At 45.3% G+C, this 70,169-nt stretch overlaps 4 protein-coding genes, 1 non-coding gene and 1 pseudogene across 10 annotated transcripts; 1 reads left to right on the forward strand and 5 right to left on the reverse strand.

The window, feature by feature from the left end:
* Nucleotides 1-1,494: 1,494 nt before the first annotated feature.
* Nucleotides 1,495-4,254, reverse strand: LOC100283803 (uncharacterized). The gene is made up of 9 exons (NM_001156702.2): nt 3,774-4,254; nt 3,554-3,628; nt 3,356-3,441; nt 3,060-3,166; nt 2,788-2,943; nt 2,611-2,697; nt 2,265-2,362; nt 2,046-2,133; nt 1,495-1,910 (listed from the first exon to the last, which is right to left on the reverse strand). Exons 1-9 carry the CDS (start codon nt 3,974-3,976, stop codon nt 1,809-1,811), a joined length of 1,002 nt encoding a protein of 333 aa, NP_001150174.1. The 5' UTR covers nt 3,977-4,254; the 3' UTR covers nt 1,495-1,808.
* An 18,018-nt stretch (nt 4,255-22,272) lies between these two features.
* LOC100280449 (Pyrophosphate--fructose 6-phosphate 1-phosphotransferase subunit alpha 2) lies at nt 22,273-28,486 on the reverse strand. The gene is made up of 18 exons (NM_001153369.1): nt 28,306-28,486; nt 27,368-27,540; nt 27,166-27,278; nt 26,045-26,233; nt 25,892-25,959; nt 25,700-25,783; nt 25,110-25,163; nt 24,475-24,555; nt 24,299-24,392; nt 24,126-24,199; nt 23,947-24,057; nt 23,814-23,858; nt 23,664-23,720; nt 23,429-23,533; nt 23,236-23,352; nt 23,056-23,159; nt 22,748-22,913; nt 22,273-22,637 (listed from the first exon to the last, which is right to left on the reverse strand). The coding sequence occupies exons 1-18, from the start codon at nt 28,393-28,395 to the stop codon at nt 22,512-22,514; spliced, it is 1,851 nt and encodes a 616-aa protein (NP_001146841.1). The 5' UTR covers nt 28,396-28,486; the 3' UTR covers nt 22,273-22,511.
* On the forward strand, nt 22,626-30,840 carry LOC103653992 (MOB kinase activator-like 1A). 3 transcript variants are annotated; one of them, XM_008680808.3, is made up of 4 exons: nt 22,626-23,005; nt 29,948-30,152; nt 30,239-30,402; nt 30,483-30,840. In XM_008680808.3, exons 2-4 carry the CDS (start codon nt 30,086-30,088, stop codon nt 30,546-30,548), a joined length of 297 nt encoding a protein of 98 aa, XP_008679030.1. In that variant the 5' UTR covers nt 22,626-23,005; nt 29,948-30,085; the 3' UTR covers nt 30,549-30,840. The 3 variants fall into 3 exon arrangements, with proteins under 3 accessions (XP_008679030.1, XP_020408270.1, XP_023158134.1); XM_020552681.1 differs by having other exon boundaries at nt 22,921-23,005; nt 29,621-30,152; XM_023302366.2 differs by lacking the exon at nt 22,626-23,005 and having other exon boundaries at nt 28,614-30,152.
* Nucleotides 30,841-61,296: 30,456 nt separating this feature from the next.
* Nucleotides 61,297-62,510, reverse strand: LOC109945855 (rRNA 2'-O-methyltransferase fibrillarin 1-like; annotated as a pseudogene).
* On the reverse strand, nt 61,783-61,857 carry LOC111591434 (small nucleolar RNA snoR60). Its single transcript, XR_004858067.1, has one exon. It is a non-coding gene; the product is annotated as a small nucleolar RNA snoR60 (small nucleolar RNA).
* A 3,088-nt stretch (nt 62,511-65,598) lies between the features above and the next one.
* LOC100281586 (DNA-binding protein) lies at nt 65,599-70,134 on the reverse strand. Of its 4 annotated transcripts, none has more exons than XR_002268613.3 (13): nt 69,339-70,134; nt 69,195-69,234; nt 68,948-69,000; nt 68,609-68,654; nt 67,917-68,009; nt 67,398-67,517; nt 67,273-67,321; nt 67,096-67,171; nt 66,816-66,882; nt 66,608-66,658; nt 66,347-66,442; nt 66,086-66,265; nt 65,599-66,001 (listed from the first exon to the last, which is right to left on the reverse strand). XR_002268613.3 is itself a non-coding variant. In XM_008678982.4 (13 exons), exons 1-13 carry the CDS (start codon nt 69,980-69,982, stop codon nt 65,973-65,975), a joined length of 1,425 nt encoding a protein of 474 aa, XP_008677204.1. In that variant the 5' UTR covers nt 69,983-70,134; the 3' UTR covers nt 65,599-65,972. The 4 variants fall into 4 exon arrangements, 2 of the variants coding, with proteins under 2 accessions (XP_008677204.1, NP_001353105.1); XM_008678982.4 differs by having other exon boundaries at nt 66,205-66,265; NR_158759.1 differs by having other exon boundaries at nt 65,674-66,001; nt 66,347-66,439; nt 69,339-70,075.
* Between the last annotated feature and the right edge of the window lie 35 nt (nt 70,135-70,169).

The raw sequence follows: 70,169 nt of genomic DNA on the forward strand, positions 1-70,169 counted from the left end.
GGTATCTAGAGGGTTAAGTGAAAAAATAAGGGACGGACTCTTCGCAAAGATCTCGTCTCTACACGACTCTGTATACATATTGTCTTTTACCTACATCTATGTTGTAGGGACTCTGAGTTATATCATGCAAGTCTGTTGGATGTCTTTTATATTTAGAAAATCACCCTGAGGCTCTAGGTTATACATGCCCTAAGAGCTTGGTTTTAACAATCCTTACCTGCAACAATCGACTATATTATTAGGCTATCTCCAACAACTTATCCATCCCTATCTCTATATTTAAACTTTACTCTGTGAACAATACAATCTACAGTGTAAATAGCGTTAGATGGCTATGGATGAACCACTGAAGACCGTCTTAGTCTTGCTCTATCAGAAAACATAAACCCTGGCAAGAGCTCTCCTGTAGCCTGACCTGATGGCCTATGAGTCAGCACTGTGGCCCGACGACCAACACTGTCCACAAACAATGGCGGACCCCGCTGCTATGTTTAGGGTGTGCCAGGAAAAATATAAAAATAAAAATAAAAATTAGGGTTCACAACAAGGCTCAAACCTTGACTACCCAGTTCAAGATTTAGCACTTACACCACTATGCTAACTACTCTTATGTAATATTAGGATATGCCGTGGTCCATATGGACCACCCGCTGGGTCCGCCCCTGTCCACAAATATAGCAATCAATACTGGCATCAATACAAAAGTTAACTGATTTGCCATCAGCGCATCAAATACACACGACTTTCTTGGGTACTCTGGTTGTCATGTTGGGCCAGTCCACACATAAGGCCTTTTACGCCTTCGACCTGCTGCGCTGATGGGTTGCATACAGCGAACGTTTTGGTCAAGCTGTTGGGTCGGCCATGGCCCACAAGTTTCAATTCTAGCCGCGCCTGAAATGTTTTTTGGCAGGCTAAATTTCATGGCCTGAGCCCACCTAACGAGATGGCCCGGCCTGCTCGGGTCAAGCATTTTCCAAACGTGTCAGTTCGGGTTGATAGGTCGGGTGGCCTATCCTTTGTAGGAAGAAGAATATGTGTCATTCACTCACTCATCCTATTTCCTATCTCATCTCTCAATTCAATTCAAACTTATAAACAGTACAGTTAGCATAATAACGATCTGCTGGGCACAGCCTCAAGAAAAATATATATCAATGCAATGAGGAAAAAACAGTGCAACTGAGGGGGGGGGGGGGGGGGGGGGGGGGGGGGGGGGGGGAATCAATGCAGCAGGTTACGTTACTCGTTTTGCCAAAGGAAGGACGCTCAGAGCTTCTTCAAGTGTTTGTGCCAACACCAATAAAAAGCAACTGGCATAGGTTTCTCAAGCTGGGTGCCTGGGTCCAAGATCTGATGAACCTACTGCTGCTTAGTTTTTGCTAGTATAAACAAATGCAGACGGCAGACCAATGCATATGTTTGCATCCAACCCTCGAGGATGAGCACAAAAAAGATGAAAAATGATAGGGGCACATCACACAAGCACCATCGTTTTGAAAGCTGATGTACGATAGAAGGGTTGTTTTAAAAAATTATCATGACTGCTTGCTTTACAGATGATATATTCCCTTTCTAGACATATATTTTTTTATATTTTTAGACATAGTATGTATGCAACTGCATAGAAAAGCTACATATTAAAAAAACGTCTTCTAATTTGGAATGGGGTACAGAATTTCAATAATGGACCTGTGCTCAAAAACATTATAGCCCAAATGCTACGATCAATTGAGTCGATGGGTCTGAACAGCCATTTTATCCCTTAAACCTAGCTGATAAGAGCTTTTCATTGGAACAGCACGCCATCAAAGAACTCTTAACTGAAGATCAGGGTATCCAGTTCTGCTCTTGTATTTCTCGAACAGATCTTGCATCGCAACAACGAACTGTCCGTGGACTTGGTTTATCTGTTAAGACACCAGAACAAAGTGAACACCTCTGTCCCCCCCCCCCCCCCCCCCCCAGTAATATCTGCGTCTATGTTATAAATAGCATTCCCTGAAAAGTTTTCCACGGTGGATTGTTCAAGAGGGTTTCTTTACCTCATCAATGGTAGGTTGAGGATTCTTTACAACCTCAATTGGCCTTCCAACAATCACATGCATTGGTGTTGCAAAAGGGATGGGAGTCCTGCATTAGATAGTGCAATATACTCTTAAACTCTTGAATACCATCATGACTATCAAATAGGAAATTTTATCAAATTTATATAGATCAAATATACAGGATCAAAAGAAGAGAAATGTAATGTAGAGAGTCACCCCAGTTTTCCCCAGAAGATTATTGGAGAAAATTTGATTGCTCTAGCAATCTTGACAATTAACTTGCCACCTGGCCTCCACCATTTGTAAACATAGCTCTAGCCCAAAGACAGGAAACTTAATCAGTATCAGAAATCGATTTCTCAAAAAATAAGTATCAGAAATTGAATATCTGAATTTATTGATATGGATGAACAATGAAGAATATCAAATGCACATTTAACATTGCTAGCCTCCTGAAGTTTGGTAACAGTTAGCTTCTTATTAGTTGTGTGCTTCAGCACCCACAGTTAAGTGTAAAGGTGTCGTTACACAGCATAACACAAGCTAAAAGAAATGGTGTTACCTGTCCGAAAGCAAAAACGGGGACTACAGGGCAACCCATCTCAATAGCTATCTTAACAAAACCTTTTCTTGGTTTAAGAAAAGCAACCTGCCAATCGGAAGGATTGTTTGTTATCCATTCAATATGATACGCCTTCATTCAGCACTAAGCAGTCTAGCACAAGATCACAAAGCAAACCTCTGAATCATGATCCATATGAAGTATTTCCTGCACACCTCCTGGCACTATAATACAGCTATAACCAGCTCCAAGGTAGGAGTAGAAACTCTTTCTCGACGCAGGAGCCAACCCCAACCATGTCCATATTTGCCTTAGGAACGGGGTGTAGAACACCTAAAACCAAACAAACTACCAGGTGAGAACAGAGCTACTATTCGGTCGCTAAGTGATTCGAAACAAGAATACCAATGTGTACTTCTTGGAAGCTAAGTACATTGGTGGAGTCTCACCGCACTGCTTGCAAGAATCTTCATCTTTGGTAGCGGCATGAATCCAACAAGGTCCCCGAGGATCCCAACAGCTATGGGCAAAACAGAATGAGGCTCATAACCGAACACTGAAAACACAACAATAAAAATCATCAGTCCAATGGATATGTTTAGGACACTGGACACCCCATCCCCACCCCAAGTTTTGTGTTTTTCTAGTTTTCTTTCTTACAGTATATATATATACACGGATATAGGAAACTACTGAAAAGGTTGGGTACGAGGATTGGAACATCCAGAAAGTAAGATGAGCTCACCATAAGCCCTGTTGGGATCAAAGGCGCCATAGTCTTCCACGTGCAAAGTGACGGGAAAATACCCAATGACGTACTTGCTTATGAACCTGCAGACGCGGCGCGCGCCCCGGAATGTAAGATCCTGGAATCCAGCGGGGGCGACATGACAGGGACACAACACAACAAAGGAAGCGAATTATTCAACAGGAGGAGGAGAACCTGGCGATCTTGCGGCCCAGTCTGCTCTTATCACTGAGCGGCAGGAACATGAAGAAGAGCTGCGTCGCCAGCACCCTGCAAGCACGAAACCAACAAGCGCAAGGATGAAGAGGTCGCGCCGATCGAGACGACGGGGCACGAGGCACCATCCAGGGGGGGGGGGGGGGGGGGGGGGACGCGGAGAGGAGGAGGAGGAGGAGGGAGACGAGGGGCGGCGTACAGTGCGGCGACGCGGCGCGGGAAGAGGAAGAGCGAGGCGAGGACGAGGAAGGCGTTGAAGTGGATGGCCCCGAGCCACAGCGCGAGCGCCACCGTGGTCCGTAGCGGCGAGTACGCCGTGCCCCGGAACACCGTGGTCCCGTCGTCCGCGCGCTGCCCTGCGGCGGCGCCGTTGCTCAGGCCATTATTGGTTCCCGCCCCCATTCGGGTCGGCCGGCGGCGGGCAGAGAGGTGGAGGAAGGTGGGTCCGGTCCGGTCCGGGCGGGATGGGGCGTAGCGTAGTAGAGCCGTAGAGAGGGTTCTAGTTCTAGTGTGGTCCGCCTCCCCCGCTCGGCTCGCGTCTGAATCTGGTCGCTGATAACGACGTGATCCCCCGGGATTTCTTTCTTTTCTTCCCTCCGTGCGGTGCCGGTGGTGTCGGGGCTCGGCGGCAGTGGGTCTCTTGCCAGCGCAGCGAGAACGGGAGACACCGGACCGCTGCGTCGGCCGCCTGCCCACCGCCACTGCCAGCCCCATCTGCTCGCGAGGCGTGCGTGCGTGCGCGCGCGCACGGCGGGCGGGCGGATCCGAGCCGATGGGACTAAATTTCTGACCGAGCGCACCCTGCTGCCGAACCGAACAGAAACCGACCGGTGCACGGGCGTCAGCCCAGCGCTGGCCCACGACGATCAGGAGGAGGTCAATTGGTTCATATGGGTGTTTCTAGCATGGGCAAATCTTGCTTTTATCGTGTGTAGAGTGCAGCGTGCTCCCTCTTGCCGCGGACGACGACGTGAAAACGAACAAAAAGAACGCACGAGACGCCCAGCCGGTTTTAATTTGTCGGGAAAGTATTTTTTTGACAAAAACCATGGGACTCGGTTTCCCTCTTTTAGAGCTAGTTTGAGAACCATATATTTTTAAGGGAAAATAGAAATCCCATGGGAAAATAGAGTTCTTAAACTAACCGTTATCGGTTTATCGACCGATTAATCGGTCATACCAACCGATAAATTGGCTGAAAACCGGGCCAATTCAAATTTGGTTTGGATTTAAAGTTGACTGGTTTTTTCAGCGCAACCGATACGGCACCAAACATTCGAATTCCAAAAAAACTTGACCTTCAAGGGGTAAGACAGTCCCTGGGTATTATATTAAGAAGAAGACCTTCTCACATAGGTCAAGAAAACCCCCGAACCCCTGCCACAGCTAGAGATGGCAATGGGTATCCGAAACCCGATGGATTTTTACCCCATTAGGGTACGGGTTTGGGTCAATTTTCATACCCATGGGTTTGTTAATGGACATAAATGTATACCCGACGGGTTCATGGGTACGAGTTTGTTCCTATAGTACCCAAACCCGTAAAACCGTGGGTTTTTTAAACCCGACCAAACCTAATGCATATTGTCATTTTATTTTATAAACGAACAACAAACTTGTTATCCACCTATTTACTTCCTAACTTTTATCAAATAGTGAATGTATAAGTAGTTGGTGATAGTGTTGCTTGATTGCTATTATAGTTATTACTAGCGTTATATATGTGGTAGATGTATAACTTAGTGCAAGGTAACTTGATTATACAATTTATTATTTGTATTTAATTCTCTCTACTAATATTATTTATACCAAATCATGAACTCGTTGTTCATTACATAAATTTTGGACCATGGATACTTATTGATTATAAAAAGAATAAGCATATTGGAGATAAAAACCCGCGGGTAACCCGTGGGTACCCGCAAACCCGATGGGTACGGGTTTGGGCAAAATTTCAAACCCGTCATGGGTACGGGTTTTTTAATGGGTGTAAATATTTTTCACGGGTACGAGTTTGGGATACCAAAACCCGATGGGTTTGTACCCGTTGCCATCTCTAGCCCCAGCCACACACAGCGGCATCGAAGCTCATGTGAGAACGACCACGACCGGAGCTGAGTCTTATACCTGTGCTTTGGTATGGGACAGACGAGGGGATTTTTTTAACCACAGACTGAAATTCGCTCTACGAGACGAGGGGATTTTTTTAACCACAGACTGAAATTCGCTCCACGAGAAGTCGAACCCAAGTGCTACTCAGACCACCTAACCAACTCAGCCAGAGGCCGTTTCGCATTCGAATCCCACAGAAAACGATGGCTCGCCAAATTCATTTTATATTTTACTCCGGTGGGGGTATGTACACAGTAACTGTGACGTACAAGTACAATAACCTTGCCATTTCGTGAAGGACTCCTCCTGGCTGCAAATCGCAAACGTAAGGTGGACAAAAACTTGTATGAGCAAAGGACACTTCGCCAATTTTTTTAAGGGATCTGTACTGTTAACTTAAGACGTCACCTGCTGGTGCTTGCTAAAAGTCTATGAAAGAACCGAGGGAGAAGCCGAAACCACCAGCGACAAGATTTCGAGGACGTCATCGACGACGACAATGTGCTAGTCGATAAACATGGTAGCGTACTAGCGAGCCCATAGAGGCGTAGGCGTAGCGTAGCGTTCTGCACGCTCCAGATTTTCTCCCGCTGGCCCCGTCGCGATTCCTATTCTCGCTTCGAGCGTCGCAGTCTCGCAGAAGACGCTGAACGGGAAAGTTCGGCAGACATGATTAGCTCCAAAATGCAAAAAAAAAAAAAAAAAACGTAGAGACGACGGAATAGGTCCAGCAACACGACATGGTGGAATAGGTCCAATAGAGATATAGTTGGCCAAATGGCACTAACACGGTGGGGCCGGCCCGGGCACGACACTAAAAAGCACGACACGTTCCTTTTAGTGCCAGTGTCGGGCACGACTCGTATATAGTGTCGTGTCTGGGCCACCAATTGAGCTCGTAGGGTCGGCCCAGGCACGGCACGGCCCACTGCGAGTCGCGTGTAAACCCGCCCCAGCCGCGGCCGCGGGCGTCACTCCTCACTCGCTCTCGCTCAAACCCTAACTCGCTCTTGCTCACTGCCTCACTCGCTCTCTCTCAGCCGCGGGCGATTCGGCGGCGACCGGCGAGCTCTCCTCTCCCTCGTTCCCTCCGCCTCCGCTAAGCGCTCCGGTCTCCATCTCCGCCTCCGGTCTGCGGTCTCCGGCTCTCCGCCTCGGCGCCTCCGCTCGGATCGATCGTCGCTCGTCGGAGATCCTCTCCGGCTCTCCCCCGCTCGGATCTGCGCATTTGTGAACCGGGTAACTCAGATCCATAACCCCCGCTCGGATCTCCTGTCTTCTTCTCCCCCTCCGGTGTGATCTGCGGAGATCCCGGTGCTTCGGCTTATTAGGGTTTACACGCGCATTTGTGAACCGATGCTATCTGCACTTCTGCGGAGATCCCGGTGCTCCGTTCTCCCTCATATCTCTCCTCTCTCCTGTCTTCTTCTCCCCCTCCGGCCTCCGATGTGATCTGCGCTTCTGCGGAGATCCCGGTGCTCCGGCTTACTCCGTTGAGGAACCGGGACTCCGGGGTCCGGTACGGCGACACTGGCACTGGCACTGGTACTCTCCTCTCTCCTAGCTCCGGTCTCCCTCTCCTCTCTCCTGGCTCTGGTCTCCCTCTCCTATCTTCTTCTCCCCCTCCGGTACTGTCCGGCAGACCGGCACTGGCACACAGATCTGGTCTCCCTCTCCCCCTCCGGCCTCCGGTGTGATCTGGCTTACTCCGTTGAGGAACCGGGACTCCTCTCTCCTATCTTCTAGCTACGGTGCTCTGGTCTCCCTCTCGGCCTCTCCTCTCTCCTAGCTCCTGTCTGGTTGTCTCCCTCTCCTCTCTCCTAGCTCTGGTCTCCCTCTCCTTACCGGCCCCTGACACCTAGCTCCGATCTCCCTCTCCTCTCTCCTAGCTCTGGTGCTCCGGATTCAAATCCGTGGAGGAACCGGTTGGCCAGACCGGTCGTCCCCTCCTCTCTCCTAGCTCTGGTGCTCCGGCTTACTTCGTTGAGGAACCGGGACTCCGAGTCCAAGGTGGGTCGATGGCCGTCTCCGACGATGAAACTGTTGAGATCGACTGCAACGAGGAGCGACGGTTGTGCGGGTTGGCCGGAGATGACGATGAGGATGACCTCCGGGAGGATGCTACAACGCTCTTTGGCCATAGCAGTGAGCATCCTGTCCATGTCGGTGATGAACAACAAGTCGGTGGTCAGGATAACGAAGGTGAATGGGACGAACACAGTGCCAAGCGATGTCGTCCTTCTACTTCTGCAGTGTGGTTAGATTTCGAGAAACTTTTCAAAATCGTGAACGGTAAGAAGGTTAGGTTTGCAGCTAAGTGCATACATTGCTCTAAGCAATATTCTGCTCTCTCTAGTGGTGGCACTGGCCACCTGACCCGACATAGAGATAGATGTCCCAGGAGGCGTGAGAAAACCCGCATGTCTCAGTCTCAGATATCTTTTAATCCTGATGATAGTATGCGTAACTGGGAGTACTGTCCTATGGTTGCACGTAATGAATTGGTTCGATTGCTTGCTAGGCTAGAAATTCCTATTAGTTTGGGTGAAAATGCTGCATTTGAACACTACATTAGAACTGCTCATAATCCTAAATTTGTGCCTGTCTCTAGGCAAACCACCACCAGAGACATGGTTAAATACTTCACTGACAAAAAGGCTAAGCTTGTTGAGACTCTTTCTTCTTCTGATGTGAGAGCACCTAGAGGGGGGTGAATAGGTGATCCTGTTAAACTTGAAAACTTAAGCCACAAAACTTGGTTAATCGTTAGCACAATAATTGCCAAGTGGCTAGAGAGGAATTCTCAACAAAACACAATAACCAACAAGGATCAATCACAGAGATGGCACGGTGGTTATCCCGTGGTTCGGCCAAGACCAACGCTTGCCTACTCCACGTTGTGGCGTCCCAACGGACGAGGGTTGCAATCAACCCCTCTCAAGCGGTCCAAAGACCCACTTGAATACCACGGTGTTTTGCTTACTTTTTCTCAATCCCGTTTGCGAGGAATCTCCACAACTTGGAGCCTCTCGCCCTTACACTTGAAATTCACAAAGAACACGGAGCAAGGGAGGGATTAGCAACGCACACAAGACACAAGAATCAGAGTGTCAACACGCACACAAGTCGCAACAAGAGCTCGCAACACAACTCAATGAGTTCACAACTCCACTAGAGCTCTATATGCTATCACAATGAAACGAATGCGCGAAATCGATGTCTTGGTGCTTAGGAATGTTGTAGGAATGCTTTTTTTGGTGCTCCTCCATGCGCCTAGGGGTCCCTTTTATAGCCCCAAGGCAGCTAGGGGCCGTTGAGAGCAATCAAGGAAGGCTGATCTTGCCTTCTGTCGACTGGTGCACCGGACAGTCCGGTGCCCGATTTCCTTCCATAAATGGCGCAGTTGACCGTTGGCAGCCTGAGAGCCGTTGGCGCACCGGACATGTCCGGTGCACACCGGACAGTCCGGTGCCCCCTTCTAGCCGTTGGCTCGGCCACGTGTCCCGCGCAGATTGCGCGGCCGACCGTTGGCCCGGCCGACCGTTGGCTCACCGGACAGTCCGGTGCACACCGGACAGTCCGGTGAATTATAGCCGTACGTCGACGATGAATTCCCGAGAGCGACGAGTTCGCCTGTGAACGGCCCACCGGACAGTCCGGTGAATTATAGCCGTACACCGCCGTCGAAGTCCCGAGAGCAGCCACTTTGCTCGAGTCAGCCTGGCGCACCGGACACTGTCCGGTGCACCACCGGACAGTCCGGTGCTCCAAACTGAGCAAAGTCTTGGCTGTTCGAGCCAAGGCATTTTCAATTGGATTTTTCCTGTTCCCAGCACTTAGACACAATACATTAGTCCATAAAACAATGTACTAAGTCTGAGAAACATACCTTTATCTTTGATTTGTACTTTGTCCACCTTTTTACACTTAGGCACTTGTGTTGGACACTAAATCACCAAAATACTTAGAAATGGCCCAAGGGCACATTTCCCTTTCATGATGTTAATTGTGTGTGTTTGACCTCTGACATATCTGATGCTTAAGCATTTGTTTCCTCATAGGATACCTTTCACTACTTTCATTCATGCAAACTATCCTAGGGCTGAAGGTGAAAGGGAAATGTGCCCTTGGGCCATTTCTAAGTATTTTGGTGATTTAGTGTCCAACACAAGTGCCTAAGTGTGAAAAGGTGGACAAAGTACAAATCAAGGATAAAGGTATGTTTCTCAGACTTAGTACATTGTTTTATGGACTAATGTATTGTGTCTAAGTGCTGGAAACAGGAAAAATCCATTTGGAAATGTCTTGGCTCGAGCAGCCAAGACTTTGCTGAGTCTGGGAGCACCGGACTGTCCGGTGGTGCACCGGACAGTGTCCGGTGCGTCAGGCTGGCTCGAGCGAAGTGGTCGCTCTCGGGAATTCACCGGCGACGTACGACTATAATTCACCGGACTGTCCGGTGTGCACCGGACTGTCCGGTGAGCCAACGGTCGGCCGGGCCAACGGTCGACCGCGCGATCTGCGCGGGACACGTGGCCGAGCCAACGGCTAGAAGGGGGCACCGGACTGTCCGGTGTGCACCGGACATGTCCGGTGCGCCAACGGCTCTCAGGCTGCCAACGGTCGACTGCGCCATTTTTGGAAGGAAATCGGGCACCGGACAGTGTCCGGTGTGCACCGGACTGTCCGGTGCGCCAGTCGACAGAAGGCAAGATCAGCCTTCCTAGAATGCTCTCAACGGCTCCTAGCTGCCTTGGGGCTATAAAAGGGACCCCTAGGCGCATGGAGGAGGACACCAAGCATTCCTACAACATTCCTAAGCACCAAGACATCAATTCCGCGCCTTTGATTCTTTGCGATAGCAATTAGAGCTCTAGTTGAGTAGTGAACTCATTGAGTTGTGTTGTGAGCTCTCATTGCGACTTGTGTGCGTGGTGTTGCTGTGATTTCTTGTCTTGAGTGTGTTGCTAATCCCTCCCTTGCTCCGTGTTTCTTTGTGAATTTTAAGTGTAAGGGCGAGAGGCTCCAAATTGTGGAGATTCCTCGCAAACGGGATTGAGAAAAGCAAGCAAAACACCGTGGTATTCAAGTGGGTCTTTGGACCGCTTGAGAGGGGTTGATTGCAACCCTCGTCCATTGGGACGCCACAACGTGGAGTAGGCAAGCGTTGGTCTTGGCCGAACCACGGGATAACCACCGTGCCATATCTGTGATTGATCCTTGTTGGTTATTGTGTTTTGTTGAAGATTCCTCTCTAGCCACTTGGCAATTATTGTGCTAACGATTAACTAAGTTTTATGGCTTAAGTTTCAAGTTTCACAGGATCACCTATTCACCCCCTCTAGGTGCTCTCAATTGGTATCAGAGTCGTTCTCTTCACAAAGGGACTAACCGCCCGAAGAGATGGATCCTAAGGGGAAGGGAATCGTGATCAACGACAAAGAGAAGGAATCCTTCGTCAATGAGCCAAAGGATGACAAGCCTACCGACTCCGGCTCGGGCCATAGACGGAAAGATGGGAAGAAGAAGAAGACAAGGCGCATCAAGGAAATTGTCTACTACGACGACAGCGACGAGTCTACTTCTTCCCAAAAGGACGACGACCACAACGACTACGAGAGAAGGAAACCGGTTAATTCGAACTTTTCTTTTGACTACTCTCGTATTCCGCAAAGTTCAAATTCACATTTGCTCTCCATTCCTCTCGGCAAGCCTCCACACTTTGATGGGGAGGACTACGGATTTTGGAGCCACAAAAAGCGTAGTCACCTATTCTCTCTCCATCCTAGTATATGGGAGATTGTAGAGAGTGGAATGCACTTTGATAGTACGGATAGTCCCATGTTCATTAATGAGCAAATTCATAAGAATGCACAAGCTACTACGGTTCTTCTAGCTTCATTGTGCAGGGATGAATATCACAAAGTGAGCGGCTTGGATAACGCCAAGCAAATATGGGACACCCTCAAGATTTCTCATGTGGGGAACGACGTCACCTTGCTCACCAAAATGGAGTTGGTGGAGGGCGAGCTTGGACGATTCGCAATGATAAGGGGGAGGAGCCAACTCAAACATACAACCGGCTCAAGACCCTTATCAACAAAATAAGGAGCTACGGAAGCACGCGATGGACGGACCACGACGTCGTCCGACTGATGCTAAGGTCCTTTACCGTTCTTGATCCTCATTTAGTGAATAATATTCGTGAGAATCCCAGGTACACCAAAATGTCACCCGAAGAAGTCCTTGGAAAATTTGTAAGCGGGCGAATGATGATCAAGGAAGCGAGGTACATGGACGACGCATTGAATGGTCAAATCAACGAGCCTCAACCCCTTGCTCTCAAGGCAACAAGAAGCAAGGAGGCGCTACCTAGCAAGGTGGCACAAATTGAGGCGGCCGGACTTAATGATGAAGAAATGGCCCTCATCATCAAAAGATTCAAGACGGCGCTAAAGGGTCGCAAGGGGCAGCCGAGTAAGACCAAGACAAAGGGGAAGCGCTCATGCTTCAAATGTGGTAAGCTTGGTCATTTTATTGCTAACTGTCCCGACAATGATAGTGATCAGGATCAAGGGAACAAGAGGGAAAAGAAGAAGAACTATAAGAAGGCAAAGGGCGAGGCACATCTTGGCAAGGAGTGGGATTCGGATTGCTCCTCGTCCGACTCCGACAATGAAGGACTCGCCGCCACCGCCTTCAACAAGTCATCCCTCTTCCCCAACGAGCGTCACACAAGCCTTATGGCAAGGGAGAAGAAGGTATGTACTCGAAACTCTACTTATGCTTCTTCAAGTGAGGACGAATCTAGTGATGAGGATGAAATAGATTATTCATGTTTATTTAAGGGCCTAGATAGAACCAAGGTAGATAAAATTAATGAATTGATTGATGCCTTGAATGATAAGAATAGGCTTCTAGAAAAACAAGAGGACTTGTTGTATAAAGAACATGACAAATTTGTAGAAGCACAAAAATCTCATGCCTTAGAAGTTAAGAGAAATGAAATGCTTTCCTGTGAATTATCTTCTTGCCATGAGACGATTTCTAGCTTAAGGAGCATTAATGATGATTTGAATGCTAAGTTAGAAATAGCTAGTAAATCAACAACTTGTGTAGAAAATGTTGTTATTTGCAATAGATGTAAAGATTTTGATATTGATGCTTGTAGTGAACACATAGCTTCTACTGCAAAGTTAAATGATGAAATGGCTAGTCTTAATACCCAACTTAAGGCTAGCAAAAGTGATTTTGATAAACTAAAATTTGCTAGGGATGCCTACACGATTGGTAGACACCCCTCAATTAAGGATGGGCTTGGCTTCAAGAGGGAAGCCAAGAACTTAACAAGCCATAAGGCTCCCATCTCCGCCAAGGAGAAAGGGAAGGCCCCTATGGCAAGTAGTACTAAAAAGAACCATGCTTTTATGTACAATGATAGAAGACAGTCTCATAGGAGTTGTAATGCTTTTGATTCACATGCCTATGATTCTTATTCTATGTTTGCTTCCAGTTCTTCCTATATGCATGGTAGAGATATGCCTAGGAAAAATATTCATCATGTGCCTAGAAAGAATATTGTTCATGTTCCTAGGAAAGTTATGAATGGACCCTCTACAATTTATCATGCTTTAAATGCTTCCTTTGCTATTTGTAGAAAGGATAGGAAGATAGTTGCTAGGAAATTAGGGGCAAAATGCAAGGGTGATAAAACTTGCATTTGGGTCCCTAAGACAATTGTAACTAACCTTGTAGGACCCAACAAGAGTTGGGTACCTAAGACCCAAGCCTAAATTTGCCTTGCAGGTTTATGCATCCGGGGGTTCAAGCTGGATTATCGACAGCGGATGCACGAACCATATGACAGGGGAAAAGATGTTCACCTCCTACGTCAAGAATAAGGATTCCCAAGATTCAATCATATTCGGTGATGGGAACCAAGGCAAGGTGAAAGGTTTAGGCAAGATTGCAATATCTAATGAGCACTCTATCTCTAATGTGTTTTTAGTTGAGTATCTTGGATATAATTTACTATCTGTCAGTCAATTATGTAATATGGGATATAATTGTCTATTTACAAATGTAGATGTGTCTGTCTTTAGAAGATGTGATGGTTCACTAGCTTTTAAGGGTGTACTAGACGGCAAACTTTATTTAGTTGATTTTGCAAAAGAAGAGGTCGGTCTAGATGCATGCTTAATGGCTAAGACTTGCATGGGCTGGTTGTGGCATCGCCGCTTAGCACATGTGGGGATGAAGAACCTCCACAAGCTTCTAAAGGGAGAACATGTGATAGGTCTAACCAATGTACATTTCGAAAAAGATAGACCTTGTGCAGCTTGTCAAGCAGGTAAACAAGTGGGAGGAGCACATCACAGCAAGAATGTGATGACCACTTCAAGACCTCTGGAGCTGCTGCATATGGACCTCTTCGGACCCGTCGCCTATCTGAGCATAGGAGGAAGTAAGTATGGTCTAGTTATTGTTGATGACTTTTCCCGCTTCACTTGGGTGTTCTTTTTGCAGGATAAGTCTGAAACCCAAGGGACCCTCAAGCGCTTCCTAAGGAGAGCTCAAAATGAGTTTGAGCTCAAGGTGAAGAAGATAAGGAGCGGCAATGGGTCCGAATTCAAGAATCTTCAAGTGGAGGAGTTCCTTGAGGAGGAGGGGATCAAGCACGAGTTCTCCGCTCCTTACACACCTCAGCAAAATGGTGTGGTAGAGAGGAAGAACAGGACGCTCATAGATATGGCGAGGACTATGCTTGGAGAGTTCAAGACCCCCGAGCGCTTTTGGTCGGAAGCCGTGAACACGGCTTGCCACGCCATCAACAGGGTCTACCTTCACCGCCTCCTCAAGAAGACTTCATATGAGCTGTTGACTGGTAACAAACCCAATGTATCTTATTTTCGTGTATTTGGAAGCAAGTGTTATATTCTTGTAAAAAAAAGGTAGAACCTCTAAATTTGCTCCCAAAGTTGTAGAAGGGTTTTTATTAGGTTATGATTCAAATACAAAGGCGTATAGGGTCTTCAACAAATCATCGGGTTTGGTTGAAGTCTCTAGCGACGTTGTATGTGATGAGACTAATGGCTCTCCAAGAGAGCAAGTTGTTGATCTTGATGATGTAGATGAAGAAGATGTTCCAACGACCGCGATACGCACCATGGCGATTGGAGATGTGCGGCCTCAGGAACAATTGGAGCAAGATCAACCGTCTTCCTCAACTATGGTGCATCCCCCAACCCAAGATGACGAACAGGTACCTCAGGTGGAGGCGCATGATCAAGGGGGAGCACAGGTTGATCAAGTTGAAAAGGAAGAAGCACCTCAGGCACCTCCAACCCAAGTTCGAGCGACGATCCAAAGGGATCATCCCGTCGACCAAATATTGGGTGATATTAGCAAGGGAGTAACTACTCGATTTCGATTAGTTAATTTTTGTGAGCATTACTCTTTTGTCTCTTCTATTGAACCTTTCAGGGTAGAAGAGGCCTTGCTAGATCCGGACTGGGTGTTGGCCATGCAGGAGGAACTCAACAACTTCAAGCGCAATGAAGTTTGGACACTGGTGCCTCGTCCAAAGCAAAATGTTGTGGGAACCAAGTGGGTGTTCCGCAACAAATAGGACGAGCACGGGGTGGTGACGAGGAACAAGGCTCGACTTGTGGCAAAAGGTTATGCTCAAGTCGCAGGTTTGGACTTTGAGGAGACTTTTGCTCCTGTGGCTAGGCTAGAATCAATTCGTATCTTGCTAGCATATGCCGCTCACCACTCTTTCAGGTTGTACCAAATGGATGTGAAGAGCGCTTTCCTCAACGGGCCGATCAAAGAGGAGGTGTACGTGGAGCAACCCCCTGGCTTCGAGGATGAACGGTACCCCGACCACGTGTGTAAGCTCTCTAAGGCGCTCTATGGACTTAAGCAAGCCCCAAGAGCATGGTATGAATGCCTTAGAGACTTTTTAATTACTAATGCTTTCAAGGTTGGGAAAGCCGATCCAACTCTTTTTACTAAGACTTGCGATGGTGGTCTTTTTGTGTGCCAAATTTATGTCGATGATATAATATTTGGTTCTACTAATCAAAAGTCTTGTGAAGAGTTTAGCAGGGTGATGACGCAGAAATTCGAGATGTCGATGATGGGCGAGTTGAACTACTTCCTTGGGTTCCAAGTGAAGCAACTCAAGGACGGCACCTTCATCTCCCAAACGAAGTACACGCAAGATTTGCTAAAAAGGTTTGGGATGAAGGACGCCAAGCCCGCAAAGACGCCGATGGGAACCGACGGACACACTGACCTCAACAAAGGAGGTAAGTCCGTTGATCAAAAAGCATACCGGTCCATGATAGGTTCTTTGCTTTATTTATGTGCTAGTAGACCGGATATTATGCTTAGCCTATGCATGTGTGCTAGATTTCAATCCGATCCTAAGGAGTGTCACTTAGTGGCTGTGAAGCGAATTCTTCGATATTTAGTCGCTACGCCGTGCTTCGGGATCTGGTATCCAAAGGGGTCTAACTTTGACTTGATTGAGTACTCAGATTCCGACTATGCTGGATGTAAGGTCAATAGGAAGAGTACATCAGGGACGTGCCAATTCTTAGGAAGGTCCCTGGTGTCGTGGAACTCTAAGAAACAAACTTCCGTTGCCCTATCCACCGCTGAGGCCGAGTATGTTGCCACAGGACAGTGTTGCGCGCAACTACTTTGGATGAGGCAAACCCTCAGGGACTTTGGCTACAATCTGAGCAAAGTCCCACTCCTATGTGATAATGAGAGTGCTATCCGAATAGCGGAAAATCCTGTTGAGCACAGCCGCACAAAGCACATTGACATCCGGCATCACTTTTTGAGAGACCACCAGCAAAAGGGAGATATCGAAGTGTTTCATGTTAGCACCGAGAACCAGCTAGCTGATATCTTCACTAAGCCTTTAGATGAAAAGACCTTTTGCAGGCTGCGTAGTGAGCTAAATGTCCTAGATTCGCGGAACTTGGATTGATTTATAACATACATGTATTTATGCCTTTGATCATGTTCCTTATGCATTTTGTTGCTTACTTGTGGTGCTCAAGTTGTACAAACACTCCCTGGACCTCACAAGTCCTTTTTGCAAGTGATGCACATATTTAGGGGGAGCTGTGCTACAACTTGACCCTTTGAGACTAATCGTTTGCTTGAGTTTGCGTGATTTAGTCTCAAAGGAGGTTTGAAAGGGAAAGGTGGACTTGGACCATGAAAGACTTCCACTGCACTCCGATGAGAGGGTAACTTATTCCAAGTTCATCTCATGTACTCTTATTGCCTTTGTATTCTCATTTGAAGATTTTGGTGAGGCAATGGGGTTAAAGGGCCAAGATTGATCCCGTTTTGGTGCTTGATGCCAAAGGGGGAGAAAATAAAGGCCAAAGCGATAAATGGATCAGCTACCACTTGAGAGATTTTGAAAATAGTAAAATAGAGCTTTTGGTTTGTCAAAACTCTTTTATTGTCTCTCTTGTCAAAAGTTGGCTTCTTGTGGGGAGAAATGTTGATTATGGGAAAAAGGGGGAGTTTTTTTTGAAATTCTTGATCAAATTTCTTTGGAATACCTCTCTTTACGTCTCTACAAGTGGATTTGACTTAGAGATAGGAATTTGAGTTTGATTTGAAAAAACAAACCAAGTGGTGGCATAGAGTGATCCATATATGTCAAAATTGAATCAAAACAATTTTGAGTTCTTATTTGAATTGATTTTGTACTTGTTCTACTTGCTTTATGTTGTGTTGGCATAAATCACCAAAAAGGGGGAGATTGAAAGGGAAATGTGCCCTTAGGCCATTTCTAAGTATTTTGGTGATTTAGTGTCCAACACAAGTGCCTAAGTGTAAAAAGGTGGACAAAGTACAAATCAAGGATAAAGGTATGTTTCTCAGACTTAGTACATTGTTTTATGGACTAATGTATTGTGTCTAAGTGCTGGAAACAGGAAAAATCCAATTGGAAATGTCTTGGCTCGAGCAGCCAAGACTTTGCTGAGTCTGGGAGCACCGGACTGTCCGGTGGTGCACCGGACAGTGTCCGGTGCGTCAGGCTGGCTCGAGCGAAGTGGCCGCTCTCGGGAATTCACCGGCGACGTACGACTATAATTCACCGGACTGTCCGGTGTGCACCGGACTGTCCGGTGAGCCAACGGTCGGCCGGGCCAACGGCCGACCGCGCGATCTGCGCGGGACACGTGGCCGAGCCAACGGCTAGAAGGGGGCACCGGACTGTCCGGTGTGCACCGGACATGTCCGGTGCGCCAACGGCTCTCAGGCTGCCAACGGTCGACTGCGCCATTTTTGGAAGGAAATCGGGCACCGGACAGTGTCCGATGTGCACCGGACTGTCCAGTGCGCCAGTCGACAGAAGGCAAGATCAGCCTTCCTAGAATGCTCTCAACGGCTCCTAGCTGCCTTGGGGCTATAAAAGGGACCCCTAGGCGCATGGAGGAGGACACCAAGCATTCCTACAACATTCCTAAGCACCAAGACATCAATTTCGCGCCTTTGATTCTTTACGATAGCAATTAGAGCTCTAGTTGGGTAGTGAACTCATTGAGTTGTGTTGTGAGCTCTCATTGCGACTTGTGTGCGTGGTGTTGCTGTGATTTCTTGTCTTGAGTGTGTTGCTAATCCCTCCCTTGCTCCGTGTTTCTTTGTGAATTTCAAGTGTAAGGGCGAGAGGCTCCAAATTGTGGAGATTCCTCGCAAACGGGATTGAGAAAAGCAAGCAAAACACTGTGGTATTCAAGTGGGTCTTTGGACCGCTTGAGAGGGGTTGATTGCAACCCTCGTCCATTGGGACGCCACAACGTGGAGTAGGCAAGCGTTGGTCTTGGCCGAACCACGGGATAACCACCGTGCCATATCTGTGATTGATCCTTGTTGGTTATTGTGTTTTGTTGAAGATTCCTCTCTAGCCACTTGGCAATTATTGTGCTAACGATTAACTAAGTTTTGTGGCTTAAGTTTCAAGTTTCACAGGATCACCTATTCACCCCTCCTCTAGGTGCTCTCAGAAGGTGACCAATTTATTTTAACTGATGAACATTGGGTTATTGCAGATAAAGTACTTAAATTTCTTGAGCTATTTTATGATTCTACAGTTGCATTGTCTGGTGTTTATTATCCTACATCTCCACTTATGCTTCATTTTCTTGTTAAGATTGCTATACATCTAAAGAACTATGTTAATGGCACTCACATCAGAGGTGTCATTCAACCTATGGTAGATAAATATAATAAATATTGGAGGAACATCCCTTTACTTTACTCTTTTGCATTCATCTTGGACCCTAGAGCTAAAATGAAAGGTTTTAGTAGAGTGCTTAGAAGATTAATGAACCTGACAAGTACAGATTATGCTGTTTATCAGGTTACCACTAGAGCTAAGCTTACTGATGTTTATAATAAATATGAAGAGAAATATGGATCTGTTAGATTGAATAGGGTTGTCCCTCCTAACTTGTCTGGTAAGAAACGGTCTGCTTGGGATGAAATTTATGATGATGTTGATGATGTGGGTACTTCTGTTGGTATGCATTCTTTTGCTTCTACTCTAAACATTGCTAGAGATACCTCTGCAACTGCTCTACTGCATGCTGCAAGCTCTTCAGCTTCTACTGCTTCTGAACTCATTTCTTACTTAGATTGTGACACTGTCAACCTGTTAACTGATGATTTCAACATCTTGCACTGGTGGCATCAGCACAAACTCACTTATCCAGTACTGTCAATTATGGCTAAAGATATTTTAACTGTTCTTGTGTCTACTATCTCTTTAGAATCCACTTTTAGTTTAACTGGCAGGATCATCGACGAGCGGAGGAGATTGAAGTCCGATGTGGTTGAGATGTTGACATGCATTAAAGATTGGGAGGATGTTGAAGCAAGGATGCAACACATGCTGGATGACAAAGAGCTTGAAGAAACATTTGAAAATCTTTATCTTGATTAGTGAAAGTCTCCTAGAGGGGGGGTGAATAGGGCGAAACTGAAATTCTCAAAAATAATCACAACTACAAGCCGGGTTAGCGTTAGAAATATAATCGAGTCCGCGAGAGAGGACAGAAAACAAATCGCAGGTGAATAAGAGGTGTGACACGCGGATTTGTTTTACCGAGGTTCGGTTCTCTCAAACCTACTCCCCGTTGAGGAGGCCACAAAGGCCGGGTCTCTTTCAACCCTTCCCTCTCTCAAACGGTCCCTCGACCGAGTGAGCTTCTCCTTCTCAAATCACTTGGGAAACAAACTTCCCGCAAGGACCACCACACGATTGGTGTCTCTTGCCTCAATTACAAGTGAGTGTTTGATCACAAGAAAGAATCAAGAAAGAAGAAAGCAATCCAAGCGCAAGAGCTCGAAAGAACACAAGCAAATCTCTCTCTCTAATCACTAGGGCGTTGTGTGGAATTTGGAGAGGATTTGATCTCTTTGGTGTGTCTAGAATTGAATGCTAGAGCTCTTGTAAGTAGTTGAGAAGTGGAAAACTTGGATACCATGAATGGTGGGTGGTTGGGGGTATTTATAGCCCCAACCACCAAACTAGCCGTTTGGTGAGGCTGTCTGTTCGATGGCGCACCGGACAGTCCGGTGCACACCGGACATGTCCGGTGCGACAGCCACGTCACCAAAGTCGTTGGGTTCCGACCGTTGGAGTTCTGACTTCTGGGCCCGCCTTGATGTCCGGTGGCGCACCGGACACGCACTGTAGATTGTCCGGTGCGCCAGCATGGGCGTGCCTGCCCTCTGCGCGCGCAGCGCGCGCATTTAATGCGTCGCAGGTAGCCGTTGGCGCCGAAATAGCCGTTGCCCCGCTGTTACACCGGACAGTCCGGTGAATTATAGCGGAGCAGCTGAAATGAATTCCCGAGGCTGGCGAGTTCCGGAGGCCGCCCTTCCTTGGAGCACCGGACATGTCCGGTGTACACCGGACAGTCCGGTGAATTATAGCGGAGTCGCCTCTGGAATTTCCCGAAGGTGAAGAGTTTGAAGTCGGAGTCCTCTGGTGCACCGGACATGTCCGGTGGCACACCGGACAGTCCGGTGCGCCAGACCAGAGGTGCCTTTGGTTGTCCCTTGCTCCTTTGTTTGAACCCAATACTTGGTCTTTTTATTGGCTAAGTGTGAACCTTTGGCACCTGTATAACTTATACACTAGAGCAAACTAGTTAGTCCAAATATTTGTGTTGGGCAATTCAACCACCAAAATTAATTAGGGACTAGGTGTAAGCCTAATTCCCTTTCAATTAGTCTCTAGTATCTTACTCTCTTAGTCTCTTTGTGACCATTTCTGTAATGTGACTGTAATATTATGCACCTGGACTGGACTTTGTTGTAAGGACAATAAACTTTTTAATGAGCTGGGCTGTACTCTTTTTTCCTGTCTAGGGTTTCTCACAAGGGTGAGTTTTACCTAGACAGGTTTTTAACGAGGCAGCCATTGCACTACAGCTCATAAAATTGTTGTTTGATTAGTCTCTTACTCTCTGTGTGACCATTTTTATGTTGTTTGAAATTATCTTATATCGGTTTGATTGCTAGAAGTCATAATAAAATTATCTGTTATTCACTTATTCTGTTTGAGTGTTTGAATGTTGCTGCTGGGATTTTTATGCATAGTGCCCGTGCTGGCACTAGCACTGTCGTGCCGGCGTGCCTGTTGGCACGGCACGGCACGGCTAAGCACTGATAGTGTCGTGCCTGGGCCGAGGGCCCAGCACGCTGGCACTAACAGGCACGGCACGGATCTTCTACCGTGCCTAGCCGTGCCGTGCCCTGTTGTGTCGTGCCTGGTCGTGCTAGTGCCAGTGTCGTGCCGTGCGGCCCGGTTGGCCATCTATAAATAGAGATGTCCAAATGGGCCGCCCGGCCCGGCCCGGGTCCGGTGAAGTCCGGCCCGTTTTGGGCCCGGCCCGCTAGACACGGATAGAAAATCGGGCCGGGCCGACTAGGCACGCGGGCTCAATTTTATGTCCGAGCTCGGCCCACAGCGGGCCTAAACGGGTCGGGCCGGCCCGTTTAGCACAAAAAAAATGGGCTATCTGAGTTGGTGAGCACGCTTTAGTGTAAAAAAGCGGGGTTAACGGGCTTATAGGTAAACGGGTCATGCCGGGCTAGCCCACCATGCCTAGTTTCTTGTCCGAGCCCGGCCCGCTTATTCGTGTCGGGCTCGGACCGGGCCCAAACAATGGGCTTCGTGCTGGGCTCGCGGGTCTCGTGCTTATTGGACATCTATAGGTCCAACAGTATCCAGGTTAAACCTGCACGCCATGTTAGAATTCTGCTAAATTTAAACGGCTATAATCGCAGTCGCAATTCACGATTTCACCTAGCCTTTTATGCCCCACGCTTCAAATAAATACGTACTACCTAATAGTATTGCAATAGACATGCAGTACACCTAGAGTTGTACTCCATACTCCATGAAAGCGACTACTCTCAGACAACGGTCAAATCGCCTGAAGCCTCCACACACAAAGCAACAAGTAAACACCGTCAGATGAAGAGATCGCTCTCACATTTTTCTCATTCAGACGACTGGCAGAAATGTGAATGCAGTCACAAATTTTGGTTTATTAAGATTCCGCAATCCGTCTGTTTCAAAAATTATTCGAGCTCAAACTCACCAACAAGCCTCTCCATAATAAACTATCGAATTCAAAACTGACAGAACTCTCCCAAGAAGCTACAAAAGAATGACCCGTGTGGCACCAGGATTACTGCTCCTAACTTTGTCAATCGACACCATGGAAAAAGTGGGGATTCTGATCCGCACCACAAAACGGCACCAAACGAGTCACAGTGCAGTCTGGCCGGTGGACGATGAGGTCATGATGTTCAGTGTCTCCGTCACAGAAGACATGGCGCTCAGCGCCGCCTTAAGGACATCCTGCGAGCACCCAGGCTTCACAATGCTCTTCACCTGCACCACAGAGCAAAACAGATTAGGCATGGCGAAGGCAAAACTCGTCAGTCAGTTGCGGCCTCGTGTGAGTTTGAAGCAAAAATGCGTAGCGGGGGCATCAGAACTACCTTCTCCAGGTATTCCTGCAATTTCTTTATCCTGCCCATGTAGTCTTGATCCTCGACGCACAGTGAGATAGGCTTTGAATCGGCACCTGGTCCTTCAAACTGGAGCGGACCTGGGTTCCTGTAGACATCTTCCAACAAAAACCTGGAAGAATTCTGCCTCAATACACTGCAAAAGTAAGCGTTACTGAGATTAGAGGCCATATGTACAAGATACTTGCAGATAAGAAGCTAAGGCAGGTGCCCAAAGACCACGCCATGGTACGTGTACCCACTGATGAAAATTCACAAAAGGCTATTCTTAAACTTACTCGTATGCTTTTCCTTTCAAGTCAACGCTAGCCATGTGAACAGCAGGCTTTCCGATTTGGGTGGCTGAAGGGCCACGCGACCATCGCTGCACAGTCATCATAGACTGCATGGGTAGACATGGGTTAGGCGCTACTTTCGTACTTATCCTAAACTATTAGGCATGTCAACACAAATCTTACCGAAATAGGAGCCGCACCACATCGCCACTTGTTCACTGGACTCTTAACATTTGTCACTGTGGCCATGTAACCGTTCAAACCGGCAGCTATGATGTGGTAGCACACATGCCCCAAGACCTGAAACCAACAACCGACATGTTAAAACCAACAGCAAGCAATATGCTTTTATTAAATGAGCTGTGGAGGGACTTGCATAGGCATAATCGCAGTCAAACTTGGAAGGCAGTGCTCCCCTAGCTTGGTAGCCAAAGAAGTGACAGATTGCATTAAACTTCTTTCCTTTGTAAGTGCCCTCCTTCTACAATAATGGCCAAGAACACTATGAACGTATGCAGCATTGATAAAACACCATTTCCTTGTTCCACAAGCAGATATGCACATATGCCTCTCAATCAAACTGGAAGTTACAGGGTCCAAAGAAAACATACCAAACGTCTGTTCATCTCAGTCTCAACTAACTGGGCTAGAAGCTTCTCTGTCTCAATCTGAACAAGTGAGCAGAAAAACAACCCAAAGTCAACCAGAAGAAACAATTTAAAACAGATTTAACAGTTTGCATATTCCATGTTCTACTGTACCTGAGAAAGTTGAGCTGAATCATCAGATTCAGGATGGAGAAGTAGCTGCATCAGAAAAACAAAGATGTTGAAGCAACTGAGCTCTGATGTGAACAATATACATCCTAGAACTATCAAGTAAAACAATCCCTACCTGCTTCCTGATAAAAGGGGGCAAAAACTCAAAGAGTGCAGATGCCCAGGGTGAAAGCTGAGAAGAGATATTCTCAACAGAAACACCTTTGCCATGGAGGCCATGGATTTCCTATAAACAAATAGCTCCAGTCAGTAAAATAGTAAATGGATAGTCATAAGACGTGTATGTAAACATACCTGAAGCAGAGCATATAGTTCAGGAATACTCTCCACAAGACCCTCAGGAATAAGAACAACCCCATGGTTCTTGTCTGTGAAAGGTACAAGGGACATGAATAAAGTGTCATTATAAAGATAAAAATAAACATGAACATCTCATCGTCTCATAAACAACAGAGATGTAGTCCAACCTTTTTCTGCCCTTGCCTGAACCGCATCACAAATCTGCTTCGTAATATCAAAAATTGTAAGTTTGGAAGCAGCCACCTCCTCTCCTAGGATGACCTGAGCATGTCATACAAGTTCAAAAGAGTGTAAGCAAAAAAAACTTGTGAAAGGTCACAAGAAAGCAAGGAAAAAAACATACCATGTTCGGGTGTGATTGAAGAGCACATTCCAATGCCACATGAGAAGCCTTGCGTCCCATCAAACGAATGAAGTAGTAATACTGTCATTTAGAATATAGACACACGGCAGATCAGAAATTTGATTGAGTAATTCAAATTCATGAGAAAAACTTTTATAGCATCTTCAGTAAAACTACTGCCGGCATTGCATCCTACACACATGTACCCACATATGGGATCTGACATGTAGGCTCCATCGCTAAAACCAATGATGAACAACCAACAGTGCTTATCCAATACTTCTAAAAATTCTTTCTGTATCGAGACTTAACAAAGTTGATCAGGAATTCATCTGTTTCCTTTTCGTTTGGACATGAATAATTATCATGGCAAACTAATTTAGTGCAGGGATTGCCTCAAAACATTTAGACTGTGCAATTGGTAAATCTTAGCATTCAACCAACAATATATGATAATGAGCAATGTGCAAGACAGGATCCTGCAATGCTATATGTCATGTGTTATATGTACAGGGGTTGCCTCAAAACATTTAGACAATGTGCAATCGGTAAATCTCAACATTCAGCCAATGATATATGATGAGCAATGTGCAAGACAGGATCCTGCAATGCTATCTATCATGTGTTATATGTACCTTCTCAGCAGATAGAGCATCAGTGCAGACATTGCTGATAAGTTGTGCATTCACCTGATATAGAACAACAAATAAGATCAAGGGGGCCATTACAAACTAGTAAGTAGTAACAGAACATAAACACATTCTAAATATGACAGTAAACTGCAGCGGTGACAGAGACAGTATAGTACCATATCAAAGTCAGGTAATATAAAACCTCAATGGTGAAAACTGTTAGAGTGGACGCACTAACCAGTCCAACCCAAAAGCTTAAGCTGATAGAAGGTAGTCAATCCACTTATACACTTCAACACCCCCATTCACGTGCAGCTAGAGAGAAAGGCGCAAACGCAGCCAGAGAGAAAGGGAGAAAGGCACAAACGTGAAAATAAATGGGTGGAGGCACAAATAAAGCCTCTGCCAGAATATTTGAACTCGAGACCTCTGGCTTTGATGCCATGTTAGAGTGGACGCACTAACCAGTTCAACCCAAAAGCTTAAGTTGATGGACGATGGGAGAAGGTAGTCAATCAACTTATACACTTCAACAAAAACAACTGTATAAACCACATAATAAGCAATATATAGTGATGTCAATTCAGCCCTACCTTGCATATGGTGTCAAAGCCAACAGTAGTCTCAACAAACTGGTTCTTGAGGTCCCCATTCAAAGTTACAGGAACACCTACAACCTGTTCAATAGATGGGATCAGTTCATCCACACACAAGGAAACGTGATCACTAAAACTAGACATAAAGGAACAAAAAAAAGCAATATATATTAAAAAACTTAAATGTACCTTCGTTGCACACTTTGCCTCAGCAAAAGTCTCAGCAAGTTGAGCAGCGTCAGTGTTGGAAGTGACACCTTCATAAGATGAAAATAGAAAATTTAATGAGCAAATGTACACTGTACCAAAATCTTAGTAGATAGATTAAAAAACAAAGCATACCTCCAATTATAACCAGAGCATCCAACTTCAAAGCCTGGCAACTAGCCATTGCACCATTGACCTGCTCTGTCGTCCTAATCTGATCCTTTGTCCGACCAAGCATGTCATATCCACCTTGATTTTTATATGAAGCAAGAACTTCATTAGTGATCTCCAATGTTCTCTGCGCTAGCAAACCATCTGATCCACCTGTTTCAACATAGGTCGAATATGTTAGAAAACATTAAAATAATTTTAATTTGTGTTAGCATGCATCTAAATGTCAAAGCTCTGGCAAGCAAGAGGAAGCAAGGGCCAGACAAACTAAGGTCCAAGAAACTGGCCAGGAGCCCAGAACATAAGGTGTCTCCCAAAATTTGGTGTGTCTATATGCATAACAGTAATGCTGTCGATTTAGGATTGCAAATCTAAGAAATGCCTGCAAATCTAGTTTGGATGAAATGAACCCATGAAAGTTGGGTCGAAGATTTTCAGATGTCATTCATATTTATGACTAAACGCAAAATAATACATCAATTATGTGTGGTTGATTATCTGCTAATCTGATCCAAACAAAGTTATTTTTTTTCTCGAAAGCGCAGGAGAGCTGCGCATCATTATATTAAGAAAGGAAAGGTCCAAAATGGACCGAATTACAACACCAAGACCAAACCCTCAAGCCTCCCCCACAAGGGGAAGCCTGACGGGCCCTACGAGACCCTATTTAAAGCGACAATAATTCCCAAACTGTCTAAATGCTTCGCTCCCGCCTTACTCCAACTAATCAACTCATCTAGAAACAACCTCTTTGTCAAATTAATGGAAGGGCTCACTCCATCAAAAACAGCCCTATTACGAGAGAGCCACAAGCACCAAGCTCCAAGGATAATGACACTATGGAAACCCCTCCTCTTGAACCTATGGACTCTTTTAGAGACCCTCTCCCACCAAACAAAGTTATTAGTATGAGCCAAAACAACAGACGTTACCAGAAAAATTCAGTGACAATCAAATGCACCAAGTTTATTTGTAGGACTCATGCATTGAAGCACATGCTAATCAGAAAAAAAATGGAATTAAGTGACACAATGTAGATAATATGATGCTCCTAGGGGATTACTGAAAAGTAGCAAATTACTCACCGAGGAAACCAATGAGTTTGCTGTTTTGGTTGTGGGCCTTGATAGCCTCATAGAGTCCCCAAACAACATTGTGGCCTCCTGGGGATTGCCTGCCACAGAAGACAATGCCAACCCTGCAATTGGAACATAAGGGATTAGATCTTTGAGAGATGATTTTTGTGAGGCAAAAGATTTTTCATGTACAGGAACACGAAAGATGTACCTGACCACCGGGTGTTCAGATATGACCTTAGCATCAAGGACAACAGCCGTCTTCCTGAGGAAATGTGCAAGGGGCTGCCCATAGGTGTGAGGGAACGCATGGCTGATCACATGAGCGCCTGCCTGGTCAGCTGCAATTGCGGCGTCACCATACTCCACCCTGACAGTAGTCCCCTGAATTACATACAGTCAATAAATCCGTTCCTCAAGTGTGTGAACTGAGCTAACTCAACAGAAACACACAAGAAATCTGTTCTGAAAAGCTATTGACAATTCTTCCCGTCTAGGAACCAGTTCAAAAGTGCCCCCAAGGCCCAAACAAGAGAAAAGCCGATTTGATGCAGAAATTTATTGAGAGTCCACCCATATAGACGAGTTCCAAAGCGATTCCATACATAAGAAGGTCAATTTGATAGCGACAACCGAGTCCTAGGCCTAAGCCCCTCCACAATTACAATTATAGGACCCGTGAGTACATGTAGATAGGTCCATCATCATTGCTACAGAATAATTTCGTCAGTTAACTCTCAGTTGCAATTGCTACCAGACACTACAAAACAGATGAATCACGACAGCATAAAAAACAAATCCTCCCACGAGTCAGACATGCAGACCGATCTAAAATACAGGACAGCGCCACGATTTACATGTGACGTTCACTACAACTCAGATCCAGTGTCACCAGCGAAAGCGACATCAGTCAGCGTCAGCTGATACTGCAACACGCACTGTAGCCTGATCCCGGCTAAAGAGATCGGGAGTAGGTGAACGGTGAACCGTAGATATCAGCGCCGACGGAACAAACCGATCCGGCCGGAGGACAATGCGGGATCTGGCGCCGCTTGACCCGAGAGACCGCAGATCTGTACGCGTAGGCGGGGAATGGCGCACGCACGGAACTTAGCAGGAGTAAGGGGCAGGTGCGGCGGCGGTGCGTACCTGGAGGCAGGGGGGCACCTCGGGCTGGTAGAGCGCGCGCTTCTTCTGCACCTCCGACAGCTCGCGCGGCACGCCGTAGTCAGAATCCATCGCGGCGAGCGCTGCACTTGTCGCCGGTCTAGCTTCCGACTGGGTTTCGTTGCCTCGTTGGTGGGTGCGGGTGGCGCACTGTGATGGGAGAGATGCGGGTGTGCGGTGTGAGAGGATTTTTTTTTATACAGCCGGGCCGGGCGGAGGTGAGTTCTGCTTCTGCCTGCGACCTAGGTAGGTGCCCGTGCGTTGCGACGGCACATAAATTGTTGAGAGAGATCTATGGCTATTCGTCCAGGTCGATGACAGACTATCATTGTTGCTAGGTACCATCATCCGGATAAGGATAGAAGTATCCGGGATAGGAATGAGCGTGAAGTTCTACACAAAACGGAACAGGTGCTTGGTGACTCTCGTCTTGCGAAACACAATGGAGATCCTCTTGCATGGACGACAAAGATAACATTAAAAACTACAAGATTGATTAAGCTAAAGTAAATGCTTAACATACAAAAACAAGTATTGTAGTGTAGTGCACTTTAATACGCAAACGCTCCCACTGCTCACCTCCGCCTGTAGTTCATAACACCGCATGAAAATTCATCCCCTATCAAAAAACATGCTGAAGTAAAAAAGTCTCGTATGATTCATCATCATTGACTGATCAGTTTTCATAACTACAATGAAATTGTAGGCTCATGCCACACCATCTGCGATAGCATCATCGCTTGGTCATTCACACAAGTGGGAATAGGAATTGTGAGAGCAATAAAAATAGAATTGAGCAGCCATCCATTTCATTGAAGACTTCATTTTACCAAAAATGGTTCATGAGATAAGGAAACTAATGTGACCAACGAAGCCAGCATGGTGATAGTAGAACTAATGTGACCAACGAAGCAATCAAAATCATTTTAACAAGCTGCATATCCTAGAGATCGTCCACAGTAAAAGGACATTAGAACTTAAGCCAGACCAAACCTACACAAAAAGAACAGACTTCTACACAAATAAGGACGTGATTCTTGATCCATAGTGTACACAAAACATTTATAGTTCTTGTTTAGATGAACAAGTTAACACAAGCATGCCTCACACCACAAACATCAGCCACCAACAACTAATTTGATGCACCCCTGCAATCTCTATATCATAAAAAGGTAAATATATATGAATTTATGTATCAAATAATATGATTGATTGAATTTTAGATTTTCATGTCCTATATGTTGTACATGGACTTCTCTGTGTGTAATTTCATATTTTTTCATTTACATACAACAAGACATGGACACTCCTTGGGCAAATTTTACATTCCCAGTTCTAGATCAGAAAAGCATCCAACCAGCAGGTGCAACATCAGTTCTTGCTAAGCAGGCGGCATCTCCTGATCAACATTCTCTTCCCACCAAGTAGCATTCTACAGCACAGAAAATTGATTATTGTAACTCGTATTGTCTCTATGATGTGCTATAATGAAATGTAGTTTATGCAAGCAGGCGCTTTGACATTCTCTTCCCACCAAGTAGCATTCTGCAGCACAGAAAATTGATTATTGTAACTCGTACTGTCTCTATGATGTGCTATAATGAAATGTAGTTTATGCAAGCAGGCACTTTGAAGCTGCAACCGGCTGTTTAGCTAGGATAAGATGAGCCATGTATCCTCTTCTAAGAAATTCAAGGCAGCTTCCTTGTTCTTCTTGTAAACCAATAACTCTCGATTCACCTCTAACTGAATAAGCCCGTACATGGACTACATCATGGATTGGATAGAAACCCAGCTGGACGACGAAGCCATTTTCCCTCAACGGCTTGGTAATTTCTCTTTTACATTTTGGCTGACAAATGACCATGAGTCCATGACCATGACCATGTGCGTTTTGGTTTCCTGATTACACAAGGGGCTGCTTTCCCTCCCAACTTCCACGACGTTGTCAAGACGGTCCTGAAGCGCCTCTTCGGGGTGTACGCGCACATCTACCACTCCCACTTCCATATGATCGTCAAGCTCAAGGAAGAGGTGCATCTCAACATTTGCTTCAAGCACTTTGTGCTCTTCACGCTGGTAATTCTCGCAGGCACTCAGGTTTTCTTTCCCCAAGAAGATAGCATATTATAAATGATTTTAACTGACCACACATGCAGGAATTCAAGCTGATCGAGAGCGCAGAGCTGGCTCCTCTCAGTGAGCTGTCAGTACTAAACTGGTGAGATAGTTCGAATAGGCGGCAGCCGCGGCACACCAAGTGTTCAGTTTAATGTTCGTTTGGTTTCGGATGGAACATCTCCATTTACACATTTGGTATCAGCCGTTGGCAACTCAGATGATCTCCGTATCAGCCGTTGATATCTACCTATTCTATTACTATATCCCTTCTCTTTATTAAAAAAGAAGGGTTCGATCCAAAGTTGTGCCTCTCAGAACCTTTTAGCGCCATACCGCTGCTGTACTGGATGATTTTGGCACAGACAGAAGCTAATGTCAGTTCTAAATTCTTTTTTATAGAGGGAGAGCTATTTATTATTTAGAAAAAAATTGAAATTGTTTTATAACTTTTCAACATTTTTTATATAGTCAAGCTCTGTTTGATGCGGCTCATTCAGTGATTTAGGAACTGTCTGAACTGATGAACAAAATAGATAGAGGTCCTTAAGATCTGATCCTACCAGGAATCCATCGATCTGTGCAGCCCATACAGCTCCGAGCTGCACAACAACAAAGACGACCAACAATCGGACACATTCGTTGTTCGACACCCTCGACGGGACGAAAGGAGTGGGACGTCTGCACAATTAAACCTCTTATAGTTATAGATTTACTATTCATTTTAGGCGTGGTATTGGATTAATAGGCTGTTTGAATGCCATTTTTTAAGCGTGAAAATGCTGGTGTAAATATCCAGCATTGAGTTTCAAAAAAAAGAATTAGCATTATGGCCAAAAAAATTGCGGTGCCTAATGAAGAAATAGAGGTTATCATGGAATACTGCAGGGAAAGGAATATAATAATATCTTTTTTTCAAATATAACATTGCAGTAAGTTGAAACACAAGAACTACAACCATGAATTTGTTCATATGAAGTGCAAGCAGAGAGTAAGAAACTACAAAAGTTTGCACATAGTATATGTCACTCTGTACTTTCTATAGTCATAAAAGAACATACCGTTTAGGAGTTAGAACAAACTTTTGTAGTCAAGCCATAAGATGTCTTCTAGCTTTTGTTGGTAAGGTCAGAATCCAAAGAACCCATATCTGAATTTGGAGTTGATTTGGTTTGATCATCACATATCTTTGATCCTAAAATGATTGTGCAAAGGCAAAAGACCATGTTTCTTAAGCTTTATCTCATGTGTGAGATTAATTAATCTAGTTGCACCTGATTGTTGTGAAAAACAAAACAGAGCTTCATTCTGATATGCTTTCTCCATTTTTGTTTCCAACTGGTGTTCATGTGCTACCTGAAATGAAAATATAGTGATTAGTAATTAAACAATAAGCAAGGATAAATCCACAACATGACAGATTGACAGACTTCTGCAACTTATCATCAGCTAGAGCTCTCTCAAACAGGTTGTGTATTCTATTGACAGATCTAGCTTTACCCATTCAAAGGACAAAGCAAAGAGCAAGGTGATTACAAAAGGGTCCCTGTTACATTCAAATAAAAAAGCAGTCTCAATAAGCAGTTATACAACAATGTATAGCTTCAAGATATTTAGTGGAAGAAAATGCATGTACCACCCATGAAAACTGCAAAATAAGGGTATGCACTAATGAAAGCTGCATATATAGAGAAAAGAAGTTTGAACTTAGAATTTTTTTTTGTGAAAAGGAGGATCATGTAATAGAAAATTAATTATGAATCTGTAATCAAGCATCCTATCCTCACTTATTTCGGGTTGAGAGTAGTCAGAAAGAAGAACGAAAACCAGAGACAGCACTTAAACCAATCTCAACAAAAGAACAGCAACGAATTGGCCATCCATAGCCGAAGCTTGAAAATTCACTCTTTTCTTTTCCCCAGCAGCTTGATGCTTTCTTTATGGAAGTGTACCATCCCTTAGCAGTCGAGAGCATAGAAGAGCACGGCCGCGGACAGAAATGCTTTACTGTATTTCAGTTGGGGAGCCATCTGTGGCAGCCAAATCTGTTCGGCAAACCTGTGCAAGCTATGAATAGAAAATGGGTGAGTGTCAACCCAGATTCAAAAGCGCCACCTAGGCATACATGCATACCCAGCTCGCCTTGGTATTATAAAATGCTTTATCTGAAGCATGCTTTTGCAATAACAAACCATAGGTAAGCTGGATCAGAACTAAGTGGTCTCCTAAAAGTTTCCTGAAGACGAAACTTGCTATGGGCAGCCTGCTGAGCTTGACGTCTCGGAAGAACTTGATCACAAAGGGCAGCCTGCAACATCACTAAAAATGGCATAATGTTTCCGGTCTCCAAACGAAACATATGAAAATCCAGGCGCTTCTAGCACCACCACTAAACAAAATTCCACAGCAATGGTGTGTCTCCATGGCCTAAACTGAAACACCAGAATTTCTTATCTTGGAATTATAAACTGCTTTTACTGTAGTACCCATCACCATACATCAACCAAGCTCAGTAACAATATAATGAACTGGTCAGACCAGAGGTTAAGTGACTTGAGTAAAGAAGTCAGTTCACATTTCAAAAAAGAGAGAGGATCCACATGAAAAAGTATTTGTTGGACCTGAAGGCAGAGACGGACGAGAAGTCCTTGGTGGATGCCATGACAGTGAGTGTAGTGTGAATGAAAAGATCGGTGTTGAGAGCACCTAGAGGGGGGGTGAATAGGTGATCCTGTGAAACTTAAACTTATAGCCACAAAAACTTGTTAAGTGTTAGCACAATAATTGCCAAGTGGCTAGAGATGAGTCTCAACAAAACACAATACCACAAAAGATCAACACAGAGAAGACACAGTGGTTTATCCCGTGGTTCGGCCAAGTACAAAACTTGCCTACTCCACGTTGTGGCGTCCCAACGGACGAGAGTTGCACTCAACTCCTCTCAAGTGATCCAATGATCAACTTGAATACCACAGTGTTATGCTTTTCCTTTCAATATCCCGTTTGCGAGGAATCTCCACAACTTGGAGTCTCTCGCCCTTACACTTGAGATTCACAAAGAAATACGGAGTAAGGGAGGGAAGCAACACACACAAATCCCCAGCAAAATGCGCACACACACGGCCAAGAATCGAGCTCAAAAGACTATCTCAAAGTTCTCACTAGAACGGAGCTCGAATCACTGCAAATGACAAACGAATGCGCAAAGACTGAGTGTGGATGATCAAGAATGCTCTAAGGTTGCTTGGTCTTCTCCTCCATGCGCCTAGGGGTCCCTTTTATAGCCCCAAGGCAGCTAGGAGCCGTTGAGAGCAAATCTGGAATGCCTTTCTTGCCTTCTGTCGTCGGGTGCACCGGACAGTCCGGTGCACACCGGACACTGTCCGGTGCCCGATCTCCTTCCTAAAATGTCGCAGCCGACCGTTGCCCGCCAGAGAGTCGTTGGCGCACCGGACATGTCCGGTGCACACCGGACAGTCCGGTGCCCCCTTCTAGCCGTTGGCTCGGCCACGTGTCACGCGCAGATCGCGCGGCCGACCGTTGGCTCACCGGACAGTCCGGTGAATTTTAGCCGTACGCCGTCGGCGAATTCCCGAGAGCGCCAAGTTCACGCCGAGTCAGCCTGGCACACCGGACACTGTCCGGTGCACCACCGGACAGTCCGGTGACCCACCGGACAGTCCGGTGCTCCCAGACTCAGCAGATTCTTGGCTGCTCGAGCCAAGACATTTCCAATTGGATTTTTCCTGTTTCCAGCACTTAGACACAATACATTAGTCCATAAAACAATGTACTAAGTCTGAGAAACATACCTTAATTCTTGATTTGTACTTTGTCCACCTTTTTACACTTAGGCACTTGTGTTGGACACTAAATCACCAAAACACTTAGAAATGGCCCAAAGGCACATTTCTCTTTCAATCTCCCCCTTTTTAGTGATTTATGCCAACACAACATAAAGCAAGTAGAACAAGTACAAAATCAAATCAAATAAGAACTCAAAATTGTTTTGATTCAATTTTGACATATATGGATCATCCTTTGCCACCACTTGGTTTGGTTTTGCAAATCAAACTCAAATCTCTATCTCTAAGTCAAACACACATGTTGAAGCATAAAGAGAGTCATTCCAAAAGAGATTGATTAAAGATTTAAGAAAACTCCCCCCTTTTTTCCATAATCAACACTTCTCCCCACAAGAGACCAACTTTTGACAAAAGAGACAACAAAAATGATTTGACAAACCAAAAGCTCTATTCTACTGTTTTCAAAATCTCTCAAGTGGTAGCTGATCCATTTATCACTTTGGCCTTTATTTTCTCCCCCTTTGGCATCAAGCACCAAAACGGGATCAATCTTGGCCCCTTAACCCCATTGCCTCACCAAAATCTTCAACTAAGAGCAAATAGGCAATAAGAGTATAAAGATGAACTTGGAAGAGTTACTCTTTTCATCGGAGTGCAGTGGAAGTCTTGCATGGTCCAAGTCCACCTTTTTCCCTTTCAATTCTCCTTGGAGACTAAAACAACCGAACTCAAGTACATGGTTAGTCTCAAAGGGTCAAGTTGTAGCACAGCTCCCCCTAAATATGTGCTTCACTTGCAAACAGGACTTGCGAGGTCCAGGGAGTGTTTGTACAACTTGAGCACCATTATTAAGCAACAAAATGCATAAGGAATATGATCAAAGGCATAAACACATGTATGCTACAAATCAATCCAGGTTCCGTGAATCTAAGACATTTAGCTCACTACGCAACCTGCAAAAGGTTTTCTCATCTAGAGGCTTGGTAAAGATATCGGCTAGCTAGTTCTCGGTGCTAACATGAAACACTTCGATATCTCCCTTTTGCTGGTGGTCTCTCAAAAAGTGATGCCGGATGTCTATGTGCTTTGTGCGGCTGTGTTCAACAGGATTTTCCGCCATGCGGATAGCACTCTCATTATCACATAGGAGTGGGACTTTGCTCAGATTGTAGCCAAAGTCCCGGAGGGTTTGCCTCATCCAAAGTAGTTGCGTGCAACACTGTCCTGCGGCAACATACTCGGCCTCAGCGGTGGATAGGGCAACGGAGGTTTGTTTCTTAGAGTTCCACGATACCAGGGACCTTCCTAAGAATTGGCACGTCCCTGATGTACTCTTCCTATCGACCTTACATCCAGCATAGTCGGAATCTGAGTATCCAACCAAGTCAAAGGTCGACCCTTTTGGATACCAGAGCCCGAAACAAGGCGTAGCAACCAAATATCTAAAAATTCGCTTCACCGCCACTAAGTGACACTCCTTAGGATCAGATTGAAATCTAGCACACATGCATACGCTAAGCATAATATCCGGTCTACTAGCACATAAATAAAGTAAAGACCCTATCATTGACCGGTATGCTTTTTGATCAACGGACTTACCTCCTTTGTTGAGGTCGGTGTGCCCGTCGGTTCCCATCGGAGTCTTTGCGGGCTTGGCATCCTTCATCTCAAACCGCTTTAGCAGATCTTGCGTGTACTTCGTTTGGGAGATGAAGGTGCCGTCCTTGAGTTGCTTCACTTGGAACCCAAGGAAGTAGTTCAACTCGCCCATCATCGACATCTCGAATTTCTGCGTCATCACCCTGCTAAACTCTTCACAAGACTTTTGGTTAGTAGAACCAAATATTATGTCATCGACATAAATTTGGCACACAAACAAATCACCATCACATGTCTTAGTAAAGAGAGTTGGATCGGCTTTCCCAACCTTGAAAGCATTAACAATTAGAAAGTCTCTAAGGCATTCATACCATGCTCTTGGGGCTTGCTTAAGTCCATAGAGCGCCTTAGAGAGCTTACACACGTGGTCGGGGTACCGTTCATCCTCGAAGCCAGGGGGTTGCTCCACGTACACCTCCTCCTTGATCGGCCCGTTGAGGAAAGCGCTCTTCACATCCATTTGGTACAACCTGAAAGAATGGTGAGCGGCATATGTGAAAGTCGCCTAGAGGGGGGTGAATAGGGCGAAACTGAAATTCTCAAAAATAATCACAACTACAAGCCGGGTTAGCGTTAGAAATATAAACGAGTCCGCGAGAGAGGGAGCAAAACAAATCGCAAGCAAATGAAGAGTGTGACACGCGGATTTGTTTTACCGAGGTTCGGTTCTTGCAAACCTACTCCCCGTTGAGGAGGCCACAAAGGCCGGGTCTCTTTCAACCCTTCCCTCTCTCAATCGGTCCCTCGGACCGAGTGAGCTTCTCTTCTCAAATCACTTGGGAATCAAACTTCCCGCAAGGGCCACCACACAATTGGTGCCTCTTGCCTCAATTACAAGTGAGTGTTTGATCACAAGAAAGAATCAAGAAAGAAAGAAGCAATCCAAGCGCAAGAGCTCGAAAGAACACAAGCAAATCTCTCTCTCTAATCACTAGAGCGTTGTGTGGAATATGGAGAGGATTTGATCTCTTTGGTGTGTCTAGAATTGAATGCTAGAGCTCTTGTAGTAGTTGGGAAGTAGAGAACTTGGATGCCATGAATGGTGGGGTGGTTGGGGTATTTATAGCCCCAACCACCAAAAGTGACCGTTGGAAGGCTGTCTGCTCGATGGCGCACCGGACAGTCCGGTGCACACCGGACAGTCCGGTGCCCCCTGCCACGTCATCACTGCCGTTGGATTCTGACCGTTGGAACTTCTGACTTGTGGGCCCTCCAGGGTGTCCGGTGCACACCGGACATCTACTGTTCATTGTCCGGTGTGCCAGTATGGGCACGCCTGCCATCTGCGCGCGCTGCGCGCGCATTTATTGCACCGCAGAGAGCCGTTGGCGCGGAGGTAGCCGTTGCTCCGGAGTCGCACCGGACAGTCCGGTGCACACCGGACAGTCCGGTGCACACCGGACAGTCCGGTGAATTATAGTGGACTAGCCGTTGGAGTTTTCCGAAGCTGGCGAGTTCCTGAGGCCGCTTCTCCATGGCGCACCGGACACTGTCCGGTGTACACCGGACAGTCCGGTGAATTATAGCCGAGTCGCCTCTGGGAATTTCCGAAGGTGGCGAGTTTGAGTCTGAGTCCCCCTGGTGCACCGGACATGTCCGGTGGCACACCGGACAGTCCGGTGCCCCAGACCAGGGGTGCCTTCGGTTGCCCCTTTGCTTCTTTGTTGAATCCAAAACTTGGTCTTTTTATTGGCTGAGTGTGAACCTTTTACACCTGTATAATCTATACACTTGGGCAAACTAGTTAGTCCAATAATTTGTGTTGGTCAATTCAACCACCAAAACTAATTAGGGACTAGGTGTAAGCCTAATTCCCTTTCAATCTCCCCCTTTTTGGTGATTGATGCCAACACAAACCAAAGCAAATATAGAAGTGCATAATTGAACTAGTTTGCATAATGTAAGTGTAAAGGTTGCTTGGAATTGAGCCAATATAAATACTTACAAGATATGCATGGATTGTTTCTTTTATATAACATTTTGGACCACGTTTGCACCACATGTTTTGTTTTTGCACACTCTTTTGTAAATCCTTTTCAAAGTTCTTTTGCAAATGGTCAAAGGTAAATGAATAGGATTTTGCAAAGCATTTTCAAGATTTGAAATTTTCTCCCCCTTGTTTCAAATGCTTTTCCTTTGACAAAACAAAACTCCCCCTAAATGAGATCCTCCTCTTAGTGTTCAAGAGGGTTTTGATATGTCATTTTTGAAATACTACTTTCTCCCCCTTTTGAACACAATAGGATACCAATGATAAATACTCTTGGAAGACACTAAGTTTTTGAATTTGGTGGTGGTGCGGTCCTTTTGCTTTGGGCTCATACTCTCTCCCCCTTTGGCATGAATCGCCAAAAACGGAATCATTAGAGCCCTCGAAGTGTGATCTTCCTCTTTGGTCATAAATGACTGAGTCAAGATTATACCAAAGACGAAGTCCGGTCCTTTTGCTTTTGGGCTCTTACTCTCTCCCCAAAGACAAAGTTCTTTTCTTTGATGCTCATGCTTTGACTGGAGAGTTGCGTGGAGTGACGGCGAAAGATGAGTTACGTAGTGGAAGCCTTTGTCTTCGCCGAAGACTCCAATTTCCTTTCAATACACCTATGACTTGGTTTGAAATAGACTTGAAAACACATTAGTCATAGCATATGAAAGAGATATGATCAAAGGTATATAAAAGAGCTATGTGTGCAATCTAGCAAAAGAAATTGCGCGAATCAAGAATATTGAGTTCATGCCTAAGTTTGGTAAAAGTTTGTTCATCAAGAGGCTTGGTAAAGATATCGGCTAATTGATCTTTAGTGTTAATATAAGAAATCTCGATATCTCCCTTTTGTTGGTGATCCCTAAGAAAATGATACCGAATGGCTATGTGCTTAGTGCGGCTATGCTCGACGGGATTGTCGGTCATCTTGATTGCACTCTCATTATCACATAGCAAAGGGACTTTGGTTAATTTGTAACCGTAGTCCCGCAGGGTTTGCCTCATCCAAAGCAATTGGGCGCAACAATGGCCTGCGGCAATGTACTCGGCTTCGGCGGTGGAAAGAGCGACCGAATTTTGCTTCTTTGAAGCCCAAGACACCAAGGATCTTCCCAAGAACTGGCAAGTCCCCGATGTGCTCTTCCTATTGATTTTGCACCCTGCCCAATCGGCATCCGAATAACCAATTAAATCAAATGTGGATCCCCGAGGGTACCAAAGTCCAAACTTAGGAGTATAACCCAAATATCTCAAGATTCGTTTGACGGCCGTAAGGTGGGATTCCTTAGGGTCGGATTGGAATCTTGCACACATGCAAACGGAAAGCATAATGTCCGGTCGAGATGCACACAAATAAAGCAATGAACCAATCATCGACCGGTATACCTTTTGATCCACGGACTTACCTCCCGTGTCGAGGTCGAGATGCCCATTGGTTCCCATGGGTGTCTTGATGGGCTTGGCATCCTTCATCCCAAACTTGGTTAGAATGTCTTGAGTGTACTTCGTTTGACTGATGAAGGTGCCCTCTTGGAGTTGTTTGACTTGGAATCCTAGAAAATACTTCAACTCCCCCATCATTGACATCTCGAATTTCTGAGTCATGATCCTACTAAACTCTTCACATGTAGACTCGTTAGTAGACCCAAATATAATATCATCAACATAAATTTGGCATACAAATAAGTCATTTTCAAGAGTTTTAGTAAAGAGTGTAGGATCGGCCTTGCCGACTTTGAAGCCATTAGCAATAAGGAAATCTCTTAGGCATTCATACCATGCTCTTGGGGCTTGCTTGAGCCCATAAAGCGCCTTAGAGAGCCTATAGACATGGTTAGGGTACTCACTGTCTTCAAAGCCGGGAGGTTGCTCAACATAGACCTCTTCCTTGATTGGTCCGTTGAGGAAGGCACTTTTCACGTCCATTTGATAAAGCTTAAAGCCATGGTAAGTAGCATAGGCTAATAATATGCGAATTGACTCAAGCCTAGCTACGGGTGCATAGGTTTCACCGAAATCCAAACCTTCGACTTGGGAGTATCCTTTGGCCACAAGTCGAGCTTTGTTCCTTGTCACCACACCATGCTCATCTTGCTTGTTGCAGAAGACCCATTTGGTTCCTACAACATTTTGGTTAGGACGTGGAACTAAGTGCCATACCTCGTTCCTTGTGAAATTGTTGAGCTCCTCTTGCATCGCCATCACCCAATCCGAATCTTGAAGTGCTTCCTCTACCCTGTGTGGCTCAATAGAGGAAACAAAAGAGTAATGTTCACAAAAATGTGCAACACGAGATCGAGTGGTTACCCCCTTATGAATGTCGCCGAGGATGGTGTCGACGGGGTGATCTCGTTGGATTGCTTGGTGGACTCTTGGGTGTGGCGGCCTTGGTTCTTCCTCATCCTCCTTTTCTTGATCATTTGCATCTCCCCCTTGATCATTGCCATCATCTTGAGGTGGCTCATCTTCTTGATTTTGCCCTTCATCAACTTGAGCCTCATCCTCATTTTGAGTTGGTGGAGATGCTTGCGTGGTGGAGGATGGTTGATCTTGTGCACTTGGAGGCTCTTCGGATTCCTTAGGACACACATCCCCAATGGACATGTTCCTTAGAGCTATGCATGGAGCCTCTTCATTACCTATCTCATCAAGATCAACTTGCTCTACTTGAGAGCCGTTAGTTTCATCAAACACAACGTCACATGAGACTTCAACTAGTCCAGTGGACTTGTTAAAGACCCTATATGCCCTTGTGTTTGAGTCATAACCAAGTAAAAAGCCTTCTACAGTTTTAGGAGCAAATTTAGATTTTCTACCTCTTTTAACAAGAATAAAGCATTTGCTACCAAAAACTCTAAAGTATGAAATGTTGGGCTTTTTACCGGTTAGGAGTTCATATGATGTCTTCTTGAGGATTCGGTGAAGATATAACCGGTTGATGGCGTAGCAGGCGGTGTTGACCGCTTCGGCCCAAAACCGGTCCGAAGTCTTGTACTCATCAAGCATGGTCCTTGCCATGTCCAATAGAGTTCGATTCTTCCTCTCCACTACACCATTTTGTTGAGGGGTGTAGGGAGAAGAGAACTCATGCTTGATGCCCTCTTCCTCAAGAAAGCCTTCAATTTGAGAGTTCTTGAACTCCGTCCCGTTGTCGCTTCTTATTTTCTTGATCCTTAAGCCGAACTCATTTTGAGCCCGTCTCAAGAATCCCTTTAAGGTCTCTTGGGTTTGAGATTTTTCCTGTAAAAAGAATACCCAAGTGAAGCGAGAATAATCATCCACTATTACAAGACAATACTTACTCCCGCCGATGCTTATGTAAGCAATCGGGCCGAAAAGATCCATGTGGAGTAGCTCAAGCGGCCTGTCGGTCGTCATGATGTTCTTGTGTGGATGATGGGCACCAACTTGCTTCCCCGCCTGGCATGCGCTACAAATCATGTCTTTCTCAAAATAAACATTTGTTAATCCTAAAATGTGCTCTCCCTTTAGAAGCTTGTGAAGATTCTTCATTCCAACATGGGCTAGTCGGCGGTGCCAGAGCCAACCTAAGTTAGTCTTAGCAACCAAGCAAGTGTCGAGTTCAGCTCTATCAAAATTTACCAAGTATAGCTGACCCTCTAACACTCCCTTAAATGCTATTGAATCATCACTTCTTCTAAAGACAGTAACACCTACATCAGTGAATAGACAGTTGTAGCCCATTTGACATAATTGAGAAACGGAAAGCAAATTGTAATCTAATGAATCAACAAGAAAAACATTGGAAATGGAATGGTCAGGTGAAATAGCAATTTTACCCAAACCTTTGACCAAACCTTGATTTCCATCCCCGAATGTAATCGCTCGTTGGGGATCTTGGTTTTTCTCATATGAGGAGAACATCTTTTTCTCCCCTGTCATGTGGTTTGTGCACCCGCTGTCGAGTATCCAACTTGAGCCCCCGGATGCATAAACCTACAAAACAATTTTAGTTCTTGACTTTAGGTACCCAAACGGTTTTGGGTCCTTTGGCATTAGACACAAGAACTTTGGGTACCCAAACACAAGTCTTGGAACCCTTGTGTTTGCCCCCAACAAACTTGGCAACTACTTTGCCGGATTTGTTAGTCAAAACATAGGATGCATCAAAAGTTTTAAATGAAATAGCATGATCATTTGATGCATTAGGAGTTTTCTTTCTAGGCAACTTAGCACGGGTTGGTTGCCTAGAACTAGATGTCTCACCCTTATACATAAAAGCATGGTTAGGGCCAGAGTGAGACTTCCTAGAATGAGTTCTCCTAATTTTGCTCTCAGGATAACCGGCAGGGTACAAAATGTAACCCTCGTTATCCTGAGGCATGGGAGCCTTGCCCTTAACAAAGTTAGACAAGTTCTTAGGAGGGGCATTAAGTTTGACATTGTCTCCCCTTTGGAAGCCAATGCCATCCTTAATGCCGGGGCGTCTCCCATTATAAAGCATGCTACGAGCAAATTTAAATTTCTCATTCTCTAAGTTGTGCTCGGCAATTTTAGCATCTAGTTTTGCTATATGATCATTAATAGCATCAATATCAACATTTCTACATCTAGTGCAAATAGTGACATGCTCAATGGTAGATGTAGATGGTTTGCAAGAATTAAGTTCAACAATCTTAGCATGAAGTATATCATTCTTATCTCTAAGATCGGAAATTGTAATTTTGCAAACATCAAAATCTTTAGCCTTAGCAATTAAATTTTCATTCTCTAATCTAAGGCTAGCAAGAGATACATTCAATTCATCAATCTTAGCAAGCAAATCAACATTATCATCTCTAAGATTGGGAATTGAAACATCACAAACATGTGAATCAACCTTAGCATTTAAACTAGCATTTTCATTTCTAAGGTTGTCAATAATCTCACGACAAGTGCTTAGCTCACTAGACAAATTTTCACATTTTTCAACTTGTAGAGCGTAAGCATTTTTAACCTTAACATGTTTCTTGTTTTCCTTAATAAGGAGGTCCTCTTGGGAATCCAAAAGGTCATCCTTTTCATGAATAGCACTAACCAATTCATTCATTTTTTCCTTTTGAGCTATGTTAAGGTTGGCAAAAAAGGGAACGCAAATTATCTTCCTCATCACTAGCATTGTCATCACTAGAGGATTCATATTTAGTGGAGGATTTAGATTTAACCTTCTTTTTGTCGTCCTTTGCCATGAGGCACTTGTGGCCGACGTTGGGGAAGAGGAGTCCCTTGGTGACGGCGATGTTGGAGGCGTCCTCGTCGTCGGAGGAGTCGCTTGAGCTCTCGTCGGAGTCCCACTCGCGACAAACATGGGCATCGCCGCCCTTCTTCTTGTAATACCTCTTCTTCTCCTTTCTTCTCCCCTTCTTGTCGTCGCCTCGGTCACTGTCACTAGATATAGGACATTTAGCAATAAAATGACCGGGCTTACCACACTTGTAGCAAACCTTCTTGGAGCGGGACTTGTAATCCTTCCCCCTCCTTTGCTTGAGGATTTGGCGGAAGCTCTTGATGACGAGTGCCATTTCCTCATTGTCGAGCTTGGAGGCGTCTATTGGTTGTCGACTTGGTGTAGCCTCCTCCTTCTTCTCCTCCGTTGCCTTGAATGCAACGGGTTGAGCTTCGGATGTGGTGGGATCATCAAGCTCGTTGATCTTCCTCGAGCCTTCAGTCATGCACTCAAAACTCACAAAATTCCCGATAACTTCCTCGGGGGTCATTTTAGTATATCTAGGATTACCACGAATTAATTGAACTTGAGTAGGGTTAAGGAAAATAAGAGATCTTAGAATAACCTTAACCATCTCGTGGTCATCCCATTTTACGCTCCCGAGGTTGCGCACTTGATTCACCAAGGTCTTGAGCCGGTTGTACATGTGTTGTGGCTCCTCCCCTTTGCGAAGCCGGAACCGACCGAGCTCCCCCTCGATCGTTTCCCGCTTGGTGATCTTGGTGAGCTCGTCTCCCTCGTGCGCGGTTTTGAGCACATCCCAAATCTCCTTGGCGCTCTTCAACCCTTGTACTTTGTTATACTCCTCTCTGAAAGGGAATTAGGCTTACACCTAGTTCCTAAATAATTTTGGTGGTTGAATTGCCCAACACAAATATTGGACTGACTAGTTTGCTCTAGTGTATAAGATGTACAGGTGCAAAAGGTTCACATCTAGCCAATAAAAAGATCAAGTATTGGATTCAATAAAGGAGCAAAGGGGCAACCGAGGGCACCCCTGGTCTGGCGCACCGGACTGTCCGGTGTGCCACCGGACAGTGAACAGTACCTGTCCGGTGCACCAGGGAACTCAGACTCAAACTCTTCACCCTCGGGATTTCTCGGAAGGCGGCGCGCTATAATTCACCGGACTGTCCGGTGTGCACCGGACTGTCCGGTGTGCCAGCGGAGCAACGGCTCCCTGCGGCGCCAACGGCTCCCTGCGCTGCATTTAATGCGCGCGCAGCGCGCGCAGAAGTCAGAATCGCCCATACCGGTGCACCGGACATCAAACAGTGCATGTCCGGTGTGCACCGGACACCCAGGCGGGCCCACAAGTCAGAAGCTCCAACGGCTAGAATCCAACGGCAGTGATGACGTGGCAGGGGCACCGGACTGTCCGGTGTGCACCGGACTGTCCGGTGCGCCATCGAACAGAAGCCTCCAGCCAACGGTCAAGTTTGGTGGTTGGGGCTATAAATACCCCAACCACCCCACATTCATTGTCATCCAAGTTTTCCAACTTCTAACCACTTACAAGAGCTAGGCATTCAATTCTAGACACATACAAAGAGATCAAATCCTCTCCAATTCCACTCAAGCCTTTAGTGACTAGCGAGAGAGATTTGCCGTGTTCTTTTGAGCTCTTGCGCTTGGATCGCATTCTTTCTTTCTCTTTTGCTCTTGTGATCAACACTCAATTGTAACCGAGGCAAGAGGCACCGATTGTGTGGTGGCCCTTGCGGGGAATTTTTGTTCCCGGTTGATTGAGAAGAAGGAAAGCTCACTCGGTCCGAGGGACCGTTTGAGAGAGGGAAGGGTTGAAAGAGACCCGGCCTTTGTGGCCTCCTCAACGGGGAGTAGGTTTGCAAGAACCGAACCTCGGTAAAACAAATCCACGTGTCACTCTCTTTATTTGCTTGCGATTTGTTTTGCGCCCTCTCTTGCGGACTCATTTATTTTCACTAACGCTAACACCGGCTTGTAGTTGTGATTATTTTTGTAAATTTCAGTTTCGCCCTATTCACCCCCCCTCTAGGCGACTATCAATTGGTATCGGAGCCCGGTGCTTCATTAGAGCCTAACCGCTCGAAGTGATGTCGGGAGATCACGCCAAGAAGGAGATGGAGACCGGCGAAAAGCCCACTACAAGCTACGGGAGCACTTCATCGGAAGAGTCCCGCACCAAAAGGAGGGAGAAGAAGAAGAGCTCCTCCAACAAAGGGAAGGAGAAGAAATCTTCTTCTCACCACAAAGAGAAGAAGGAAAAATCTTCTTCCCACAAGCCGCATCGGAAAGGCGATAAGCACAAGAGGATGAGGAAGGTGGTCTACTACGAGACCGACACTTCATCAACTTCTACCTCCGACTCCGATGCGCCCTCCGTCACTTCTAAGCGCCAAGAGCGCAAGAAGTATAGTAAGATCCCCCTACGCTACCCTCGCATTCCTAAACATACACCTTTACTTTCCGTCCCATTAGGCAAACCACCAACTTTTAATGGTGAAGATTATGCTATGTGGAGTAATTTGATGCGATTTCATCTAACCTCTCTCCACAAAAGAATATGGGATGTTGTTGAGTATGGTGTACAGGTACCATCAATAGGGGATGAGGACTATGACACGGACGAAGTGGCCCAAATCGAGCACTTCAACTCCCAAGCCGCAACCATCCTCCTTGCCTCCCTAAGCAAGGAGGAATACAACAAAGTGCAAGGATTGAAGAACGCCAAGGAGATTTGGGACCTACTCAAGACGGCGCACGAGGGTGATGAACTCACCAAGATCACCAAGCGGGAAACGATCGAGGGGGAGCTCGGTCGCTTCCGTCTTCGCCAAGGGGAGGAGCCACAAGACATGTACAACCGGCTCAAGACCTTGGTGAACCAAGTGCGCAACCTCGGGAGCACAAAATGGGATGACCACGAAGTAGTTAAGGTTATTCTAAGAGCTCTTATTTTCCTTAACCCCACTCAAGTACAATTAATTCGTGGGAATCCTAGATATCCTCTAATGACCCCCGAGGAAGTTATCGGGAATTTTGTGAGTTTTGAATGCATGATTAAGGGCTCCAAGAAGATCAACGAGCTTGACGAGCCTTCCACCTCCGAGGCGCAACCGGTGGCCTTTAAGGCAACGGAGGAGAAGAAGGAGGAGTCTACACCAAGTAGACAACCAATTGACGCCTCCAAGCTCGACAATGAGGAGATGGCCCTAATCATCAAAAGCTTTAGGCAAATCCTCAAGCAACGGAAGGGGAAGGACTACAAACCTCGTTCCAAGAAGGTTTGCTACAAGTGTGGTAAGCCCGGTCACTTTATTGCAAAATGTCCTATGTCTGGTGACAGTGACAGGGGCGACGACAAGAAGGGAAGAAGAAAGGAGAAGAAGAAGTATTACAAGAAGAAGGGCGGCGATGCCCATGTTTGTCGGGAGTGGGACTCCGACGAAAGCTCAAGCGACTCCTCCGACGACGAGGACGCCGCCAACATCGCCGTCACCAAAGGCCTTCTCTTCCCCAACGTCGGCCACAAGTGTCTCATGGCCAAGGACGGCAAAAAGAAGGTAAAATCAAGGTCCTCCACTAAATATGAAACATCTAGTGATGAGGATGATGATAAAAATGAGGAGGATAACTTGCGCATTCTTTTTGCTAACCTTAACATGGAACAAAAGGAAAAGTTAAATGAACTAATTAGTGCCATCCATGAAAAGGATGATCTCTTGGACTCCCAAGAGGACTTCCTAATCAAGGAGAATAAGAAACATGTTAAGGTTAAAAATGCTTACGCTCTACAAGTTGAAAAATGTGAAAAACTGTCTAGTGAGCTAAGCACTTGCCGTGAGATGATTGACAACCTTAGAAATGAAAATGCTACTTTAAATGCTAAGGTTGATTCACATGTTTGTAATGTTTCAATTACCAATCTTAGAGATGATAACGTTGACTTGCTTGCTAAGATTGATGAATTGAATGCATCTCTTGCTAGCCTTAGATTAGAGAATGAAAATTTAATTGCTAAGGCTAAAGATTTTAATGTTTGCAATGCTACTATTTCCGACCTTAGAACTAAGAATGAAATGTTGCATGCTAAGGTTGTAGAACTTAAATCTTGCAAACCCTCTACATCTAATGTTGAGCATGTTTCTATTTGCACTAGATGTAGAGATATTAATGTTGATGCTATCCATGATCACCTAGCCTTAATTAAAAAACAAAATGATCATATAGCTAAACTAGATGCTAAAATTGCCGAGCACAACTTAGAAAATGAGAAATTTAAATTTGCTCGTAGCATGCTTTATAATGGGAGACGCCCTGGCATCAAGGATGGCATTGGCTTCCAAAGGGGAGACAATGTCAAACTTAATGCCCCTCCTAAGAACTTGTCTAACTTTGTTAAGGGCAAAGCTCCCATGCCTCAGGATAACGAGGGTTACATTTTATACCCTGCAGGCTATCCTGAGAGCAAAATTAGGAAGATTCATTCTAGGAAGTCTCACTCTGGCCCTAACCATGCTTTCATGTATAAGGGTGAGACATCTAGTTCTAGGCAACCAACCCGTGCCAAGTTGCCTAAGAAGAAAATTCCTAATGCATCAAATGATCATGCCATTTCATTTAAAACTTTTGATGCATCTTATGTGCTTACTAGCAAATCCGGCAAAGTAGTTGCCAAATTTGTTGGGGGCAAACACAAGGGCTCCAAGACTTGTGTTTGGGTACCCAAAGTTCTTGTATCTAATGCCAAAGGACCCAAAACAGTTTGGGTACCTAAAGTCAAGAACTAAATTTGTTTTGTAGGTTTATGCATCCGGGGGCTCAAGTTGGATACTCGACAGCGGATGCACAAACCACATGACCGGGGAGAAAAGGATGTTCTCCTCATATGAGAAAAACAAAGAACCCCAACAAGCTATCACATTTGGGGATGGAAATCAAGGGTTGGTCAAAGGTTTGGGTAAAATTGCTATTTCACCTGACCATTCCATTTCCAATGTTTTTCTTGTTGATTCATTAGATTACAACTTGCTTTCTGTTTCCCAATTATGTCAAATGGGCTACAACTGTCTTTTTACTGATATAGGTGTCACTGTCTTTAGAAGAAGTGATGATTCAATAGCATTTAAGGGTGTGTTAGAGGGTCAGCTATACTTAGTAGATTTTGATAGAGCTGAGCTCGACACATGTTTAATTGCTAAGACTAACATGGGTTGGCTCTGGCACCGCCGACTAGCCCATGTTGGGATGAAGAATCTTCATAAGCTTCTAAAGGGAGAGCACATTTTAGGACTAACCAATGTTCATTTTGAGAAAGACAGGATTTGTAGCGCATGCCAAGCAGGGAAGCAAGTTGGCACTCATCATCCACACAAGAACATAATGACGACTGACAGGCCACTGGAGCTCCTACACATGGATCTATTCGGCCCGATCGCTTACATAAGCATCGGCGGGAGTAAGTACTGTCTAGTTATTGTGGATGATTATTCTCGCTTCACTTGGGTATTCTTTTTACAGGAAAAATCTCAAACCCAAGAGACTTTAAAAGGATTCTTGAGACGGGCTCAAAATGAGTTCGGCTTAAGGATCAAGAAAATAAGAAGCGACAATGGGACGGAGTTCAAGAACTCTCAAATTGAAAGCTTCCTTGAGGAGGAGGGCATCAAGCATGAGTTCTCTTCTCCCTACACGCCACAACAAAATGGTGTAGTGGAGAGGAAGAATCGAACTCTATTGGACATGGCAAGAACCATGCTTGATGAGTACAAGACACCGGACCGGTTTTGGGCCGAAGCGGTCAACACCGCCTGCTACGCCATCAACCGGTTATATCTTCACCGAATCCTCAAGAAGACATCATATGAACTCCTAACCGGTAAAAAGCCCAATATTTCATATTTTAGAGTTTTTGGTAGCAAATGCTTCATTCTTATTAAAAGAGGTAGAAAATCAAAATTTGCTCCTAAAACTGTAGAAGGCTTTTTACTTGGTTATGACTCAAACACAAGGGCATATAGGGTCTTTAACAAGTCCACTGGACTAGTTGAAGTCTCCTGTGACGTTGTGTTTGATGAAACTAACGGCTCTCAAGTGGAGCAAGTTGATCTTGATGAGATAGGTGAAGAACAGGCTCCATGTATCGCGCTAAGGAACATGTCCATCGGGGATGTGTGTCCTAAGGAATCCGAAGAGCCTCCAAGTACACAAGATCAACCATCCTCCTCCATGCAAGCATCTCCACCAACTCAAAATGAGGATGAGGCTCAAAATGATGAAGAGCAAAATCAAGAAGACGGGCCACCTCAAGATGATAGCAATGATCAAGGGGGAGATACAAATGATCAAGAAAAGGAGGATGAGGAAGAACCAAGACCGCCACACCCAAGAGTCCACCAAGCAATCCAACGAGATCACCCCGTCGACACCATCCTCGGCGACATTCATAAGGGGGTAACTACTCGATCTCGGGTTGCTCATTTTTGTGAACATTACTCCTTTGTTTCCTCCATTGAGCCACACAGGGTAGAGGAAGCTCTCCAAGATTCGGATTGGGTGGTGGCGATGCAAGAGGAGCTCAACAATTTCACGAGGAACGAGGTATGGCATTTAGTTCCACGTCCTAACCAAAATGTTGTAGGAACCAAATGGGTCTTCCGCAACAAGCAAGATGAGCATGGTGTGGTGACAAGGAACAAAGCTCGACTCGTGGCCAAAGGGTATTCACAAGTCGAAGGTTTGGATTTTGGTGAAACCTATGCACCCGTAGCTAGGCTTGAGTCAATTCGCATATTATTGGCCTATGCTACTTACCATGGCTTTAAGCTCTATCAAATGGACGTGAAAAGTGCCTTCCTCAACGGACCAATCAAGGAAGAGGTCTATGTTGAGCAACCTCCCGGCTTTGAAGACAGTGAGTACCCTAACCATGTCTATAGGCTCTCTAAGGCGCTTTATGGGCTCAAGCAAGCCCCAAGAGCATGGTATGAATGCCTAAGAGATTTCCTTATTGCTAATGGCTTCAAAGTTGGCAAGGCCGATCCTACACTCTTTACTAAAACTCTTGAAAATGACTTGTTTGTATGCCAAATTTATGTTGATGATATTATATTTGGGTCTACTAACGAGTCTACATGTGAAGAGTTTAGTAGGATCATGACACAGAAATTCGAGATGTCGATGATGGGGGAGTTGAAGTATTTTCTAGGATTCCAAGTCAAGCAACTCCGAGAGGGCACCTTCATTAGCCAAACGAAGTACACTCAAGACATTCTTGCTAAGTTTGGGATGAAGGATGCCAAACCCATCAAGACACCCATGGGAACTAATGGGCATCTCGACCTCGACACGGGAGGTAAGTCCGTGGATCAAAAGGTATACCGGTCAATGATTGGTTCATTGCTTTATTTATGTGCATCTCGACCGGACATTATGCTTTCCGTTTGCATGTGTGCAAGATTCCAATCCGACCCTAAGGAATCACACCTTACGGCCGTAAAACGAATCTTGAGATATTTGGCTTATACTCCTAAGTTTGGGCTTTGGTACCCTAGGGGATCCACATTTGATTTAATTGGTTATTCGGATGCCGATTGGGCGGGGTGCAAAATCAATAGGAAGAGCACATCGGGGACTTGCCAGTTCTTGGGAAGATCCTTGGTGTCTTGGGCTTCAAAGAAGCAAAATTCGGTCGCTCTTTCCACCGCCGAAGCCGAGTACATTGCCGCAGGACATTGTTGCGCGCAATTGCTTTGGATGAGGCAAACCCTGCGGGACTACGGTTACAAATTAACCAAAGTCCCTTTGCTATGTGATAATGAGAGTGCAATCAAAATGGCCGACAATCCCGTCGAGCATAGCCGCACTAAGCACATAGCCATTCGGTATCATTTTCTTAGGGATCACCAACAAAAGGGGGATATCGAGATTTCTTACATTAATACTAAAGATCAATTAGCCGATATCTTTACCAAGCCACTTGATGAACAATCTTTTACCAGACTTAGGCATGAGCTCAATATTCTTGATTCTAGAAATTTCTTTTGTTAAGCTTGCACACATAGCTCTTTTGAATACCTTTGATCATATCTCTTTTATATGCTATGACTAATGTGTTTTCAAGTTTGTTTCAAACCAAGTCATAGGTATATTGAAAGGGAATTGGAGTCTTCGGCGAAGACAAAGGCTTCCACTCCGTAACTCATACTTCGCCACCACTCCGAGCAACTCTCTCTTCTTCAGGGGAGAAATGAGCATCAAGGAAAAGGACTTCATCCTTGGGGGAGAGAGTAAAAGCTCAAACGCAAAAGGATTTCGTCTTTGGTATAATCTTAACTCACCGCAAAAGGATTTCGTCTTTGGTATAATCTTAACTCACTTATTTATGACCAAAGGGGAAGATTGCACTTCGAGGGCTCTAATTGATTCCGTTTTTGGCGATTCATGCCAACAAGGGGGAGAAATGAGCCCAAAGCAAAAGGACCGCACCACCACCACCAAATTCAAAAACTTAGTGCTTTCCAAAAGTCTTTATCATTTGATATCCTATTGTGTTCAAAAGGGGGAGAAAGTAGTATTTCAAAAATGGTATATCAAAACCCTCTTGAACACTAAGAGGTGGATCTCTTTTAGGGGGAGTTTTGTTTAGTCAAAGGAAAAGCATTTGAAACAGGGGGAGGAAATTTCAAATCTTGAAAATGCTTTTGCAAACTCTTATTTATTTACCTTTGACTATTTGCAAAAGATCTATGAAAAGGATTTACAAAAGGTTTTGCAAAAACAAAACAAGTGGTGCAAACGTGGTCCAAAATGTTATATAAGAAAGAAACATTCCTTGCATATCTTGTAAGTAGTTATATTGGCTCAATTCCAAGTAACCTTTTCACTTACATTATGCAAACTAGTTCAATTATGCACTTCTACATTTGCTTTGGTTTGTGTTGGCATCAATCACCAAAAAGGGGGAGATTGAAAGGGAATTAGGCTTACACCTAGTTCCTAAATAATTTTGGTGGTTGAATTGCCCAACACAAATATTGGACTGACTAGTTTGCTCTAGTGTATAAGATGTACAGGTGCAAAAGGTTCACATCTAGCCAATAAAAAGATCAAGTATTGGATTCAATAAAGGAGCAAAGGGGCAACCGAGGGCACCCCTGGTCTGGCGCACCGGACTGTCCGGTGTGCCACCGGACAGTGAACAGTACCTGTCCGGTGCACCAGGGAACTCAGACTCAAACTCTTCACCCTCGGGATTTCTCGGAAGGCGGCGCGCTATAATTCACCGGACTGTCCGGTGTGCACCGGACTGTCCGGTGTGCCAGCGGAGCAACGGCTCCCTGCGGCGCCAACGGCTCCCTGCGGTGCATTAAATGCGCGCGCAGCGCGCGCAGAAGTCAGAATCGCCCATACCGGTGCACCGGACATCAAACAGTGCATGTCCGGTGTGCACCGGACACCCAGGCGGGCCCACAAGTCAGAAGCTCCAACGGCTAGAATCCAACGGCAGTGATGACGTGGCAGGGGCACCGGACTGTCCGGTGTGCACTGGACTGTCCGGTGCGCCATCGAACAGAAGCCTCCAGCCAACGGTCAAGTTTGGTGGTTGGGGCTATAAATACCCCAACCACCCCACATTCATTGTCATCCAAGTTTTCCAACTTCTAACCACTTACAAGAGCTAGGCATTCAATTCTAGACACATACAAAGAGATCAAATCCTCTCCAATTCCACTCAAGCCTTTAGTGACTAGCGAGAGAGATTTGTCGTGTTCTTTTGAGCTCTTGCGCTTGGATCGCATTCTTTCTTTCTCTTTTGCTCTTGTGATCAACACTCAATTGTAACCGAGGCAAGAGGCACCGATTGTGTGGTGGCCCTTGCGGGGAATTTTTGTTCCCGGTTGATTGAGAAGAAGGAAAGCTCACTCGGTCCGAGGGACCGTTTGAGAGAGGGAAGGGTTGAAAGAGACCCGGCCTTTGTGGCCTCCTCAACGGGGAGTAGGTTTGCAAGAACCGAACCTCGGTAAAACAAATCCACGTGTCACTCTCTTTATTTGCTTGCGATTTGTTTTGTGCCCTCTCTTGCGGACTCATTTATTTTCACTAACGCTAACACCGGCTTGTAGTTGTGATTATTTTTGTAAATTTCAGTTTCGCCCTATTCACCCCCCCTCTAGGCGACTATCACTCTCTACTTAGAGAGGCGAGGAGTATTGTTGTTGCTTGAGAGTTGAAGTGCTCGATTTGGGCCACCTCATCCTCATCATAGTTCTCATCCCCTACCGACGGTACCTGTGCACCAAACTCAACAACATCCCATATACTTTTGTGGAGCGAGGTTAGATGAAATCGCATTAAATCGCTCCACCTAGCGTAATCTTCACCATCAAAAGTTGGTGGTTTGCCTAATGGGACGGAAAGTAAAGGTGTATGTTTGGAAATGCGAGGGTAGCGTAGTGGGATCTTACTATACTTCTTGCGCTCTTGGCGCTTAGAAGTGACGGAGGGCGCATCGGAGTCGGAGGTCGATGTTGATGAAGTGTCGGTCTCGTAGTAGACCACCTTCCTCATCCTCTTGTGCTTGTCGCCTTTCCGACGTGGCTTGTGGGAAGAAGATTTTTCCTTCTTCTCTTTGTGGTGAGAAGAGGAAGACCTTTTCTCCTTCCGTTTGGAGGAGTCCTTCTTCTTCTCCTTCCTCTTGGTGCGGGACTCTTCCGATGAAGTGCTCCCGTGGCTTGTAGTGGGCTTTTCGCCGGTCTCCATCTCCTTCTTGGCGTGATCTCCCGACATCACTTCGAGCGGTTAGGCTCTAATGAAGCACCGGGCTCCGATACCAATTGAAAGTCGCCTAGAGGGGGGGTGAATAGGGCGAAACTGAAATTCTCAAAAATAATCACAACTACAAGCCGGGTTAGCGTTAGAAATATAAACGAGTCCGCGAGAGAGGGAGCAAAACAAATCACAAGCAAATGAAGAGTGTGACACGCGGATTTGTTTTACCGAGGTTCGGTTCTTGCAAACCTACTCCCCGTTGAGGAGGCCACAAAGGCCGGGTCTCTTTCAACCCTTCCCTCTCTCAATCGGTCCCTCGGACCGAGTGAGCTTCTCTTCTCAAATCACTTGGGAATCAAACTTCCCGCAAGGGCCACCACACAATTGGTGCCTCTTGCCTCAATTACAAGTGAGTGTTTGATCACAAGAAAGAATCAAGAAAGAAAGAAGCAATCCAAGCGCAAGAGCTCGAAAGAACACAAGCAAATCTCTCTCTCTAATCACTAGAGCGTTGTGTGGAATATGGAGAGGATTTGATCTCTTTGGTGTGTCTAGAATTGAATGCTAGAGCTCTTGTAGTAGTTGGGAAGTAGAGAACTTGGATGCCATGAATGGTGGGGTGGTTGGGGTATTTATAGCCCCAACCACCAAAAGTGGCCGTTGGAAGGCTGTCTGCTCGATGGCGCACCGGACAGTCCGGTGCACACCGGACAGTCCGGTGCCCCCTGCCACGTCATCACTGCCGTTGGATTCTGACCGTTGGAACTTCTGACTTGTGGGCCCTCCAGGGTGTCCGGTGCACACCGGACATCTACTGTTCATTGTCCGGTGTGCCAGTATGGGCACGCCTGCCATCTGCGCGCGCTGCGCGCGCATTTATTGCACCACAGAGAGCCGTTGGCGCGGAGGTAGCCGTTGCTATGGAGTCGCACCGGACAGTCCGGTGCACACCGGACAGTCCGGTGAATTATAGTGGACTAGCCGTTGGAATTTCCCGAAGCTGGCGAGTTCCTGAGGCCGCTTCTCCATGGCGCACCGGACACTGTCCGGTGTACACCGGACAGTCCGGTGAATTATAGCCGAGTCGCCTCTGGGAATTTCCGAAGGTGGCGAGTTTGAGTCTGAGTTCCCCTGGTGCACCGGACATGTCCGGTGGCACACCGGACAGTCCGGTGCCCCAGACCAGGGGTGCCTTCGGTTGCCCCTTTGCTTCTTTGTTGAATCCAAAACTTGGTCTTTTTATTGGCTGAGTGTGAACCTTTTACACCTGTATAATCTATACACTTGGGCAAACTAGTTAGTCCAATAATTTGTGTTGGTCAATTCAACCACCAAAATTAATTAGGGACTAGGTGTAAGCCTAATTCCCTTTCAATATGCTAGCAAGATGCGAATTGACTCTAGCCTAGCCACAGGAGCAAACGTCTCCTCAAAGTCCAAACCTGCGACTTGGGCATAACCTTTTGCCACAAGTCGAGCCTTGTTCCTCGTCACCACCCCGTGCTCGTCCTGTTTGTTGCGGAACACCCACTTGGTTCCCACAACATTTTGCTTGGGACGAGGCACCAGTGTCCAAACTTCATTGCGCTTGAAGTTGTTGAGTTCCTCCTGCATGGCTAACACCCAGTCCGGATCTAGCAAGGCCTCTTCTACCCTGAAGGGCTCAATAGAAGAGACAAAGGAGTAATGCTCACAAAAATTAACTAATCGAGATCGAGTAGTTACTCCCTTGCTAATATCACCCAAAATTTGGTCGACGGGATGATCCCTTTGAATCATCGCCCGAACTTGGGTTGGAGGTGCTGGTTGTGCTTGTTCCTCCATCACATGATCATCTTGTGCTCCCCCTTGATCACACTCCTCTTGATGAACCTGTTCATCGTTTTGAGTTGGGGGATGCATCATTGTTGAGGAAGAAGGTTGATCTTGCTCCAATTGTTCCTGTGGTCGCACATCACCAATCGCCATGGTGCGCATAGCGGCCGTTGGAACGTCTTCTTCATCTACATCATCAAGATCAACAACTTGCTCTCTTGGAGAGCCATTAGTCTCATCAAATACAACGTCGCTAGAGACTTCAACCAAACCCGATGATTTGTTGAAGACTCTATACGCCTTTGTATTTGAGTCATAACCTAACAAAAACCCTTCTACAGCTTTGGGAGCAAACTTAGAATTTCTACTCTTCTTTACTAGAATGTAGCACTTGCTCCCAAATACACGAAAGTAAGATACATTGGGTTTGTTACCGGTTAGTAGATCATACGAAGTCTTCTTGAGGAGGCGATGAAGGTAGACCCTGTTGATGGCGTGGCAAGCCGTGTTCACGGCTTCCGACCAGAAACACTCGGGGGTCTTGAATTCTCCAAGCATCGTCCTCGCCATATCGATTAGCGTCCTGTTCTTCCTCTCTACCACACCATTTTGCTGTGGTGTGTAGGGAGCGGAGAACTCGTGCTTGATCCCTTCCTCCTCAAGGAACTCCTCCACTTGAAGGTTCTTGAACTCGGATCCGTTGTCGCTCCTTATCTTCTTCACCTTGAGCTCAAACTCATTTTGAGCTCTCCTGAGGAAGCGCTTGAGGGTCCCTTGGGTTTCAGACTTATCCTGCAAAAAGAACACCCAAGTGAAGCGGGAAAAGTCATCAACAATAACTAGACCATACTTACTCCCTCCTATGCTCAGATAGGCGACAGGTCCGAAGAGGTCCATATGCAGCAGCTCCAGGGGTCTTGAAGTGGTCATCACATTCTTGCTGTGATGCACTCCTCCCACTTGTTTACCTGCTTGACAAGCTTGCCTTGATTCCCATCACCGAATATAATTGAATCTTGGGAATCCTTATTCTTGACGTAGGAGGTGAACATCTTCTTCTCCCCCGTCATATGGTTTGTGCATCCGCTATCAATAATCCAGCTTGAACCCCCGGATGCATAAACCTGCAAGGCAAATTTAGGCTTGGGTCTTAGGTACCCAACTCATGTTGGGTCCTATAAGGTTAGTGCAAATATCCTTAGGGACCCAAATGCAAGTTTTGTCTCCCTTGCATTTTGCCCCTAACTTCCTAGCAATTATTTTCCTATCCTTTCTACAAATAGCAAAGGAAGCATTTAAAGCATAATAAATTGTAGAAGGTTCATTCACTACTTTCCTAGGAGCATGAATAATATTCTTTTTAGGCACATGATGAATAGCATTTCTCCTAGACATATTTCTACCATGCATATAGGAAGAACTAGAAGCAAACATGGCATGAGAGTCAAAATCATCATAAGCATTATAATTCCTATAAGCATTTCTAGTTTGTCTCCTATCATGATACATAAAAGCATGGTTCCTTTTAGTACTACTTGCCATAGGGGCCTTCCCTTTCTCCTTGGCGGAGATGGGAGCCTTATGGCTTGTTAAGTTCTTGGCTTCCCTCTTGAAACCAAGTCCATCCTTAATTGAGGGGTGTCTACCAATCGTGTAGGCATCCCTTGCAAATTTTAGCTTATCAAAATCATTCTTGCTAGTCTTAAGTTGAGCATTAAGACTAGCCAATTCATCATTAAGCTTGGAAATTGAAACTAGGTGTTCACTACACGCATCAATGTCAAAATCTTTACACCTAGTACAAATTACAACATGTTTTACACAAGAATTAGATTTATTTGCCACTTCTAATTTAGCATTTAAATCATTGTTGACACCTTCTAAAGTAGAAATGGTTTTATGACAAGTAGATAATTCACCAGAGAGCATTTCATTCCTTTTAATTTCTAGAGCGAGAGAATTTTGTGCACTAACAAATTTATCATGCTCCTCATATAAAAGATCTTCTTGTTTTTCTAGTAATCTATTTTTGTCATTCAAAGCATCAATCAACTCATTAATCTTGTCTATCTTAAATCTATCTAAGCCCTTGAATAAGCATGAATAATCTATGTCATCATCATCACTAGACTCATTATCACTAGAAGAAGTATAAGTGGAGTCTTGAGTACTCACCTTCTTCTCCCTTGCCATAAGGCATGTGTGATGCTTGTTGGGGAAGAGGGATGACTTGTTGAAGGCAGTGGCGGCGAGTCCTTCATTGTCGGAGTCGGACGAGGAGCAGTCCGAATCCCACTCCTTGCCGAGATGAGCTTCGCCCTTTGCCTTCTTATAATTCTTCTTCTTCTCCCTCTTGTTCCCTTGGTCTTGATCACTATCATTGTCAAGACAGTTAGCAATAAAATGACCAAGCTTACCGCATTTGAAACATGAGCGCTTTCCCTTGGTCTTGGTCTTGCTTGGTTGTCCCTTGCGATCTTTTAGCGCCGTCTTGAATCTTTTGATGATGAGGGCCATCTCTTCATCATTAAGTCCGGCCGCCTCAATTTGCGCCACCTTGCTAGGTAGCGCCTCCTTGCTCCTTGTTGCCTTGAGAGCAATGGGTTGAGGCTCATGGATTGGACCATTCAATGCGTCGTCCACGTACCTTGCCTCCTTAATCATCATTCGCCCGCTTACAAATTTTCCAAGAACTTCTTCAGGCGACATCTTGGTGTACCTAGGATTTTCACGAATATTGTTCACCAAATGAGGATCAAGAACGGTAAAGGACCTTAGCATTAGGCGGACGACGTCGTGGTCCGTCCATCGCGTGCTTCCGTAGCTCCTTATTTTGTTGATAAGGGTCTTGAGCCTGTTGTAAGTTTGGGTTGGCTCTTCTCCCCTTATCATTGCGAATCGTCCAAGCTCGCCCTCCACCAACTCCATTTTAGTGAGCATGGTGATGTCGTTCCCTTCGTGAGAGATCTTGAGGGTGTCCCATATCTGCTTGGCGTTGTCCAGGCCGCTCACCTTATTGTACTCTTCCCTGCACAAAGATGCTAATAGAACAGTAGTAGCTTGTGCATTTCTATGGATTTGTTCATTTATAAGCATAGGGCTATCCGAGCTATCAAATTTCATTCCATTCTCTACAATCTCCCATATGCTTGGATGGAGAGAGAATAAGTGACTACGCATTTTGTGACTCCAAAATCCGTAGTCTTCCCCATCGAAGTGTGGAGGTTTGCCAAGAGGAATGGAAAGCAAATGCGAATTCGAACTATGTGGAATACGAGAATAATCAAATGAAAAGTTCGAATTGACCGTCTTCCTGTAGTCGTTGTCGTCGTCCTTTTGGGAAGAAGTCGACTCATCGCTATCGTCGTAGTAGACGATCTCCTTGATGCGCCTTGTCTTCTTCTTCTTCCCATCTTTACGCTTGTGGCCCGAGCCCGAGTCAGTAGGCTTGTCATCCTTCGGCTCGTTGACGAAGGACTCCTTCTCCTTGTCGTTGATCACGATTCCCTTCCCCTTAGGATCCATCTCTTCGGGCGATTAGTCCCTTCTTGAAGAGAATGGCTCCGATACCAATTGAGAGCACCTAGAGGGGGGGGGGGGGTGAATAGGTGATCCTGTGAAACTTAAACTTATAGCCACAAAAACTTGTTAAGTGTTAGCACAATAATTGCCAAGTGGCTAGAGATGAGTCTCAACAAAACACAATACCACAAAAGATCAACACAGAGAAGACACAGTGGTTTATCCCGTGGTTCGGCCAAGTACAAAACTTGCCTACTCCACGTTGTGGCGTCCCAACGGACGAGAGTTGCACTCAACTCCTCTCAAGTGATCCAATGATCAACTTGAATACCACAGTGTTATGCTTTTCCTTTCAATATCCCGTTTGCGAGGAATCTCCATAACTTGGAGTCTCTCGCCCTTACACTTGAGATTCACAAAGAAATACGGAGTAAGGGAGGGAAGCAACACACACAAATCCCCAGCAAAATGCGCACACACACGGCCAAGAATCGAGCTCAAAAGACTATCTCAAAGTTCTCACTAGAACGGAGCTCGAATCACTGCAAATGACAAACGAATGCGCAAAGACTGAGTGTGGATGATCAAGAATGCTCTAAGGTTGCTTGGTCTTCTCCTCCATGCGCCTAGGGGTCCCTTTTATAGCCCCAAGGCAGCTAGGAGCCGTTGAGAGCAAATCTGGAAGGCCTTTCTTGCCTTCTGTCGTCGGGTGCACCGGACAGTCCGGTGCACACCAGACACTGTCCGGTGCCCGATCTCCTTCCTAAAATGTCGCAGCCGACCGTTGCCCGCCAGAGAGCCGTTGGCGCACCGGACATGTCCGGTGCACACCGGACAGTCCGGTGCCCCCTTCTAGTCGTTGGCTCGGCCACGTGTCACGCGCAGATCGCGCGGCCGACCGTTGGCCCGGCCGACCGTTGGCTCACCGGACAGTCCGGTGCACACCGGACAGTCCGGTGAATTTTAGCCGTACGCCGTCGGCGAATTCCCGAGAGCGCCGAGTTCACGCCGAGTCAGCCTGGCGCACCGGACACTGTCCGGTGCACCACCGGACAGTCCGGTGCTCCCAGACTCAGTAGATTCTTGGCTGCTCGAGCCAAGACATTTCCAATTGGATTTTTCCTGTTTCCAGCACTTAGACACAATACATTAGTCCATAAAACAATGTACTAAGTCTGAGAAACATATCTTAATTCTTGATTTGTACTTTGTCCACCTTTTTACACTTAGGCACTTGTGTTGGACACTAAATCACCAAAACACTTAGAAATGGCCCAAAGGCACATTTCCCTTTCAGGTGTGCACACCAAGAGAGAGGATAATTTTGCTCATGAGGTCATAGTCCTAATATTTTTAATGCATCCTATTAGAACGTACTTTACAATGCCTAAAAACATAATCTTATTCATCATCCTAATATTTTAACCATGTTTTTCCTTATCCACTCTGTTATGTTTTTTCTAGATAGGCAAACAAATCAGCCTTCAAAATCAGTATTGCCTGAATACCAGTGCAACTAAATTCATTATCGGTGGGCACAAAAACTTAGTGAAAAATATCTGAATCGAAAATCTCATGCAATCTAGTTGCACCTCTTTGCAGAGCAGGAGGTAGCGCAATAAACTGCGATGACGAGAAGGTGGCACAAATCACGCTCACCTCTGTGCCGTACTCCTGGGCATACTGTTTGGAGCGAGTGAATATGATCTTACGGCTCTCAAGCGCCCTCTTCCTGTCAGCAAGGGCCTTCTTGTATGCCGCCCACTTCTCCAAGCGCAGCACAGACTCTAGGACCACTACGGTCTTCGCCTCCGTCAACGACATTTGCGCAGAGCGCCAAAATGCAACAACTTAGATTCGACACGGCCTTAGTACACAAATAAAAAACATCAAGTGACAACAAAGAGTCAAAGACCCTACCAGAATTTTGAAGTAATTTCAGCCAACTTTTTTAAGGGGTTCGAGTGCTACACACATAACCAAATTTGCAACTTATAGAACAATTAAAAATTTGCAATGGTTTGGCAAACAAACACACTGGATAAGTGTAAAAAATGAAAGAATATAAAAAGTGAAAGACAACAATCTCTAGTTCACCTTTTCATTCTACCATTACACATGCGCACTACGAAAGGGAAGGGATTCTGAATATCAGACATATGAGACACAATTATGCCAGAAGCAACACCAAGATACAACACACGAGTACCAGGAGCCTACATATATATTAACAAATTATCAGCTATAACAGCACCATAGTTTCTACTTGCAAAAAAACATATAGAACTCAAGCAGATTGAGTTAACAAAGTCTACTTACAATCCAGATGTTGTCAACACCACCAAGCACAACAGTAGCCAGCTTCAAACGGAAGGGGTTCCACACCCTGTATTCAACCTTTGTTCAATCATCATTCTACAATGCCCAAATAATCAAACAGTAGAAATAAATCAGTTCTACAGCCAAAATCCCAATGGATGAGTTTCAAACCTATGTCATTACAATTATTTAGAGTGATTCCTTATCATAAAAATGGAAAGGAAAAATAATTAACTAATTTACATTTCATTGGGCATGAGCGCATTAGAAACTCGTATTTGCATCACCCATCTAGATCTCTTGAAGGAGAATCCGAGTAAGATCATCATTTACAGAGCTAAAAGCCCATAATAAAGTTGTAGCAAGTTTACAAAGCATATATTCTTGTGGACTGAATTTCAACCAAATTACATTTTAGATTCTAAATAAAGATACATATAACGTACTTGGATAAACAGATAACACGAAAAAGGAACAATATCTGAACCTTGACAATGTACAGATTTACTAAAACAGGTCAACTCACTCGCAGTACACACAACACAAGCAATCCCTGTCTAATAATAAAACAAGAAGATAAAATGGGACAAGAACAAGCAATCACAAACCTGAACGGAAGCACGCTTCTCTCTGTACACAGACTCTCCCGAGACCATGTTCTTGGTGCAGAGCGCATCCTCTTTGGACTTGGAGATGAAGACACCAGCGTGCTTGTGCACCACCACAACAGCCTTGCTCCCGCCATTCATGCCACCACCACGGCCGCCTTAGGCGTCCTACCATCTCTCCCTCCCTTCCCCTCTCTCACCTCTACCACTACCAAATCCGCGGCCACCGTCGCCCCCACGACCGTCGCCATCAAACCTGCCTCCCCTCTCACTGTGTCCTCCTACAAGATTTATCGAAGCAATAAGTCTCCGTCGCTTGCGAAAATGGATGGAAAACAAGAATAGTGTCATGGTTAGCTACCTCTAGCTGGTGGCCTCATGGTGCTGAGCTGACGAGGAGCTTGTAGTCGCCGCCTCCATGTAGCGAGGGTTTAGGGTTTTCGTGGGGATTAGGGTTGGCAGGGGAGATGAGTCTAACCATCTTCTGGGAGCGATTAGGGCAGGGCGGAGTAGGGCCGCGTCTGCCACAGGATTGAGAGCGATTAGGGCACTGGGGGCGCGGCGGATTTGCGCGCCGTTGCAGCTGTGCTCGGCTTCGTCCTCGCGGCGGAGACTGCGGGCGTTGCTGGCGCGACGGTGCAGCTTTGCGGACGTTGCAGCTTTGGGCACTGGGGGCGCGGTGGATTTGCGCGCGGCCGCAGCCGATTTGGGGACCGGGGGCGCTGCGGCCGCGAGGACGGCGGCGGGGAATGCGGGCGCGTGGAGGGGAATGCTGGCGCGTGGAGGGGACTGCGGGCGCGGAGCGCGTGATGGCAGAACATTTGCTACTGTGCACGCCTACAATGCAAACATATAGAGTAGTAGAGATATAAGGCTGCCCGCAGCGGCTTACTGGACCTGAAGCGCTATCCAGATAGAGTCCAGTTTACAGTGGTTTTTTCCTGCAGCGGCAACTCGTTCAGGCACGCTAAAATAACGTGGATACAAAAAAACGCCATATAAAGCGTTGTACTTTCCTACTACGCTATATACGCACTGAGTGCATGCAGGCGGTACAGCAAGGCACTGAAGTGAAAAAAATATATAGTAGTAGGTATAGGGTTGAGTATAGAGTAAATATGACTGCGGAGGATTATAGTATAGAGTAGGTAATCTTGCTGACGAGGATAGAATATTTTTTTAGAGTACAAATTTAGAGTAGTATGAGTGCGGATAGCCTAACAGTGTCCAGCAGTGGTATGCTCATCAAAAGGATTATTTTAAACTGTTTTGTACTGTAAACTACAGTATCTATAAAATTAAATTTAAATATAAATATGAATAAGCTGTTAAAGATAGCCTCACGTAGTGACGTTCTCTCGCTCACGCCACTAAACTTCGAGCGGTGGTCTCGAAAAACGTAGGTTGTTTTACAAAGTAGTTTGACGAGATAGATTTACACTCAGGATGAATTTAATGGTTAAAAATTAATATCAGTATCCTAATCATTTTTACACTATCTCAACATCATATCTATATTTAAACTCCACTTAAAACAGTGCTTTGGAGAACTATATGATAAACTACTGAACATGATCTTAGAGTTTATATCAATTTAAATATTGTTTAGTCATTATTTAGTCTGGCTTGGGTTTCTCTAAAAAGAAAGAGAACGCCACGTTTCTGTGGCTTTGACTTTTAGGAGCTGATACGCTCTCATATTTTTTTTTTAAAAAAAATCAATGGTAGGAGCGAGTTTATATACAAAAATAATGTGCCAAGGATATACAAAGTCTCAAATGTGCTCACAGGTTTAGGGGGTGTTTGAGAACAAAGTTTTTCTGCTATATTGAAGCAATAATGTGGTATTATATACTTTGAGGTGTTTGGAAACTCATATGAAATCTCTGTATACTAAACTGTGATATTGTAAATACTACACTTGTTTTGCAGTTTTGTAAACTTTGGTCTCAGCCAAAGTTTTTCTCCGTAAAGAGAGTGTCAGCTGGGTCCCGCTCTGGCTGATTGGTCTCAACCAAAGTTTTTCCCAAACACCTTGATGTATTGGATACTGTTGTATTCGAAAACTGAAGCATTGTAAACTGTAGTAATGTCATGACTAAAGTATACTTTAGTATTTGGAAAACTGCAGTATGGAAAAACTGTGTTCCTAAACAGGGCCTTAGGGGTGTGTGTCACCATCTACTTACCAAAGTCTTCAGAGGTGATGTGGGGTGTGGAGATGACAATGGATATGATTTATTCGCGCGCTCATAGATAAAAAAAACTCGCTGTGTATGGATTTGGGTATAAGTTTATACCCCTGGATACGGTATCGTTTAATATCCACCGATATTTATAGAACGGATATGAAAAGTGGTATCCATATCCAAATATTCGATTACTCGTTAACATTTGGAAAGAAATCACATCCCAATTCATAGGTGCAACGTGCAGGCCACGCCGCTAGCCTCACTCCGTCCCTCGTCGCTCAACTCGCCTCTCCGCTTGCCATCAGCCTCCCTCGCAAGTCGCAACTCATGCGGGCTTGCAGCTTTGCGCATCACTGACCACCTCGTAGCTGGCCACCCTTGCGCTGTCGACCCGAATCACGCCGTCGATTGGAATTGCCCAACAGGAGCAACTGCACCGTGTAGGCCCAATTGCATTGTCCAGCTGGATTTAAATTTATCAAGTAGACAAACAGATATGTCCGTGGATATTCGTCACTGTCGGTAACGGATGTCGATACGGTTTTTTTATCCATAGCAGATAACATGTATGGATTCGGGTAGCGGATTTAAGTGGCCGATATAGATATCTAGAGCTAGGCTATGTTTGTTTAGGTTTTTTTTAAGCTTCTGACCACCAAAATATGCTGCAAACTGTTAAACGTCTCAACTTTTCAACATGTTTCTATATGAATCTCTTCGATAAAAATCGTCTAAAATCAACGTGAATACATAATCGGTCGGATCATCATAATAATAAAAATCTATCGCTTTCTAGATACTAAACCGTTTGGACTACTTTATATCTTTCTCCGCACATAATCTCACTATACTCAAATTCTCCAAATTCCACTCTCAGATTTTCAGGTCAGAAAAAAGTTAAACCAAACAGATCAGAAAAAAGAAGTTAAACCAAACAGACCGTATCCCCTAGATGTGTTCGCACGTCTATATATATATACGAGTGTTTATGCATATGCTGTAATTCGTAATAACTCCTACACCTGCGTTTGATAGCCATGTATGGCCGTACAAATGACACGGAAAGGCCCAGGTAGCAGTTAAGATGCTGCCAGAGTGCCATACAAATAAACTTTTCAACAAGCAATTGAATTCAAATCAGAATAAAACTTCTATCGCTGCAACAAACGGAACCTAGGCTGAAGCAATACGATCCACTGAAACACTGTTGAGACTTCATCACATAGAGACAGCAATTAGCTTCATAAACCATAGGAACCGGCGTTATGCACAAAAATGCAACATTAAGGCGCCTGGAGTGACCCAGAGAGGCATTTATAATACAGAAGAAAAATAATAAAGAACAATAAGTAATCATAATGTCAAATTAGCCCTACTACGAACAACATCTCCTTTCTCTATAAAATCTCACCATGAAACTGGAATACATGCATGAATCAGCTAACTTTATGGCCACTACTATAATACTACCTCCGTTCTCAAATATTTATCGTCCTCTAGTTCATTTTTAAACTAAACCACAACAAATAAAAAAGAACGGAGGGAGTAATAAACAAGGTGATAACAGATGGCAACAGCAGCAATCAGCATCCAACCACAGAACGGTTCAGCTAAGTCAGCTTGACATCATGTATCTGCTCAAACAAAATCCTATTTCCTCAACAGAATTGACATAAACCCTGCACAAAACAGAACACATGAAATCAAAGAAAACCAGATAAAATTTGGGGCAAGGAATGCCTGAGAGACCACAAATCACGGACCTAGTAATATCAAGGAATATCACTGATGACGAGGCATCGCCAGTCAACAAAACTGAAGTAAACAGGATTTCATATCTACATATCAGGATGACCAAATGGTGCACGCACGAATAGCTGACCATGAAGCGTGACAACAGCGGATGTTTGGTGAGGATCGATTCTTGATGGCAAGTTGACCACCTGAGGCAAACAAAAAAATCACTACATGTTAAACTGAGTTCACAAATGTGTTTCTGTTAGTGTTCAAAGTGAAGCTACCACCTTCTTGAACGGAGTGATCCCCCAAGGATTATCAGGCTGCTCTGGATCCCCTGTGATAACCAGACGTCCAGCAGGATCTGATTGAACATGCACCTGCTACCGTCAGAACAAAAAATTAGCAAATTCCTCTATGGCATGGCCTTATTTCATAAGGAAAATTCCTTTTGCCTATGCTCCATTTATCTCTGGAAGGATTTATCTTAGGTCAATGAAAAGTTTCAAAACTCGGCTCTCCACATGAATGGCACCATACTTCCTCACCTCCTCTCTTAGAAGTCCCGGAACTAGTGCATAAACTTCAAAGCAATCTTTCTGCAGGAAAGCAATAACCAAATAGTGTAACTTCAAATCTCAGTGGAAGTTCCCTAGCAAAGCTACCTTGTAAAAAAACCATTTCATGGTACAGGCTATAATCAAAACATAATAATCTGCACAACATGACTAACAAAACAATACAAACTGAACTTACAGTCTGCCGCACATTGATCTTCACCCAGTCGGCTGGTTCTCCAACGTCAACGACCATAGAATCTTCCCTGAAATTGTGCATTGTATCACATATGAGAACAAAAATCATCAGAACAGAGAAATTTTCATACAGCATCTGAATATATGGACAAAACTTCCTCCAGATGAGCTCAATTGCACTACAAGACGCTACAAGATTTAGGATTTCTTCATCTAACATATTGCATACCGATACTTAAATTATATAGATATAGCCAAATGAATGTACAGGGAGCCTTAACTGTGACTTATTTGTTTTTGAGCGGGACGACTTGAGAGCATACTCTGGACTAGATGCTTTCTTTCTCTTGAGCACCCCTAAATATATCATGAAAGATACATGAGAGAAAATAACATAGTGCACATTAGCAAGAAAAAATCATGATGCGTATTGTGTTCAAAAAGGTTATGAAGTGTACCAAAGCTTAGGTTTTTATCACGATTTGGAAGTGGCATTGTATCTTTGTCCTGCAGAAATGTGAATATTTTTCAATGAGAACAGTAAGCAAACAAAATGTGAATCCAGTAAAGGAAATTCTATTACCTTCAAAATGTTATCCCCATAAGTGCCATTTGTGAGAAGGCGGTGAGCATGCCAACCCTGCATAGCACGCGCTGCAGCATCCCTTCTAACTCTGGCAGAAGATGATTGATTTACAACCACCTACAAAACCATCAGGGAACTTGTCATAACGAACTAAAATTAGCAACTTGCACATTTCAACAACAGGCGTTAGCAAACAGCCTCCTTGAACAGTGCGAGCATTACAATAAAACACATATTCACAACTGACAACAGGTTTCCAACTAGAAACAGGCCAGCAATTCAGTGACTAAATTCGTTTTGGCCTACCTGAATATAGATTGACTCTGACTTTATTCTTCAATTACAGTTACACAACTAATGAAAACGAATATATAAGGTGACAAAATCAGTGTACATTATATTTAAACCAATAAGATGAACCCATTTAAACAATACATAGATATGTGCTAAGCGCTAACTAGAAATTTAAGTTAAAGCTGCACTGCTAATTCTTTCTTTAACAAGAAAAAGGTTTACCTCACGGTCAGCACCACTAGGCTGTGGTAAACCAGGCGGTGGTATCTGAAGCTGACCAGTCCGGACCTTGTGTTTTTCGTATTCAAGAAGTGCCTGAATTCATCAGTTAACAAACCAAGGAAAGTAATGAATAGATATAACATGGGAACCCATAAGCTTAGACCTTAGAGCAATGACTATTACTATTACTGTATTCAATCGAAAATCTGGCATCTAAAGCATCAACAAGGATATGATGAAGTAAAAGTATGACTACTTGACAAGCATCTAAAGCATGTCAAACAGCTGGCTGTCATATTTGTTCCCACAAGGCAATAAAAGGTAAGAAAAAAACACATATTTGTGTGTCTCTAAACAATTAACAGCATGAAGTATCATTATCACAAAATGAATAAAAAATCTGTGGCGCTTCAAGGTTAAAATTTATTCACTGACAGGTTCAGTACCTCTAGCTCCATATTTATATTTGTTAGGTTGAGTCTAGAAAAGATTCATGTTTATAAGTTAAAAGAAGTAAGAACCAAACTAAGTTTGATGTAATTTTTTATTCTTCGTGTTAACTGAGGTAAGGTTGATAATGACTACAGTTCTGTTCATGGATGAAATGCTCCTCAGCTACACTATAATGGATGAAGTAAACAAAGGCATTCCTTGGAAATTTAAGAAAAAAAATACTGCAGCCAGTGCATCACCTTCTCATAGAAAATTCGAAATGACCAAGAAACAGTCGTGCAGGTCCTGCAAAAGATGTGAATCGAAGGAATGATTACATGGCATAAAAAGAATCATCTACAAGGTCGCATTTAACATGTATTGCAATGTTCACCTAAACGGTTGTTTAGCCCGTTTAAACACCGTTCAAACGCTACCTTGTGGTATGTCGTTTTCATTTAATCATCTGTTTAGCCCATTTAATTAGCCGTGTAGCCTGCTTAATGGTCTATTTAGCTCGAATAATGGCTAAACGGTAGGTGACTAACTGTTTACCATTTACAAGAACATTGATGTATTGTGTGAAAAGAAGCCCTTACTTTGGTGGCCTGAAAGTCTCTCCAACTTGACGCCATAGTTTACAAACCGTTACCTGAATAAACAAAAATATTCAACTGAACTAATGCCCACATACAAAGTGCTGAGCAACGCAATCATGAAAAGAAGTGAAACCTGTTAAAGATCATCAGTATTTTACTAGCTTGTAAATTCAGTTATCCGAGAAAATTTCACTCTATTGTATCTACAGCAGCAAGTGCCTATGCGTGATAATGAAATCGGCCGTACCTGCTCGTGGCCTCCCAGGTGGGCGACCTGCCTCCATAACCTAGATTACAACATATCAAACAGGGGCCAAGTGCGTTTAGACAACAAAAGACGGTACAGGACAGGAGTAGCTCAGAGAACGAGAGGTATAGTTAAGATGCACACTTGAGGCAGTTGAGGCCCTTGCCGTAGAACTTGGGCGGCTTGAACTCGAGACTGTGCTCCCTATGGAAGCGCTCCAGCTCCGCCATGAACGCACCTTGCTCCTCCTCCGTCCCAGAGTCATCACCGTCGAGGAAGGGGTCCGGTTCCACCTCCACGCGGTGGCCGGCGCCACTCTGGGTCATCCCCGTGGAGCTTTCGCCCTCCACCTTCACCTCGGCCCTCGGAGACGCATCAGGGGTGGAGTCGTCGTCGTCGTCGTCCTCCTCCTCCTCCTCCTCGTCTCCGTCATCATCGTCGTCCTCCTCCTCCCCGTCGGCGTCAAGGCTGATGGCGTCCTCGCCGTTCGTCTCCACCTTTGCGCTGCCAACAATCCCCTCCGGGTCCTCAGCCGCGGCCACGGGCGGTGCGCGCTCCCCGTCCGCATTGGGCTCCATCTGATCCGGGGAGCCCACTCCTCCCTCTCCGTCATCGCTCTCCGGTTCGGCGTCCGGGGTCGTGTCCCCACCCCGCGCAGCCGCCTCTTTCGACACAGCAACCGGCTCTTTCTCGGGCGTCTGCCACGCTTCCTCGCTGTTGGCGTCCTCGGCGAGCGGGTCGTCCCCGTCACGGTCGGGACCGGCGGCGTGGCCCCGCGGGTCGCTCATCGCGGGAGGAGTGGGAGAGCGAACGGGCGGCTGCTATTTTCGCGGCAGGTTTGCACCGAGGTCTGAGGCGTAGGGAGATGGCCTGGAGTTGGAGTGGGACGGGTCTCTCCACGGCTCGCGACTCGCGGAGGAAGAGATATTCTCTTCCTCTCTCACCGCTTCGCGCCCACGGGCCGCATTACATGGG

Source organism: Zea mays, chromosome 4 (assembly GCF_902167145.1).
Source record: "Zea mays cultivar B73 chromosome 4, Zm-B73-REFERENCE-NAM-5.0, whole genome shotgun sequence".
Classification (NCBI taxonomy): domain Eukaryota; kingdom Viridiplantae; phylum Streptophyta; class Magnoliopsida; order Poales; family Poaceae; genus Zea; species Zea mays.

Excerpts from the sequence above, each read along its gene's own strand:
- LOC100283803 (NM_001156702.2), bottom strand. The coding sequence starts at position 3,976 with ATGGGGGCGGGAACCAATAATGGCCTGAGCAACGGCGCCGCCGCAGGG. Across the intron at positions 2,944-3,059 it reads AGATTCTTGCAAGCAGTGCG|GTGTTCTACACCCCGTTCCT; the intron begins GTGAGACTCCAC and ends GTTTGGTTTTAG. Across the intron at positions 2,698-2,787 it reads ATATGGATCATGATTCAGAG|GTTGCTTTTCTTAAACCAAG; the intron begins GTTTGCTTTGTG and ends TCCGATTGGCAG.
- LOC100281586 (XM_008678982.4), bottom strand. The coding sequence starts at position 69,982 with ATGAGCGACCCGCGGGGCCACGCCGCCGGTCCCGACCGTGACGGGGAC. Across the intron at positions 68,010-68,608 it reads TTCGAATTTTCTATGAGAAG|GCACTTCTTGAATACGAAAA; the intron begins GTGATGCACTGG and ends TGATGAATTCAG. Across the intron at positions 66,659-66,815 it reads AGATCAATGTGCGGCAGACT|AAAGATTGCTTTGAAGTTTA; the intron begins GTAAGTTCAGTT and ends GCTTTCCTGCAG.
- LOC103653992 (XM_008680808.3), top strand. The coding sequence starts at position 30,086 with ATGGACTACATCATGGATTGGATAGAAACCCAGCTGGACGACGAAGCC. Across the intron at positions 30,153-30,238 it reads CATTTTCCCTCAACGGCTTG|GGGCTGCTTTCCCTCCCAAC; the intron begins GTAATTTCTCTT and ends TGATTACACAAG. Across the intron at positions 30,403-30,482 it reads ACTTTGTGCTCTTCACGCTG|GAATTCAAGCTGATCGAGAG; the intron begins GTAATTCTCGCA and ends CCACACATGCAG.
- LOC100280449 (NM_001153369.1), bottom strand. The coding sequence starts at position 28,395 with ATGGATTCTGACTACGGCGTGCCGCGCGAGCTGTCGGAGGTGCAGAAG. Across the intron at positions 24,393-24,474 it reads TTCAATCACACCCGAACATG|GTCATCCTAGGAGAGGAGGT; the intron begins GTATGTTTTTTT and ends TGACATGCTCAG. Across the intron at positions 24,200-24,298 it reads TCAGGCAAGGGCAGAAAAAG|ACAAGAACCATGGGGTTGTT; the intron begins GTTGGACTACAT and ends TACCTTTCACAG.